This window comes from Cibotium barometz, chromosome 1, assembly GCF_041138505.1.
Source record: "Cibotium barometz isolate CiBa-2024 chromosome 1, ASM4113850v1, whole genome shotgun sequence".
In the NCBI taxonomy this organism is placed as follows: domain Eukaryota; kingdom Viridiplantae; phylum Streptophyta; class Polypodiopsida; order Cyatheales; family Cibotiaceae; genus Cibotium; species Cibotium barometz.
This window is the reverse complement of record NC_141046.1, coordinates 77,882,575-77,954,663: the sequence shown is the minus strand read 5'-3', so window position 1 is coordinate 77,954,663 and position 72,089 is coordinate 77,882,575. Positions and strand designations below refer to the sequence as shown.

The 72,089-nt window shown below is 40.9% G+C and overlaps 2 protein-coding genes across 12 annotated transcripts; both read right to left on the bottom strand.

Annotated features, from left to right (window-relative positions):
• Positions 1-19,359: 19,359 nt before the first annotated feature.
• Positions 19,360-23,447, bottom strand: LOC147642453 (pentatricopeptide repeat-containing protein At4g13650-like). Its single transcript, XM_086806738.1, has one exon. It carries the CDS (start codon positions 23,172-23,174, stop codon positions 20,865-20,867), a length of 2,310 nt encoding a protein of 769 aa, XP_086662864.1. The 5' UTR covers positions 23,175-23,447; the 3' UTR covers positions 19,360-20,864.
• A 30,040-nt stretch (positions 23,448-53,487) lies between these two features.
• Positions 53,488-59,400, bottom strand: LOC147642452 (uncharacterized). Of its 11 annotated transcripts, XM_086806658.1 has the most exons (6): positions 59,013-59,396; positions 58,377-58,457; positions 58,157-58,237; positions 55,112-55,234; positions 54,045-54,160; positions 53,488-53,891 (listed from the first exon to the last, which is right to left on the bottom strand). In XM_086806658.1, exons 1-5 carry the CDS (start codon positions 59,325-59,327, stop codon positions 54,074-54,076), a joined length of 687 nt encoding a protein of 228 aa, XP_086662784.1. In that variant the 5' UTR covers positions 59,328-59,396; the 3' UTR covers positions 53,488-53,891; positions 54,045-54,073. The 11 variants fall into 11 exon arrangements, 9 of the variants coding, with proteins under 9 accessions (XP_086662784.1, XP_086662843.1, XP_086662825.1 ...); XM_086806717.1 differs by lacking the exons at positions 54,045-54,160; positions 55,112-55,234 and having other exon boundaries at positions 58,183-58,245; XM_086806699.1 differs by lacking the exons at positions 54,045-54,160; positions 55,112-55,234 and having other exon boundaries at positions 58,183-58,237.
• Between the last annotated feature and the right edge of the window lie 12,689 nt (positions 59,401-72,089).

The following is a 72,089-nucleotide window of genomic DNA, read 5'->3' as shown; positions in this document are numbered from 1 at the left end:
TAGCCCTCAGCTCATATTCTCCTAGAGCACTTTCAAGTCCACATTTATTCATCAAGGCTTGATGAAAGATTTGAAGGTCATTGTCAAGGTCCACAACACATAATGTGTACAAAGATGCATATTGTTTACCCCATCCCATCGGATGTGTTGACATTTGTTTCTCGTTTACATGGAGGTTGATCAAAGATTTGAAGGTCATTGTCAGGGTCCACAACACTTAATGTGTACAAAGATGCATATTGTTTATCCCTTCCCATTGGATGTGTTGACATTTATGTCTCATTTACATGGACACAAGTTTTGGTTTCACTTGCTTCTAGCTTATCGCAATAAGACATTGTTTCACCTCTGTATAACACATCGAGTTCTCTCTAGTCACCTTCTCTTAGAGGTTGAGTTTCATTTGGCAAATTTGGCTCATTTTGAAAGGAAAATTGATAATCCTCCGGTTGGTCACGTTTCTCATGTGAACACTTGGGAAGTCAATGGGAAGGTGACTCGGTGCACCAATCAACCAATCTTATTATGCTCTCCCATGTTTCATGCTTGGAATTATCAGTTGGATTCAATTCTTATTCATTTGGTTGGAAAGGTGCATGTGCTACTAATCCCTTGTTTTCCCATGTGGTGGCAAAGGAAAAAGCTTTGTTTTGGGCTTTTGTTTGTGTTCATCTTTATAGCACTTGCATCCCAAACTCTTTGTCTACTAGCAAAACTTGTTTTTTGCTATCAATATCATTAGTTTCATGTGCGAGCTTCATTGTTTCTTGTGTAGCGGATGTTCTTGCATCATGAAGAGTTGACCTGAGTCCCTTTCTTTTGATTTTCCTATCCTCATTTGAGCTTGTTTTAACCTCCACCTTTTTCTTATTCTTAGTTTTGTTTGGTTTTTGAGGTTCCCAATCCCTTTTCTTTGGTTGAGATTTTGGTTAGTTTGTCTCTGTTTAGTTTTTGTTTTGATATGTGGTATCCCTCCAACTTTGGATCCTCGCTCTCTGATCTAATGTGTCACAACATTTTTATCGATTCATTTTGTGAAGTTTCAGCATTGGCACATTTTGTTTTGGTTCACACCTTGTCTTGCAACCGTGTCAACACATTTAATGGTACATTGGTTAACCATTATGCACACTAACAATGTTGAGTGGTGTTGATTCTGTTGTGCTTAGCATCACCATCCATTATGCACACTAACAATGTTGAGTGGTGTTGATTCTGTTGTGTTTAGCATCACAGTGTTGATTCTGTTGTGTTTAGCATCACAGTGTTTAGCATCACAATGTTTAGTTTTGAATAGTCTTTGAGCAAGTGGTGTGACACACATTGCTCACATAGGGGTTTTGGAATGTTGGTGGAGATGGGGCATTCTAGATCGAGCAATTGACTATCTTATGTGGTCCACGAGTAAAAGCACTCCTTTTTGCAACATTGCTCAAAGGTCTCAGGATTTAATACAAGGGTCAAATTGTGCAAGCCATTTTTCTTTAGCCCCATCATAAAACATAATTTGTGTCATTTAGTTTTAGTTGAAATGCAAGCAAGAGTGGGCTATGGTGGATCAAATACAAGAATCAACATGATTAGCAAGTAATTAGAAGATGATGATTAGTGCACAATTAACTAATAGCTTAATGTAGGCATGGATTTCTCATTAGACCAATGCCTCAATTTATAGGTTTTACATCCACAAGATGCCAAGCATCTAATTGCTTAATGTAGGCATGGATTTCTCATTAGGCCAATGCCTCAATTTATAGGTATCTAATAGCTTAATAGGCATGGATTTCTCATTAGGCCAATGCCTCAATTTATAGGTTTTACATCCACAAGATGCCAAGCGTCTAATCCCACTGATTTCTCCTTGATTTGTGCCACCTCCCCTACATCTGGGGGCACCTTTTCCTAGAATCTTTCCACACCCCTATATTCTGTTGCCATATATATATATATATAGGCAGTGATGTGTGTGAACACACTTAGGACCGTCGGGGCACTTCTTCCCTCTTTAGGAGGTTTTTTCCCCCAGCTTGTATATACGCCCATTCTTCTAGGGCTAACTTATCTTTTGTACATTGACACAATCGAATACACTTTGTGTTGTGTGCATTCTTGCTTCTTCTTCTCCAAGCTTTGTGTGCTTTCCTGCAACCCTAATTCCAACAATTGGTATGAGAGTAGGCATCGGCTCCCAGGGCTACGTCGCCGGCACCCTCCGACTAACGTTCTCCGATTGAGGTGAGCTTTCACGAGCGCTTGCAGGTCCCTATACTCTGCAAATAAGCCCATACGGCTTTGCGTTCTCAGAATTTGCATCTGAGGTCGTTTCGGGCTCCGTTTTTGCATTTCAAGTTCTGCACAGGTGTTTTCGTCATTTTCTGCAGAAATTTCGACAATGCAGTTTTCTACAAAACAGGCATACGTACTCTATTGTGGACCGTGCTACATAGCACGAGTTGTTTTTGTGCAGTGTTTGCTTCATTACAGGTAGCTTTTGCATCAGTTTCAGTCAGTGGCCACCATGGCTGATAACAGCAATGATGTATTTCGCATATTATCTGCTGATGACAAATTGGATGGAGACAGCAACTACCCACTTTGGGCATACATGATGCAGCATGTTTTGGTTGCAAAAGGAGTGTGGAACATTGTGCAGGGTATGGATGTACGTCCAGGTTCTGTGGATGTAGGATCTGTTGAGGATGTTGCAGGTTCTAGTAGCTCTACTGTTGCTGCTGTTTTACCCACTGCTGAACAAGCTCGTTGGGATGGTAAAGATGCGCAGGCTCATGCCTTGATTGCACTTTTTGTCAAACGTAACATCACCCCACATATTTGTTCAGCTAAAACAGCAAAATAGGCTTGGGATATTCTAGCTGGTTTGTATGCAGGTCGTAACGAGGCAAAAATCGCTTACCTGTGTAAAGAGCTAGAATTGAAGATTATGCAAGAAGATGATGACATGAATGTTTTTCTTGCTGAGATTAAAGATCTCAAAGAACAGTTGATTTCTGCAGGTGAGATTATTCCTGATCATTCTCTTGTGCAGACTGTTCTTGATGCTTTACCTGAGACATATCAGACTTTTGCTTCCACGTGGAGACTTCTTAATGAGGACAGACCTGATGCTGTTAAGTATGATACTTTAGTCAACAAGCTCTTGCAAGAAGCGCAGTCCAGGCAAAACAGGGCCAAGCAACGTGCAGTTGATCAAGCATTTATTGCTGCCCAGCAGAGAAGAAGTGGTAAGGCAGCCCCTTCCACTGTTTCTTCTCCTATTAGTAGGTCTGCAACTTCTTCTCCTTCCACAGGTAGCAACAATAAGTCTGAGAAGGCTCTTGATAAAGGCAAGAAAAAGACCAGGTGCAACTATTGTAAGGCAAATGATCATGTCATTAAGAATTGCCCTAAGCTAAAGGCTAAAGAGGCAAAGAAGAAAGAGTCAAATACAGCCACAATAGCGGATGCTTCTACAAATGCAGATTCTGCAAATGTTGTGCAGGATACAGAATGGGCGTTTAGCGTGTATTGCCAGTATGACCCATCTGTACATGATGCATGTTTGGCAATTTCTGTTGACTCTCATGTTTGGTATTTTGACAGTGGTGCTACAAAGCACATTTCCTCGCATCGTGATATGTTCACTTCTCTTGAGGCTGTCCCTAATGGGAATACTGTCACATGTGCCAATAATGCTTCTTACCCAGTGAAGGGCGTTGGTAAAATTATGCTTACGGCTGCAAATGGCAGCGCTTTCACACTTTCAGATGCTTTGTATGTGCCAGGGATAAAGAAGAATCTATTGTCTGTCTCTGCGCTTGCTAGACTTGGATTTGTAGTCAAATTTGTGGATGACAGATGTACTGTTCATGATTTGACTTCTGGTGATACAATTATTGTATCTGGCACCTTGTTTCGTGGGCTGTATAGGCTCAATTCTTATGACAAGTGTGTGGAAGATTCAGCAAATGCAGTTTCTGATGAAAAGGCAGTTTCAGATGCAAAACTATGGCATGCTCGTTTTGGTCATCTGAACTTTGCTAGTTTGCTGCGTTTGCAGAAATTTGATATGGTTGCTTCATTGCCCCCTCTTGAGGCACCATTGAAACATGTTTGTGAAGGCTGTATTTTGGGCAAAATGCAGCGTTCTGCGTTTCCAAAGGATGGTTCTGTGCGGGCCACTCGCAAATTGCAACTTGTACATAGTGATGTATGTGGGCCTATGCAAACTCCGTCATTTGGTAAACACTTGTACTTCGTGACTTTCATTGATGATTACTCAAGGCATGCATGGGTATATCCACTGAAGGCAAAGTCCGAAGTGTTTTTGTGCTTCAAATAGTTTATGCTTATGGTTGAAAATGTATCCAATTGTACTGTGGGCACCCTCCATTCTGATCGAGGGGGGGAGTACATGTCTAAAGAGTTTGATGCATTTCTGGCTAGTCGTGGGATAAAACACCAATGTACAGTGCCGTATACCCGTCAGCAAAATGGTGTTGCTGAGAGAAAGAACAGGTCACTTATGGAGATGGCACGATGTATGGTCAAGAGCCAAGCTTTGCCACATGCATTTTGGCTTGAGGCTGTCATGTGTGCTGCATATGTACTCAACAGGTGTCCCACTAAGGCCTTGCAGTCTATTACTCCATACGAAGCTTGGCATGGCAAGAAGCCTTCTATTAGTCACTTACGTGTCTTTGGTTGCTTGGCCTATGCTTTAGTGCCTGTGCAACAACGTAGAAAATTGGATGATAAGGCTGTTAAATGCATTTTTGTTGGTTACATTGCTGAGAGCAAGGGTTACAGATTGTATCATCCGCAGTCAAAGCGTATCTTGATTAGTCGAGATGTTGTTTTTGTGGAAGATGCTGTGCAGCCTTTGTTATCATGTACCAAAGAGACAGGTGTGAGCTCACGGGATGTATTTGATACATTGTTGCCTCTGTTTACAGGTGGGAATTCAAATGTAAGTCCTAATGAGGCAAATATTCAGCCTATGCAGATTTCAAACGACATCATAGATCAGCCTATTTCTGATGCAGATTTACAGGATGTAATTTCTGAGGATAGGGCTGAAAATGAGCAGGCTAGAAATATGCCTAAATGGCTGGTGCAAACCTTGCGTGATAGTAAAATTGATGCACCTATATCTAGTCGTACTCGTTCGGGTTTTCAGCATGCCTCTTATGCATCAGATTGTTATGCTTTGGCTGTGTCTAGTATGTGTGAAGAGGAAGAACCTCTTTCATTTGATGAGGCACAAAAATCAAAAAATTGGTTGGCTGCAATGCAAAGTGAATATGATGCTATAATGAAGAATGGTACATGGTCTTTGTGTGATTTGCCTATTGGTAAAAAGGCCATTGGATGTAAGTGGGTTTTTAAGTTGAAACGAAAGCCAGATGGCAGTGTTGATCGCTATAAGGCTAGACTTGTTGCAAAGGGTTATGCTCAAGAAAAGGGCATTGATTTTGATGAGACCTTTGCTCCCACTTGTCGTATGACTACCATTCGTAGAATTTGTGCATTGGCAGCTCATAATGGTTGGAATGTACATCAGTTAGACATAAAGACTGCATTCTTGAATGGAGATTTGCATGAGGAGGTGTATGTATCGCAGCCTCGTGGTTTTATTCAAAGAGGGCAGGAAAACAAAGTGTGCAGGTTGAAAAAGGCCTTGTTGTTGGAATTAGGGTTGCAGGAATGCACACACAACTTCAAGAAGATGAGGAGGCTTGAGCACAACACAGTAGTGTATTATGAGTGCCAAAAAGGAAAGATAACAAGCCCTAGAAGATAATGGGCGTATATACAATGCACGGGGGAAAAAACCTCCTAGTGAGGGAAAAAGTGCCCCGGCGGTCCTAAGTGTGTTCACACACATCACTACTATAATATGGTAACAAATCCCCCCTGGAGTGATGCGGTGAACAAGAGCTAGCACTCATGTATAGGGAAGTGTCTAGCTATGTGGACGAATCCACAAAAGGGAGTAAGCCCAAAGCTTTGCGAAAAGCTTCGAACTTCTCACGAGGCAGAGCCTTTGTGAAAAGGTCTGCAAGGTTATCCTGTGTTGGCACATAAGCCAAACTGATCTCTCCTGCAGAGAGTCTCTCCCTGACATAATGGTAGTGCACCTCAATGTGCTTCGTACGAGCATGGAACACTGGGTTCCGCGCAACTGCCAATGCGCTCTGACTGTCAGTGAAGATGGTGGTGGCAGATGGCTGCCCAACACCCAAATCAGCCATAAGGCGTCTGAGCCACACACACTCAACCGTAGCTGTGAAAGCTGCCCTGTACTCAGCTTCACAACTAGAAGTGGCCACAGTAGGCTGCTTCTTGCTCAACCATGATATGCATGAGCTTCCAAGCATGAAGCAAAAACCACTCGTGGACACGCGTGTGTCATAACAACCAGCCCAGTCAGAATCTGAAAAAGCATGTAAATCTGGCGGCAATGATCCCCCCTTGGGATAAAACAACCCAAGATGCCGAGTACCACTCAAATAGCGAAAGATACGCTTCACTGCCTGCCAATGCTTAATGCCTGGGCTATGCATAAATCTGCTCACCTGTGAGACTGCAAACTGAATGTCTGGCCTCGTAATGCATACATAAATGAGGCAACCAACAGCTGTCTGATAGAGTGTGACATCAAAGTGATCTCCAGCATCATGAAGACTCAACTTCAAACCTGTCTCCATTGGAGTAGCAATAGGCTTGCAGTCTTCAAGGCCAAATCTCCGTAACAATGTTTCAATATACTTTGTCTGACACAAAGCAATACCTCCATCACACTGCTTAAATTGTATCCCCAAATAATGATGCAAATGCCCCAAATCTGACATCTCAAAAGAGGCATTCAAATCAGCCTTAAAATCAGCAATATGACTCTCATTTGGTCCTGTGAGCAGCATGTCATCGACATAGAGAGCAATGATTAGATGTACACCATCCACACGTTTAGCATACAAAGTGCTTTCTGTTGGACTATTCTGAAACCCATGTGCAGTCAAATATGCATGTATTTTTTCATACCAAGCTCGTGGAGCTTGCTTTAAACCATATAAAGCCTTTTTTAACCTGCACACTTTGTTTTCCTGCCCTCTTTGAACAAAACCACGAGGCTGCGATACATACACCTCCTCATGCAAATCTCCATTTAAGAACGCAGTCTTTATGTCCAGCTGATGTACATTCCAACCATTATGAGCTGCTAATGCACAGATGCTACGAACAGTGGTCATACGACATGTGGGAGCAAAAGTCTCATCAAAATCAATGCCCTTCTCTTGAGCATAACCTTTTGCAACAAGCCTAGCCTTATGGCGATCCACTGTGCCATCAGGCTTACGCTTCAATTTGTATACCCACTTAGTGCCAATGGCCTTCTTGCCAGGGGGCAAGTCACATAAAGACCATGTACCATTCTTCATAATAGCATCATATTCTGCTTGCATAGCAGCCATCCAATTTTCTGAACTTTGTGCCTCATCAAATGAAACAGGCTCACTTTCATCGCACATACTAGAAACAGCCAATGCATAACAATCTGACGCATAAGAGGCACCATGAGAGCCAGAACGAGTGCGACTAGACAAAGGGGCATCCAACTTGCTGTCACGCAAAGTCTGCACCAGCCATCTAGGCATGTTTCTAGAGCCCTCAATCTCTTGTCTCTCATCCTCAAGTGCATCATGCACATCTGCATCAGATATAGGCTGATCTGTGCCATCATTTAAAACCTGCATAGGCTGAAAAACTGCCTCATGAGATATTGCACTTGACTGTGCACCACTGAAAAGAGGCAACAATGTATCATAGACATCACGTGAGCTGATATCTGTCTCCTTAGTACATGAAACCAAGGGCTGAACTGCATCTTCCACAAATACAACATCACGGCTAACCAAAATGCGCTTTGTCTGTGGATGATACAAACGATAGCCTTTGCTCTCAGCACTATATCCAACAAAAATACATTTGACAGCTTTGTCATCCAATTTTCTGCGATGTTGCACAGGCACTAATGCATATGCCAGGCAACCAAAAACACGTAAATGGCCAACAGATGGCTTGCGGCCATGCCAAGCCTCATATGGAGTGACAACCTGTAATGCTTTGGTGGGACACCTGTTTAGTACATAAGTGGCACACATGACAGCCTCAAGCCAAAAACCATGTGGTAGACTTTGACTCTTAACCATACATCTTGCCATTTCCATGAGAGACCTGTTTTTTCTCTCAGCCACACCATTTTGCTGTGGTGTATACGGCACTGTACATTGGTGTTTTATCCCACGCTCAGCCAGAAATGCATTAAATTCTGAAGACATATACTCCCCCCCTCGATCTGAACGGAGGGTGCCCATCTTACTTTCTGACACATTTTCAGCCATAACCAAAAACCGTTTGAAGCACAAAAACACTTCGGACTTTGCCTTCAAAGGATATACCCATGCATGCCTGGTAAAATCATCAATGAAAGTCACGAAGTAAAGGTAGTTTCCAAATGATGGAGTTTGCATGGGACCACAAACATCACTGTGAACAAGCTGTAATCTGCGTTCAGCTCTCACTGTTCCATCTTTGGGAAAGGAAGCACGCTGCATTTTACCCAATATGCAGCCCTCACAAACATGCTTGACAGGTGCCTCAAGCTTAGGCAAAGAAGACACCATTTCAGATTTCTGCAGGCGCAGCAAACTTGCAAAATTCAGATGACCAAAACGTGCATGCCACAGTTTTGCATTTGAAATAGCCTGCGTATCCATAATAGCACATGCTGAATCCTCTACACATTTGCCGTCCATATTGAGCTTATACAGCCCTCGACATAGTGAACCAGATGCTACAATGATGTCACCACAAGAGAGATCATGAACAGTACATCTGTCATCCACAAATTTTACAACCAAACCTGTTTTGGCAAATGCGGAGACTGACAGCAAATTCTTTTTGATCCCTGGCACATACAATGCATCAAAAAGTGTAAAGGTGTTGCCATTTGCAACATTCAGCACAATCTGTCCAACTCCTTTAACGGGATAAGAGGAGTTATTGGCACAAGTGACAGTATTCCCTGTGGGAGCAGACTCAAGGAAAGTGAATAAACTGCGCTGCGAGGTGATATGCTTAGTGGCACCACTGTCAAAGTACCATACATCTGAATCTACTGCAGACATACATGTGTCATGCAAAGATGGGTCATAACTGCACTGCGCATTGAATGCCCATTCTGTATCTAGCACAACATTAGCAGATTCATTGTTAGAAGGAGAGGCATCTGCAACAGCCATACCAGCCTCTTTCTTCTTAGCCTCTTTCGCAGCCAGCTTAGGACACGCTTTGATGACATGATCATTTCCCTTACAGTACTTGCAAAATGTCTTCTGTTTGTCACCCTTCTTCTCATCTTTGTCTTCCTTCTTTGGTTGCGCAGCATGTGCAGATTTCTGCTTACTAGAAGAAAAGCCTGCTTTACCTTTCCCGCTTCTCTGATTAGCAACGAAAGCTTGATCTGCGACACGCATAATATTCCTGTTTTGCCTTGACTGGTCTTCTTGCAGCAAAACAGAAACCAACTCCTCAAATGATAAGGCATTGGGATTGCCTTTCATCATCAAGCGAAGAGTGGAAGCAAAACCCTGATAAGAATCTGGTAGACCATTCAAAACAGTCTGCACAAGTGAACTGTCTGACAGGATTTCATCTGCAGAAATGAGCTGCTCTTTGAAATCCTTGATCTTTGTCAAAAAGCTATCCATAGAATCACCTTCGTTCATATGCTCACTCTCCAACTGTTTTCGGAGGTAAGCAACACGAGCCTCATTTCTTGCCTGATACAATGTGGCAAGTACATCCCAAGCATCCTTAGAAGTCCTGCAGGAGCGAATATGTGGGATAATGGTACGTTTGACAGACAGCGCAATCAAGGCATGAGCCTGCGCATCTCTACCATCCCAACGAATCTGCTCTGCTGAAAGTGGTGGTTCTCGAACAGCTGCTACAGCACTTGTGCCTGCACCATCATCAACAGTACCTGTTTCTGATGTGTTTGCAGCATTCCCAGCCACAATAGGACGTGCATCAATACCCTGCACAATGTTCCATAACCCCTTTGCTACCAATACATGTCGCATCATATATGCCCACAATGGATAGTTGGTGCCATCCAACTTATCCTCAGCAGCCAACATGCGGAATACATCATTGTTGTCAGCCATGGCCAATGACTGTACTATTAGATGTAAATGCTGTCTGTAAGAGGTAAACCTGTATAAAATCGACCTGTGCTATGTAGCACAGCCCAAAACAGACGAATGGGCACCTGTCCTGCAGATTTTAATCTTGACAGAAAATCTGCACAGTAGGACGATTTTGCCTGCGCAGTACTTGGAATGCAAAAACGGAGGGCGAAATGACCTCAGATCAAAATTCTGAAATGACCAAGCCCTACGGGCTCTCCCACGGCATATACTAACCTGCAGACGCTCGTGAAACCTCGTCGCAATCGGAGGAGATGAAGCGGCAGGTGCCGGTGATGCTGCCCGGGAGGAGGAAGCCTGCTCTGATACCAATTGTTGGAATTAGGGTTGCAGGAATGCACACACAACTTCAAGAAGATGAGGAGGCTTGAGCACAACACAGTAGTGTATTATGAGTGCCAAAAAGGAAAGATAACAAGCCCTAGAAGATAATGGGCGTATATACAATGCACGGGGGAAAAAACCTCCTAGTGAGGGAAAAAGTGCCCCGGCGGTCCTAAGTGTGTTCACACACATCACTACTATAATATGGTAACACTTGTGTGGTTTAAAGCAAGCTCCACGAGCTTGGTATGAAAAGATACATACATATTTGACTGCACATGGTTTTCAGAATAGTCCAACAGAAAGCACTTTGTATGTTAAACGTGTGGATGATGTACATCTAATCATTGCTCTCTATGTCGATGACATGCTGCTCACAGGACCAAATGAGAGTCATATTGCTGATTTTAAGGCTGACTTGAATGCCTCTTTTGAGATGTCAGATTTGGGGCATTTGCATCATTATTTGGGGATACAATTTAAGCAGTGTGATGGAGGTATTGCTTTGTGTCAGACAAAGTATATTAAGACATTGTTGCAAAGATTTGGCCTTGAAGACTGCAAGCCTATTGCTACTCCAATGGAGACAGGTTTGAAGTTGAGTCTTCATGATGCTTGAGATCACTTTGATGTCACACTCAGACAGCTGTTGGTTGCCTCATTTATGTATGCATTACGAGGCCGAACATTCAGTTTGCAGTCTCACAGGTGAGCAGGTTTATGCATAGCCCAGGGTCTCAGCATTGGAAGGCAGTTAAACGCATCTTTCGCTACTTGAGTGGCACCATACATCTTGGGTTGTTTTATCCCAAGGGGGGATCGTTGTCGCCAGATTTACATGCCTTTTCGGACTCAGATTGGGCTGGTTGCTATGACACAAGAGTGTCCACAAGTGGTTTTTGTTTCATGCTCGGTAGCTCATGCATATCTTGGTTAAGCAAGAAGCAAACCTACTGTGGCCACTTCTAGTTGTGAGGCTGAGTACAGGGCAGCCTTCACAGCTACGGTTGAGTGTGTGGCTCAGACGGCTTATGGCTGATTTGGATGTTGGACAGGAGTCTGCCACCTCTATCTACACTGACAGTCAGAGCGCATTGGCAGTTGCGAGAAACCTAGTTTTTCATGCTCGCACAAAGCACATTGAGTTGCATTATCACTATGTCAGGGAGAGACTCTCAGCAGGAGAGATCAGCTTGGCCTATGTGCCAACACAGGACAACCTCGCCGATCTTTTCACAAAGGCACTTCCTCGTGAGAAGTTCAAAGCTTTCCGCAAAGCTTTGGGCTTGCTCCCCTTTGTGGACTGATCTACTTCGGGCATGGCACTCCCCTATACATGAGTGCCAGCTCTCGTTCACACCATCACTCCCAGGGAGGATTTGTTGCCATATATATATAGGCAGTGATGTGTGTGAACACTTAGGACCGTCGGGGCACTTTTTCCCTCTTTAGGAGGTTTTTTCCCCCGGCTTGTATATATATAGGCAGTGATGTGTGTGAACACACTTAGGACCGTCGGGGCACTTTTTCCCTCTTTAGGAGGTTTTTTCCCCCGGCTTGTATATACGCCCATTCTTCTAGGGCTAACTTATCTTTTGTACATTGACACAATCGAATACACTTTGTGTTGTGTGCATTCTTGCTTCTTCTTCTCCAAGCTTTGTGTGCTTTCCTGCAACCCTAATTCTAACATATTCACTCATGCTACACTTGAATCTCTCATCAGTAGATTCCTCTCACCTTTTCACTACTACCCACTTAATTACAGACTCCCTTTTACAGTCTTTGCTAAGGGCTTATTCCCGCACAACCCATTCACTTGCATATTTCAACACCTCCCCTCAAGTGAATAATTCTAGCACACGTGGACCCTATACCAAGTTTCCCTCTTACTTGCTAGCCCGCGACCAGTGCCTCAAGTCCCTAACTCATAGTCCTTGACACTCTCTCTCTCTATGTGTCCAAGGCTACTCTACAAGTGTCCATGACCTTGACTAAAGTGCTCACACATACATCTACCACATGGCCTACATCATCGGTGGCTCAGAGGTGGTTTTACTCTATTGGGGGGGCAGGTTACATTGGGTTGTGGGGTTTCTCTCTCTTTCTCTCTCAGAAAAGATGTCCTGACTCCTCTTCCTTAGGAGTCTCCATGAAGTTTTTCGATGTCGATCCTTCTTCATTTGGTTTGCTGTAGCAGTCTCTAGCCATGTATCCTGGCTTCCCACAGTTGTGTGGCAAGTGAAGGTCCTTCCTCCTCCCCTACCTCTTCCTCATCCTGGTCCTCGTGCGATGCCTCCTTGGGTGTAGAATGCTTTCTCATTCCTGCTCTTCCACTCAATTTCCCCATTCTCCACTGGGCATTCATCTCTTCCCTCAATTGGACCCCATAGATTCTTCCTCATGAGTAAACACATGGTCTTTGTTTGCCATGTATGGAACTGCTCCCCGTTAAATTTAGCTATTTCTTGTGCAGTGCTCATGATGATGTGAAGGGGGTCTTACATCTTGATCCAATCCAAGATTCAAGGGTAGTGTCAACCCTTTTACAACTCAAATCTGGTGTTAAATGATGATTACAATAGATTTACAAACATGAATACACCAAAAATTGCATAAAGCCAAGGGTAAATGATTTGTACTGAATGGTTGGGATATTAAACCATCTCCAAATTGCAATCTAAAGTGATAGAGAAGTGTATCAGATACCCAATGGTAAATTTGAACCATCAATTGCACCAAAATATAGTGATTATTACTAATTAATCATCATTGAGATTAGTAAAATAATCTCCTATTTTGTGTGCAAAAAAAAGAGTTTACAGGGAGGCCAGATCTGGTGCCTTAGATTTCAAATGAGCTCAAATCCTTTCAAAGGCATCAATGGCAGTTAGTCTAGTAGAGGATCAAGCTAAGAAACAAAAGGTTTGATCAAACATTGAATGCTTAATCTCTGTTTTACCAAAGTCACTTGTGCAGATTTGATGCAGGGCTTGATGTAGCTTCTCCTTGATGAATTTCAAGATTCTGAGACCACCAGCATGTTCAGAGCATCCAAAAACCCCTAGGGCTAAGAGGAATTAGATTGATTCACCTTGTATGAGTGTAGATCTAGGATTTTCTTCCAGAAAAAGGTGCCTGCAAATCGACAAAAATCAGCAGCTTCAGGCGACAATTCGACAAACTGACGTGGCAGGCTAAAGCGTGGGGAAGCTGCCTAAATGTGGCTAAGAGGTTTTTGCCTAATGTTGAGGCTAGAGGGAGATCAAGCCCCTCCAGCAGCTGGGGGTGCAGAAAGTTAGTTGAAAAGAGCTTTTAAAAATGGATTAACTCTTAATTATGATCAATAGAGTAATTAGCAAGGTAATTAGGCTCAAAAATCAGATGGATCCTAAGCTTGGCTCTGATACCAAGTTGAAATGTAAGCAAGAGTGGGCTATGGTGGATCAAATACACTAATCACACATGATTAGCAAGTAATTAGAAGATGATTAAGATGAGATTAGTGCACAATTAACTAATAGCTTAATGTAGGCATGGATACTCAAAAACCAGCAATTTCTCATTAGGCCAATGCCTCAATTTATTTTTTTACATCCACAAGATGCCAAGCATCTAATCCCACTGATTTCTCCTTGATTAGTGCCACCTCCCCTACATCTGGGGGCACCTTTTCCTAGAATCTTTCCACACCCCTATATTCACTCATGCTACCTAAACATTATTTATGCATTAGGTTTACTTTCAAAATTTTAAACGTCAATCAAATTTTTACTTCATTTATTGCCATAGAAAAGCTCACATAAAAGTTTTCTTCCATTGGTATAACAATAGAAGGATATGGCACTCTAGCGTGCTTCTACTCTGCAAGACTAAGCATGTATCCACCAAAGGTCTCTGTGATGCTTTTATTTATTATTGTATGCCTGATGACAAGGAAATGACAAGGATAATGATTCATCAAGGTGTTCATCTCCATGATTTGCAAAGAGACAACCCTAGAAGCGCACTTCAAAAAATTACGTAACTTGTGCAAAAAGCAAGATGTAACGTCACTACAATTGGTCCAAGGAAGATACAAATGGACATCACAAAGTCATTGGTCATGTGATGCTATTATTAGAAAAAGCATGTTTTTTCAGGATCAAACATAATCCATATGGAGCTAGGAAATTTTTTGAAACAAATGCATCCTCTCAATTCAACGCCAAAGGTAGCATATATTTCTTATCAATTTAATGTTGAAACATATTAATGTATCCCATCCCAACACATTTTTTGAAACAAATGCATCCTAACACTTTATTTACACATATTTAGAATGATGGTTAGGGCTTCCAAGAATGAAGGAAGAATCCACGATGTTGAATCAAGTATTATAGATTTGAAAAGACAATGCACATTTCAGTTCTTCCATGGCAAAGCCGCTTTCTAGGATAACCTCTAGATGATACAGAGTGTTGTCAACTTTTTAAAATGTCCACAACATGGCCAATTGCACGTTTGGCCTTGTCAACCATATGTAATGCACTAGAGATGGAGATTTAAAAAGATCTTAGGTGTGTTTTGACTATGTCAAGCATGTACAAGGATGGACCACAATGGTAGCTCATGTGTATGATCCAAGGTAAATATTAATTATGTTATCATTATTGCCCACAAATTGAATATCTTCCCTGAATGATTAAACAAATGGTTTCTCTGTAGTCTAGAAGAACTCATGACAATCACTTCATCTGAAATTAAGGAAGAGGACACTTCTGCACAAGTTTTATTTTGGGAAATGTGCAACGATGCTATAATACATAAGAGCTTTCCTAAATTTCCAAGGTTTTATGGCCGATGAGACTAGAGAAAATTAGATTTCTATGAGGACGATCTACAACGGAGGTCTAGAGAATAAAATGGAAGGCCATGTCTCTTTCATCTCACTAAGAGCAAAGCTTAAATATCCACACCGTGCAATATGTTGTAAAGAAATTTCAAGATGAGCACTAGTGAATATGCCGCCTAGTGGTGATGTGCTATGTCCAAAGAGTAGGCATTATCACAATATCGATACATTACATCATGGTGGATGAATGATAAAGTTACAGATGGAAATATCTTAGCCACGGATTTTTGGCTCAGTTGGTGGCATGCAAGATATCCACACAGGTGAAAGCACAAGCACATATGTTGCCAGTGGTGCTAGTGAAGAACTTTTAAGATGAGCATAAGCAAATATGCCACCAGTGGCACTATGCTGCTATGTCCGAAGAGAGAAGGCATTATCACAATATCGATACATTAGATCATGGTGGATGAATGGCAAAGTTGTAAATGTAAATATCCTAGCCATGGATTTTTGGCTAAGTTGGTGGCACGTGAGATATCCTCACCACACCTACTCTGACTTCTCCTCAATCCAATGTATTAGAACAAGAGGTGCAACAAGTTGTTGTTGAGAGTGATATCCACAAATCAATGTGGGATTTACGATGCACTCCACTAAGTAGTAAGGTCACTTGCCAAGGATGGTTAGGCAAAGCCAACACGGCAAGTGCAAGAAGAGCATTGAAAATTCTAACCATGGTGTACCTATGCCTTCTTTATATGGGATTTATGATGCACTCCACTAAGTAGTAAGGTCACTTGCCAAGGATGGTTAGGCAAAGCCAACACGGCAACAAGTGCAAGAAGAGCATTGAAAATTCTAACCGTAGGTGTACCACACCTACCCCGACTTCTCCTCAACCCAATGCATTAGAACAAGAGGTGCAACAAGTTGTTGAGAGTGATATCCACGAATCAATGTGGGATTTATGATGCACTCCACTAAGTAGTCAGGTCACTTGCCAAGGATGGTTAGGCAAAGCCAACACGGCAAGTGCAAGAGAAGAGCATTGAAAATTCTAACCGTAGGTGTACCACACCTTCTCTGACTTCTCCTCAACCCAATGCATTAGAACAAGAGGTGCAACAAGTTGTTGAGAGTGATATCCACGAATCAATGTAGGATTTACGATGCACTCCACTAAGTATTAAGGTCACTTGCCAAGGATGGTTAGGCAAAGCCAACACGGCAAGTGCAAGAAGAGCATTGAAAATTCTAACTGTAGGTGTACCACACCTACTCTGACTTCTTCTCAACCCAATGCATTAGAACAAGAGGTGCAACAAGTTGTTGAGAGTGATATCCACAAATCAATGTGGGATTTATGATGCACTCCACTATGTAGTAAGGTCACTTGCCAGGATGGTTAGGCAAAGCCAACACGGCAAGTGCAATAAGAGCATTGAAAATTCTAACCGTAGGTGTACCACACCTACTCCGATTTCTCCTCAACCCAATGCATTAGAACAAGAGGTGCAACAAGTTGTTGAGAGTGATATCCATGAATCAATGTAGGATTTACGATACACTCCACTAAGTAGTAAGGTCACTTGTTGCCAAGGATGGTTAGGCAGAGCCAACACGGCAAGTGCAAGAAGAGCATTGAAAATTCTAACCATAGGTGTACCACACCTACTCCAACTTCTCTTTAGAAATACATGCACTTGAAGCAAGTGGATTTGTATTCTAGAAGGCAAGAAGCCATGGAATAAATGATGATGCACAACGATCTATAAGGTATGAAAGTGGGATATCAGATATGGCCTCAAAGAGGATAGACTCATCACTCTCATTGACGGCCACTATTTTTAAGCATCTTGTAATTAATGCTGAACAGATGGAGGTGTTTGTTATAGAGACAAAGAATTCTATGCTGGTGGGTGAAGTACAGGGTGACTCTTGCAAAGAATTTTCAAATTAGAGCTAGGTCTCGTCGATCATATTTGTGCGTACAAGAATCTATACTTTGTATATTTATGCATATTTGGCTTAGATGCTAATCACAATATGTTCATCCCTACAACCAACACTTGAGAAGGAGAACCTTATTAGAATGTTTAGCACAAGGAGAACATTGTAGCTACTCATGGTTTTTCTATTTTATTTATGTGTATTTATTTCAATTTTTGTAATTCCTTTGTTGCCACTTTGAAGGAAATCATCATTTATTTCTATTGTTACTTTTATTCTCACAATAGATGATATCTCTCCAAATCTCCCTCACAATATATCGCATCTTTCACATTTATGCATAACAATATTCATAGAGTAGTAATTTAGCAAAATATATGTATTTTACAAGATTAAAATCAACTTGATATACAAAATACACTAATATAAGCTCATACTCTATTTTCTTACTTCAAATGTTCTTTTCAATAGCATTACATTTAAAAATTAACAACAAATTGAATGGTTTCATTCTATTCAATAAACCTTAGGTAACAAAGAGCCCCTTACAAGAGGCATGTACTCCAAGAACAAACCTTGCAGAAAATATTGACATGGCTGGGGAAGGGTACAAGACTAAGATTACTTTGTATGATGCATGTGTCTCTGATATGGCCAATGTTTTATTGCAAAGTGCGAAGCAACATACATGCATACATGATCGGTAAGCATGTTGTGGACGGGGAAGAAACCTCACATTAAGCAATGGCGAGGACTCTAATGCATAAGGAACCAAATGGGGACAAGGAAACAAGTCAAGTCGATCGCATAGGCCAAGATATGTGATGGAGAGCATAAAAGGTAAGCAAAGAGGGCGACTAAGAAAAATCAAATTTGAGTCTCGAAAGGCTTCAATGGAGGGGTCCGAGAAGGCAGGGCATATAAAGACCCAACCCATGTACACGTGTCCACTCTGAGATGGTGAGTTCTTTTTGGAGTAATGAGGGGACTCAAAGATGCCAATGAATTACATTATACATAGAAGCTTTAAACATCTAGAATCAAAGCTTTGTGTTAAGAAGGGCTCATTAAATTGATTGTTGCCAAACAAGTAGGGCCACTAGAATGTTGACAATGGTGTACACGATTCTAGAGAAGGTGGATGATTTGAGGATTACCTCTATGGTGCACAAGATTGTGTCTCCTAGATAGCATGGGTTTATCATCAAAGAAAGATCAATCATGGGCAGAACATTTAGTATGTCGTGTTGGGGAAGGAGCTTCTTCGGTTTGATGTGGAGAAGGATTATAACAGAGTGCATCGGTCCTTTCTCAACAAGATGGGATTTGTTCAATTGATTGATCACCTCATGTATATGCTTAGCTATGGAGCAAGGTCTAGTAGCCTCATGCTCAATTGGTTGGTGATGATTAGCATGCCATTGGAAGCTATGCGTGAGCTAGCAAGAGAGTATCATTGTTTTAAATGTATACATTATTCGCGCTTCTGGACTGCCCAAAGGATGTTGATACCTCAGCAAAAGACATTGTTTATTGGCTCATGAAGAAGTAGAAGTAGTTGGCCAAGTTCAAAAGGTAGGATAATGTATGCCTCCCCCTCCACTCTAGGGGAAAGGTAATTCTGATAACCTACCTGCACTTTTACTTACCCTTGATGGGTATTGGAAGAGAATCTTGGATCCAAACGAAGTATTCAAAAATCCAAGCTGGTTTAGGTTATAGAGACCAACACTATGAATTTTGTTTTGGGGGAATGCTAGACCTCTGAGACGGTGTCTGCCCTTATACAAAGGACTCTTCAATAAGCTCCACACTTGAAGGGATACACTGAGAAAATACGTGTTAATAGCAATGAACAAACCAAGATAAAAGGCAGCTTTGCTCAAGACTAGGCCCAGGGATCATAACCTATCTTTCTGCAAAGTTTTGTTGTAGTGCCATGTTATCAACAGCCATTCTAATGTGACATAGAAGAGCAACAACAACAACAATGATCATTAGATTCCTGTAGAACTCCTTTACAGTACTTCAGCATCAATACTGTTCCCAGCAGCAGCTAAATAAAATTTCAGCAACTTTCATGGTGAGACCTGTCTCTAGACTGTAATAATAACTGCACATTATATGATCTGTTCAACCATTCCTGCAACTCCCCTGGTGTGCATCTGCTGATTACTTCCCACTGAAGACAAGGTAAGCAACATCAGCAGCAGCAAGTGTGCACCAACAGCAGCATACACAATGATGATATATGACAATGAACAGCAAGATGATGATGTGACACCATGTCTGATGTGGTTGGGCATTGTCTTGATATCCTCCATTAGCAGCAAGAAGGCAGCCGTTGTGAAAAGGGCCAGGACAAAAAAAGCTACCAGCCTCGGCATGGTCAAGTAAAAGTACAGCAGCAAGGGGAAATATCAATAGCTGAGAACCAAGACAACTTGGAGTCAGTGACCAAATAAGCAAGAATGCAAATCATCATGCCGTGAAGGATGCAGCATGATGTAGAAAGCCCACATACGGGTGAATAATATCTGCAGCCAGTATGTCACCCTTAAGCATGTAAACACTTGGTTGGACCACATTTTTAAAAACTGCTGGATGCTAAAATTACGCAGAAAAGGGTTATAATAGTGGCTGCCATGCCTGAAGATTAACCCTAGTTCCAAAGAAATAGCCTTCTTCAAAGCTCTTTAAATGAGCTATCAGCAACACGCTCAATCCATTTAATTTACAATATAACTGCTTGGTCGTTTCTCAGCCCATTTATGAGATCATTGGAGGATTTACTATCCTTTTGTGTGAGTCTTCCTACCATGAGTTGTAACAGACATAGCCTGAGCAACCTATGAATGAGGATCCAACAAAAGTGGATGAGCAGGAGGTTCTGCAACCAAAGCAGATTTTTTTAATGCAAAGTGAGTGACATGACATCATTTTAAAGAGTTGACTGATCAATCCGAGGGTTACTGACTGGATTTTTCATTGACAATGTCATATTTTTGGTCCTGCCTTTTGCAGGACGGGATGTGGTAGGCCAGTCAAAGTTTTGGTTGTCAACATTGTATCGATCCTAAGGGGGAGGTTTCACAAAGGTCTATTTTTGTGATTATTTTATTATGAAGTTTCTCCAACCTAAAAGCCAAATATTTGATCTACTTTCCCTTGTGTTTTCGAGACATCCATCATTCCATACTCTCACTTCTTGGTACTCCACTAAAAAAGTGTTGGAGCATTCTACAAGCATGTGTTGTATCACTTGTGATAGCATGCTTCACCCTTCAATGGAGAAAAGGTGACCCTCTAAGTGCTTTGTTTGAGTCAGACAGGCAAGGCTTTGCTTCGACCACATCGAAAGCCTTGTCAATGCACATAGCAAAGGCTTCATTCGAGAACACATACAATGTGCCTCCACAACAAGATCATCTTTGATAGGCTCTCTTCTGGGCGACGGCTTTGATAAATGAACTCAAAAGATTCTAACTCCCCTCTCCTGCTGAAATGTTTGACATCAGAACGTAAGGCCCTGTTTTCTCTGGATCCAGTCGAAAAATGCAATCAGCTGCACGTCTTCCCCGCTCAATATCACCATGCACTCTGCAGGCTCCAAGCAAACTCATCCACATTACAGAATCTGGTTGAAATGGATATCTCTTGATAAAGCTCTCCACATCATCAAGGCGTCCAACCCGACCGAGTAGATCAATGATGCATGCATAATGCTCTAAAGTCGGCGTGAGCTTACATTCTTCATCCATTATGCGAAAGAAACGCAATGCCTCTTCTACTAGGCCTGCATGGCTGCATGCATACAGAAGATTCGTAAAAGTAATCTTGTTTGTCTTAAAACCTTCCAGCCGCATCTCTTCAAACAGTGCCACGGACTCCTTAGCCTGCCCATTTTGCGCATAGCCTACTATCATAGAATTCCATGAAATGGCATTTCTTCCATGTAACTGGTCAAAAACCCTACGGGCTTCTTCCAGACTCCCACACTTAGCATACATATTGACAAGGGCAGTCCCTATAATGACATCTGACTGCAATCCTGCATTTCTGATGCTTGCATGGATCTCCTTGCCCTCGGGTAGATCTGCCAGAACAGAGCATGCACTAAGAATGGTACTAAATGTCACCTTGTCTGGTTCAAGATCCTTCTTTTGCATGCGTCGATAAAGTTGCATGGCCTCTTTTGCATCTCCATGCTGGATATAAGCAGCCAACATGGTGTTCCATAAGCCCACATTTTGTACATGCTTCTTGTCAAATACCTTCACTGCGGCCTTGATACTCCCACACTTGCCATACATACTGATAAGGGAAGTCTGTAATTCTACATCATGCTCAAACCCACTATCAACCATTCTAGCATGGATCCTTTTGCCATCTTCTAGAGCTGCTGGAGAGGAACATGCAGCAAGAATTGTACTGCAGGTGCGCTTATCTGAATATATCCCTTCAGCAAGCATTTGTTGATATAACTGAAAGGCTTCCTCTGCATGCCCAACTTGTGCATATGCTGCAATTATGGCAGTCCAAGACACAACACTCCGCAGGGGCACTCTGTCAAACACCTCCTGTGCATCTTCAAGACTTCCGCATTTGGCATACATGCTGATGAGTGCAGTCACCACAAATGCATTCGACTCAAATCCATGCTCAATAACTCGTGTATGAATCTCCTTACCCTGTGGTAAGTAAGATGGCTCAGTAACTGCACAAAGACTACAAACAAATGTAACCTGGCTTGGTTTCAAACCTTGTTTCTGCATCCGTCGGTAAAGATTAAGTGCATCCTTATCCTGCCCATGCTGTGTGAATGCCACAATCATGGTATTGCACAATATAGTATCCGCTTGTGGAATGTTTTCAAACACCTTGCCAGCATCCTCTAAACTACCACATTTGTTGTAAGTGTTGATGAGGGCAGTTCCAACCACTACATGTGACCCATAACCACATTGGATAAGACAAACGTGCACTGCTTTACTACGCAACAGACTTGCCGAGATTCCACAGGCACCAAGAACAGTGACAAAGGTTGATTCATTTGGCTTCAAACCTTCAAGCTGCATTCGCTCATGAACTTGAAAGGTCTCCTCTGCATGACCATGTTGGTTATATGCTGTCATGATGGCATTGCACAAAATGGCATCTCTCTCTTCCGAGCTGTTGAAAACCAAAGTTGCATTGTCGAGGCTTTCACATTTACCATACATATTCACGAGGGCCGTCCTCACCACAACATCAATATCAAGACCCACACGGGCAATGGCAGCATGGATCTCTGTCCCATATGCTAGGTCTTTTAGATTGGAACAAATACCTAGGACACAAAGAAATAAGACTCTGTCGGGTTTTACATCTTCTTTCAACATACGTTGATAAAATGTCAGGGATTCCTTTGCCTGCCCATGCTGTGCATGTACTTCTATGATCATCGTCCAAGAAAACACATTCTTCTGCTGCGATGAATCAAAAACAGAGCGTACTTCTTGCAAGGAGCCGTACTTTCCGTAAAGTTCGATGAGGAGATTGGCCAGGAAGGGGCTGCCGTCTTGGCCACTTCGGATGACGTGGTGGTGGGCGACGGCAAGGGTTTTTCTTGTGCCGCAGCTCCGCAGGAGAAAGGCAAGTCTCACCTTAAGGGCCCTCTGGACCTCGCTCACTAGAGGTTTCTGAGGTGGACATGAAGATAATTGTTGAGATATTGCTGTCGCTAACCCTGAGTAGTTTCTGAAGCTCGAAAAAAGAAACAGCCATGACCGCTCGTGATGCCTACAGAGCATGCCGAGAGCGAGAACATCAGATCAGTTTTCTGTGTGTGTGTGTGTGTGTGTGTGTGTGTGAGAGAGAGAGAAAAAAAACTCCCGGATTCCAAAGGTTAACGAAAGGTTCTGCGTTAAATAAAATCTCAGCCTCATTGAGGGCTCTGGCGTCTGCACAAATCCCTCCTCTCTCGCGCGGGCTTGGCGTTGTGGCAAGGGACAGCCTCTCTCTGTGCAGGACGCAAGATGAAGCTTCTCACATTCTCTCTCTCCCTCCCTCTTTAGTACAGCGGTATAAGGTAAGGTATGTTTTGATGGGTTTAAAATTCTCATTTTCAAAAATACCACAAGGTGGTGGACCTTACAGCCACTGTATGAAACACATCAAAACTACATAATTATTTTTTGCAAACTTTGGACGGCTTAGAGAGCCCATTGAGTAAAATACATCATTGTGTTAAGTTTTGTACCCCACAAATAGAATGCATACTCCAGTGTTGTCTTGCATACACTACATGTTGTATCTTGTTAGATAGTATCAAAGCTTGAGCTTGATACTAATCTAATGAACAATAGAAACGACTTCAACAAGATCATACCATTATTCAAATCTGATGGAAAACTGGACGGTATCATTCATTTTAAATGGACGTTCAATCTGAAGGCCATCATGTCCTCTTAAGAGCTTTGGAAGACTCGTGCTATCAAAATCGATTCATTCCCTCAACCAACCAAGGATGACTCTTGAGATTGCCATTAAAATCGATTCATTCCCTCAATCAACCAAGGATGATGAGAGTTACATAATACCACAAAAACTACTAAACTTATTCAAGCTTGGAGATGAAGGGGCAGTGGGCATGGATACCCTCTATACCATTGTAAATAGTGATGGACTAGGGCATAACATGTCTAAGCATGGCAAAAACTCAAGAATGAGTGAGTATGAAAAGCAAGGAACACGCGCTCTTAAACTTGAGAGTCAACTTTAGTCAAAAAATGATAGCAAATTGGTGAATCTAAATGCCTAGGAGATTAGACACTTGCTATCGGCATCAATGTGATCTCTCAAGAGGTAGGTAGTCCAATATCAGTATCGCATGAACTCCTTGCCCCCATAAATCTAAATGCCTAGGAGATTAGACACTTGCTGTTGGCATCAGTGTGTTCTCTAATGGCTATCAAGACACATGTCCAATCACCAGGACTAGTATTCCTCCCTAAACCATATAGGAGATGACATCATTGTGGTTTTAAAAACAATAAAAGCCATGTAAATGGATGTGTAAAATATCTCTCATCTCTTATCAGGCCCCTATCCACTTGGCCTCGAGTCCACTTGGCATGGATGAGTGGTCTCTAACTTGGGTCCTAGAGTTTTATTACTAAGCCCAAGAGGCTAATCCAAACTCAAAAACTTATGGACACTAGATTCAAAACTTTTTCTCATTATAAAAGAAACAACTAAAATGAAAACATGGCACATACAAATACATCAATAACTTGAGATGCACGCTATATGCTATAGCGTGCATCTCAATAACTTGAGATGCACACTATATGCTATACTTATACATCATGTCAATGAATATCAACTTCTATTTAAAAGATTTTAAAAACTATCATATCCAAAAGGAAAATTACCGGAGTCATTTGACCCACCCAACTCATTCTATTACCACTATTATGTAGGTTAACATGGGCTCACCCACCCGACTTACCGTAAGGCACTTTGTCATCTTACCCTCTTAAACGGGCACTTGTCTTTTGTAAGATGGCATTGGAACATAAAAAACAGCCTTATTGAGCTAAATGTTAAATATGGAAAGTCTAAGCTGTGTACATACTTGCTTAAGACTAGTAATATAGATCGGAGCATTTTTAAGTTTGTCGGGCCTAGTGTGAAAACTAGTCATTTACATATGTCATTTTTTCCAATAAGAAATCCACAATCATTCCCTAGCAATAGAATACTTGTGAGCTCCTACCTCTATCTAGGTAAAGAGAGCTCTTCCTTCACCCCTTTTGGCAAGGAGAAATCTAGTGTGACGATGCAGTGAGGAGGTGAAAAATGAGCTAGCACACCCACATCAGGAAGTTGTGATTCTCTAAGGCAAGGCCCAATGACACATGATTAGCAAGGCTGAGGTAAGCTATTAGCTTGAACATATTTGGGGCCGCTAAATAACAAGAACTAGCCTATGGCTTAGCTTCATTCATCTATCCATTCCAAGCTATTGGATCACCCAATATTGCTCGGTGTGCTGATTAGAAGGTCACAATCTCAAAAACATTCAATTTGGAGCCTTGGATGCGTTTTTTTATTATTTTCTATTTTTATTTGAAGTTTGTTGCATAGGGCATTCCATTTTCATATCTTAAAAGGGTGAAACCCAGATTTCATTGGCCTTTTATCTGTTTAGGCCAGTAGTGGTGGTGGTAGGGCTAACCCCAAGGGGGTAACCTCAACCCCAACCACCAACAACTAAAGCAGGACACTCACACCTACTACTTCCACAAAGAGATATGGTTTAGTGCATAATAATAATACTAGTATGGAGTGTCGGCCTAGATAGCAACAATTTTGTGCTCATTGCTAGTTCCATGGGAACCGTAATTGTTGGTACCAAGGAAACCCAGCCACAACCATTGAGTTATAGAAGTCATCCACCAGAACTAACAAATAAGAGATGCATCATCCAAAGCCTCCATAGCTAAGGGTCCCCAACAATCTCTAGCTAGAGTCCTAGTCAAGGACATGAGAATGGATGAGTTAGCTGAAAACTTGCTCAACTGTTTAGGCCAGTAGTGGTGGTGGTAGGGCTAACTCCAAGGGGGTAACCTCAACCCCAACCACCACAACAACTAAAGCAGGACACTCACACCTACTATTTCCACAAAGAGATATGGTTTAGGGCATAATAATAATACTACTATGGAGTGTCGGCCTAGATAGCAACAATTTTGTGCTCATTGCTAGTGCCATGGGAACCATAATTGTTGGTACCAAGGAAACCCAACCACAACCATTGAGTTATCCTAGGCTAATCATGGCCAGCATGTAGCTCAACAACCACAGCTATAGCAATCGAGATGGTAATCAGGACATGTATCTTTTGCTCTACCCTTAGGGATAGGTGTTTCTTAAAACACCCAATAGGTAGCAAACACAAACATTGCAAACACGAGTCAGCTTCTTATAGAGCTTATTAGAGAAGCTTCTTCACCACAGAACCAAGTTTTCTAGTTCTTCTCTGTTTGGATGAGGAATAGGGAACACAAGGACTGGTAATGAGCGAATGTTTGGGACTACCTTAAACCAAAGGCATCCACAAGGAGACTTTTCCTACCACATAGAAGACATGCTTAAGTTGGCATTCCAAATGGGAAGAGGGGTTGCGACAAATATAACACACCTAGAGGCTTATGGTAGGGCAAAACAAAGCCAAAATGATGATGCCAAATTTGATGGAACTGGAGATCCCATTCAGTAACTAGAGAAGTTTAATCAAATTTACGCAGCCATGCGAAATATTGATGAACCCACCAAGATTTTTTCATTTGAATGTTGCATAGAGGCAAAGCATGCTAGGGGTTTAGGTATCTAAACATACTTGATAAGGCTAGCTCCATGAGGTCTTGAGACACACTTTCATTGTGGGATTCGCACCTAGTAGTGGAGTTAAATAGAACCCCATTGCACAAATCTATAACCTCAAGGAAGAGGAGGGAGAAATTATGTAGGATTACATTGCGAGAACCAAGTATCTCCACATGAGATGGAGCATTCATCAAGAGGCTGGATGATTTACTACTCATTGATCATTCTCAAGAGTAATAGGCTTCACGACCATCTCTATAGGTCTAGCCACTGCATATTTGTCTAGACACTACATCTTCGATGAGTTTTTCCACCCACAAGGCAATAGACCCAATAGAGAATTTTCAAGACAAGGATGTAGAAGTCATCCACCAGAACTAACAAATAAGAGATGCATCATCCAAAGCCTCCATAGCTAGGGGTGCCCAACAATCTCTAGTTAGAGTCCTAGTCAAGGACATGAGAATGGATGAGTTAGCAGAAAACTTGCTCAAATGTTTTGGCCAGTAGTGGTGGTGGTAGGGCTAACCCCAAGGGGGTGACCTCAACCCCAACCACCAACAACTAAAGCAGGACACTCACATCTACTATTTCCACAAAGAGATATGGTTTAGTGCATAATAATAATACTAGTATGGAGTGTCGGCCTAGATAGCAACAATTTTGTGCTCATTTGCTAGTGCCATGGGAACCATAATTGTTGGTACCAAGGAAACCCAACCACAACCATTGAGTTATCCTAGGCTGATCATGGCTATAGCAATCGAGATGGTAATCAGGACATGTATCTTTTGCTCTACCCTTAGGGATAGGTGCTTCTTAAATCACCCAATAGGTAGCAAACACACACATTGCAAACACGAGTCTCAGCTTCTTATAGAGCTTATTAGAGAAGCTTCTTTACCACAGAACCAAGTTTTCTAGTTCTTTTCTGTTTGGATGAGGAATAGGGAACACAAGGACGGGTAATAAGCGAATGTTCAGGACTACCTTAAACCAAAGGGATCCACAAGGAGACATTTATAACATAACGTATCCTCAACCACCAGTGAAGCAAGCTTGCAACCTCAAAGTCGGCCCCATGTTGAGGATAAGTTCCATTGGAATCACACAATCCACCCCATGGGACAAAAATTACAAACCCTAAAATAGAGGGTTTTGTGAAACCACTCTCTTACATTTTCCTACCACGTAGAAGACATGCTTAAACTGGCATTTGAAATGGGATGAGGGATTACGACAAATATAACACACCTAGAGGCTTCTGGTAGGGCAAAACCAATCCAAATTTGATGGAACTAGAGATCCTATTCACAGTAACTAGAGAATTTTAATCAAATTTACGCAACCATGGGAAATATTGATGATCCCACCAAGATTTTTTCATTTGAATGTTGCATAGAGGCAAAGCATGCTAGTGGTTTAGGTCTCTAAACCGACTTTATAAGGCTAGCTCCATGAGGTCTTGAGACACACTTTCATTGTGGGATTCGCACCTACTAGTGGAGTTAAATAGATCCCCCATTGCACAAATCTATAACCTCAAGCAAGAGGAGGGAGAAATAATGTAGGATTACATTGCAAGAACCAAGTGTTTCCACATGAGATGGAGCATTCATCAAGAGGCTGGATGATTTAGTACTCATTGATCGTTCTCAAGAGTAATAGGCTTCACGACCATCTCTATAGGTCTAGCCACTACATATTTGTCTAGACACTACATCTTCGATGATTTTTTCCACCCACCACAAGGCAATAGACCCAATAGAGAATTTTCAAGACAAGGATAAAGAAGTCATCCACTAGAACTAACAAATAAGAGATGCATCATCCAAAGCCTCCATAGCTAAGGGTGCCCAACAATCTCTAGCTAGAGTCCTAGTCAAGGACATGAGAATGGATGAGTTAGCTCAAAACTTGCTCAACTTTTTAGGCCAGTAGTGGTGGTGGTAGGGCTAACCCCAAGGGGGTAACCTCAACCCCAACCAGCAATTACTAAAGCAGGGCACTCACACCTACTATTTCCACAAAGAGATATGGTTTAGTGCATAAAAATAATACTAGTATGGAGTGTCGGCCTAGATAGCAACAATTTTGTGCTCATTGCTAGTTCGATGGGAACCATAATTGTTGGTACCAAGGAAACCCAACCACAACCATTGAGTTATGGAAGCCAAAATGATGATGCCAAGTTTGATGGAACTCAAGATCCCATTCAGTAACTAGAGAAGTTTAATCAAATTTACGCAGCCATGGGAAATATTGATGAACCCACCAAGATTTTTTCATTTGAATGTTGCATACAGGCAAAGCATGCTAGTGGTTTAGGTCTCTAAACCTACTTGATAAGAATAGCTCCATGAGGTCTTGAGACACACTTTCACTCTGGGATTCGCACCTACTATAGTGGAGGTAAATAGATCCCCCAGAACTAACAAATAAGAGATGCATCATCCAAAGCCTCCATAGCTAAGGGTGCCCAACAATCTCTAGTTAGAGTCCTAGTCAAGGACATGAGTGGATGAGTTAGCTGAAAACTTGCTCAACTGATTAGGCCAGTAGTGGTGGTAGGGCTAACCCCAAGGGGGTAACCTCAACCCCAACCACCAACAACTAAAGCAGGACACTCACATCTACTATTTCCACAAAGATATATGGTTTAGTGCATAATAATAATACTAGTATGGAGTGTCGGCCTAGATAGCAACAATTTTGTGCTCAATGCTAGTTCCATGGGAACCATAATTGTTGGTACCAAGGAAACCCAACCATAACCATTGAGTTATCCTAGGCTGATCATGGCCAGCATGTAGCTCAACAACCATAGCTATAGCAATCGAGATGGTAATCAAGACATGCATCATTTGCTCTACCCTAGGGATAGGTGTTTCTTAAAACACCCAATAGGTAGCAAACACACACACTGCAAACACGAGTCTCAGCTTCTTATAGATATTATTAGAGAAACTTCTTCACCACAAAACCAAGTTTTCTAGTTCTTCTCTATTTGGATCACGAATAGGGAACACAAGGACGGGTAATGAGCAAATGTTAGGGAATACCTTAAACCAAAGGGATCCACAAGGAGACATTTATAACATAACGTATCCTCAACCACCACTGCAGCAAGCTTGCAACCTCAAAGTCGGCCCCATGTTGAGGATAAGTTCCATTGGAAACACACAATCCACCCCATGGGACAAAAATTACAAACCCTAAAATAGAGGGTTTTGTAAAACCACTCCCTTACATTTTCCTATCATGTAGTAGAAGACATTTTCCTACCACGTAGTAGAAGACATTCTTAAGTTGGCATTTGAAATGGGAAGAGGGGTTGCGACAAATATAACACACCTAGAGGCTTATGGAAGGGCAAAACCAAGCCAAACTTGATGGAACTGGAGCTCCCATTCAGTAACTAGAGAAGTTTAATCAAATTTACGAAGCCATGGGAAATATTCATGAACCCACTAAGATTTTTCCATTTGAATGTTGCATAGAGGCAAAGCATGCTAGTGGTTTAGGTCTCTAAACCTACTTGATAAGGCTAGCTCCATGAGGTCTCGAGACACACTTTTACTGTGGGATTCGCACCTACTAGTGGAGTTAAATAGATCCCCCATTGCACAAATTTGATGGAACTGGAGATCCCATTCAGTAACTAGAGAAGTTTAATCAAATTTACGCAGCCATGGGAAATATTGATGAACCCACTAAGATTTTTTCATTTGAATGTTGCATAGAGGCAAAGCATGCTAGTGGTTTAGGTCTCATAACCTACTTGATAAGGCTAGCTCCATGAGGTCTTGAGACACACTTTCACTGTGGGATTTGCACCCACCACTAGTGGAGTTAAATAGATCCCCCATTGCAGAAATCTATAACCTCAAGCAAGAGGAGGGAGAAATTATGTAGGATTACATTGCGAGAATCAAGTATCTCCACATTAGATGGAGCATTCATCAAGAGGTTGGATGATTTACTACTCATTGATCCTTCTCAAGAGTAATAGGCTTCACGACCATCTCTATAGGTCTAGCCACTGCATATTTGTCTAGACACTATATCTTCAATGAGTTTTTCCACCCACAAGGCAATAGACCCAATAGAGAATTTTCAAGACAAGGATGTAGAAGTCATCCACCAGAACTAACAAATAAGAGATGCATCATCCAAAGCCTCCATAGCTAAGGGTTCCCATCAATCTCGTTTTAGAGTCCTAGTCAAGGACATGGAATGGATGAGTTAGTTGAAAACTTGCTCAACTCTTTAGGCCAGTAGTAGTGGTGGTAGGGCTAACCCCAAGGGGGTAACCAAAACCCCAACCACCAACAACTAAAACATGACACTCACATCTACTATTTCCACAAAGAGATATGGTTTAGTGCATAATAATAATAAGTATGGAGTGTCGGCCTAGATAGCAACAATTTTGTGCTTATTGCTAGTGCCATGGGAACCATAATTGTTGGTACCAAGGAAACCCAACCACCACAACCATTGAGTGATCCTAGGCTGATCATGGCCAGCATGTAGCTCAACCACCATAGCTATAGCAATTGAGATGGTAATCAAGACATGTATCTTTTGCTCTACCCTTAGGGATAGGTGTTTTTTAAAACACCCAATAGGTAGCAAATACACACACTGCAAACACGAGTCTCAGCTTCTTATAGAGCTTATAAGTGAAGCTTCTTTACCACAGAACCAAGTTTTCTAGTTCTTCTCTGTTTGGATGAGGAATAGGGAACACAAGGACGGGTAATGAGCGAATGTTGAGGACTATCTTAAACCAAAGGGATCCACAAGGAGACATTTATAACATAATGTATCCTCAACCACCACTGCAGCAAGCTTGCAACCTCAAAGTCGGCCCCATGTTGAGGATAAGTTCCATTGGAAACACACAAACGACCCCACGGGAGAAAAATTACAAACCCTAAAATAGAGGGTTTTGTGAAACCAGTCTCTTATGTTTTCCTACCACATAGAAGACATGCTTAAGTTGGCATTTGAAAAGGGAAGAGGGGTTGGGACAAATATAATACACCTAGAGGCTTCTGGTAGGGCAAAACCAAGCCAAAATGATGATACCAAATTTGATGGAACTGGAGATCCCATTCAATAACTAGAGAAGTTTAATCAAATTTACGCAGCCATGCGAAATATTGATGAACCCACCAAGATTTTTTCATTTGAATGTTGCATAGAGGGAAAGCATGCTAGTGGTTTAGGTCTCTAAACCTACTTGATAAGGCTAGCTCCATGAGGTCTTGAGATACACTTTCATTGTGGGATTCGCACCTACTAGTGGAGTTTAATAGATCCGCCATTGCAGAAATCTATAACCTCAAGCAAGAGGAGGGAGAAATTATGTAGGATTACATTGCGAGAACCAAGTATCTCCACATGAGATGGAGCATTCATCAAGAGGCTGGATGATTTACTACTCATTGATCGTTCTCAAGAGTAAAAGGCTTCACGACCATCTCTATAGGTCTAGCCACTGCATATTTGTCTAGACACTACATCTTCGATGAGTTTTTCCACCCACAAGGCAATAGACCCAATAGAGAATTTTCAAGACAAGGATGTAGATGTCATCCACCAGAACTAACAAATAAGAGATGCATCATCCAAAGCCTCCATAGCTAAGGGTCCCCAACAATCTCTAGTTAGAGTCCTAGTCAAGGACATGAGAATGGATGAGTTAGCTGAAAACTTGCTCAACTGTTTAGGCCAGTAGTGGTGGTGGTAGGGCTAACCCCAAGGGGGTAACCTCAACCCCAACCATTAACAACTAAAGTAGGACACTCACACCTACTATTTTCACAAAGAGATATGGTTTAGTGCATAATAATAATACTAGTGTAGGCCTAGATAGCAACAATTTTGTGCTCATTTACTAGTGCCATGGGAAACATAATTGTTGGTACCACAACCATTAAGTTATCCTAGGCTGATCATGGCCAGCATGTAGCTCAACAATCGTAGCTATAGCAATCGAGATGGTAATCAGGACATGTATCTCTTAAATCACCCAATAGGGAGCAAACACACACACTGCAAACATGAGTCTCAGCTTCTTATAGAGCTTATTAGAGAAGCTTCTTCACCACAGAACCAAGTTTTCTAGTTCTTCTTTGTTTGGATGAGGAATAGGCAACACAAGGACGGGTAATGACGAATGTTCGTGACTACCTTAAACCAAAGCGATCCACAAGGAGACATTTATAACATAACGTATCCTCAACCACCACTACAGCAAGCTTGCAACCTCAAAGTTGGCCTCATGTTGAGGATAAGTTCCATTGGAAACACACAATCCACCCCATGGGACAAAAATTACAAACCCTAAAATAGAGGGTTTTGTGAAACCACTCTCTTCCATTTTCCTACCACGTAGAAGACATGCTTAAGTTGGCATTTAAAATGGGAAGCACACCTAGAGGCTTATGGTAGGGTAAAACCAAGCCAAATTTGATAGAACTGGAGATTCCATTAGTACCTAGAGAAGTTTAATCAAATTTACACAACCATGGGAAATATTGATGATCCCACCAAGATTTTTTCAATTGAATGTTGCATAGAGGCAAAGCGTGCTAGTTGTTTAGGTCTCTAAACCTACTTGATAAGGCTAGCTCCATGAGGTCTTGAGACACACTTTCATTGTGGGATTCGCACCTACTAGTGGAGTTAAATAGATCCCCCATTGCACAAATATATAAAAGAGGAGGGAGAAATTATGTAGGATTACATTGCGCGAGAACCAAGTATCTCCACATAAGATGTAGCATTCATCAAGAGGCTAGATGATTTACTACTCATTGATCGTTCTCAAGAGTAATAGGCTTCACAACCATCTCTATAGGTCTAGCCACTGCATATTTGTCTAGACACTACATCTTCGATGAGTTTTTCCACCCACAAGGCAATAGACCCAATAGAGAATTTTCAAGACAAGGATGTAGAAGTCATCCACCAGAACTAACAAATAGGAGATGCATCATCCAAAGCCTTCATAGCTAAGGGTGCCCAACAATATCTAGCTAGAGTCCTAGTCGAGGACATGAGAATGGATGAGTTAGCTGAAAACTTGCTCAACTGTTTAGGCCAGTAGTGGTGGTGGTAGGGCTAACCCCAAGGGGGTAACGTCAACCCCAACCACCAACAACTAAAGCAAGACACTCACACGTACTATTTCCACAAAGAGATATGGTTTATTGCATAATAATAATACTAGTATGGAGTGTTGGCCTAGATAACAACAATTTTGTGTTCATTGCTAGTGCCATGGGAACCATTACTGTTGGTACCAAGGAAACCCAACCACAACCATTGAGTTATAGAAGTCATCCACCAGAACTAACAAATAAGAGATGCATCATCCAAAGCCTCCATAGCTAAGGGTGCCCAACAATCTCTAGCTAGAGTCCTAGTCAAGGACATGAGAATGGATGAGTTAGCTGAAAACTTGCTCAACTGTTTAGGCCAATAGTGGTGGTGGTAGGGATAACCCCAAGGGGGGGTAACCTCAACGCTAGCCACCAACAACTAAAGCAGGACACTGAAACCTACTATTTCCACAAAGAGATATGGTTTAGTGCAAAATAATAATATTACTATGGAGTGTTGGCCTAGATAGCAACAATTTTGTGCTCATTGCTAGTGCCATGGGAACCATAATTGTTGGTACCAAGGAAACCCAACCACAGTTTGAGTTATAGAAGTCGTCCACCAGAACTAACAAATAAGAGATGCATCATCCAAAGCCTACATAGCTAAGGGTGCCCAACAATCTTTAGCTAGAGTCCTAGTCAAGGACATGAGAATGGATGAGTTAGCTGAAAACTTGCTCAACTGTTTAGGCCAGTAGTGGTGGTGGTAGGGCTAACCCCAAGGGGGTAACCTCAACCCCAATCACCAACAACTAAAGCAGTACACTCACACCTACTATTTCCACAAGGAGATATGGTTTAGTGCATAATAATAATACTAGTATGGAGTGTCGGCCTAGATAGCAACAATTTTATGCTCATTGCTAGTGCCATGGGAACCATACTTTTTGGTACCAAGGAAACCCAACCACAACCATCATTGTTGGTACCAAGGAAACCCAACCACCACAACCATTGAAGTATCCTAGGCTGATCATGGCCAGCATGAAGCTCAACAACCACAGCTCTAGCAATCGAGATGGTAATCAGGACATGTATCTTTTGCTCTACCCTTAGGGATAGGTGTTTCTTAAAACACCCAATAGGTAGCAAACACACACAATGCAAACACGAGTCTTAGCTTCTTTTACAGCTTATGAAAGAAACTTCTTCACCACAGAACCAAGTTTTCTAGTTCTTCTCTGTTTAGATGAGGAATAGGGAACACAAGGATGGGTAATGAGCGAATGTTCCGGACTACCTTAAACCAAAGGGATCCACAAGGAGACATTTATAACATAATGTATCCTCAACCACCACTGCAACAAGCTTGCAACCTCAAAGTCGGCCCCATGTTAAGGATAAGTTCCATTAGAAACACACAATCCCCCATGGGACAAAAATTACAAACCCTAAAATAGAGTGTTTTTGTGAATCCACTCTCTTATGTTTTTCTACCACGTAGAAGACATGCTTAAGTTGGCATTTGAAAAGGGAAGAGGGGTTGTGACAAATATAACACACCTAGAGGCTTATGGTAGGGCAAAACCAAGCCAAAATGATGATGCCAAATTTGATGGAACTGGAGATCCCATTCAGTAACTAGAGAAGTTTAATCAAATTTACGTAGCCATGGGAAATATTGATGATCCCACCAAGATTTTTTCATTTGAATGTTGCATAGAGGCAAAGCATGCTAGTGGTTTAGGTCTCTAAACCTACTTGATAAGGCTAGCTCCATGAGGTCTTGAGACACACTTTCATTGTGGAATTCGCACCTACTAGTGGAGTTAAATAGATTGTCGTTGCACAAATCTATAACCTCAAGCAAGAGGAGGGAGAAATAATGTAGGATTACATTGCGAGAACCAAGTATCTCCACATGAGATGTAGCATTCATCAAGAGGCTGGATAATTTACTACTCATTGATCGTTCTCAAGAGTAATAGGCTTCACGACCATCTCTATAGGTCTAGCCACTGCGTATTTGTCTAGACACTACATCCTCGATGAGTTTTTCCACCCACAAGGCAATAGACCCAATAGAGAATTTTCAAGACAAGGATGTAGAAGTCATCCACCTGGTGGTGGTACGACTTACCCCAAGGGGGTAACCTCAACCCCAACCACCAACAACTAAAGCAAGACACTCACACCTACTATTTCCACAAAGAGAAATTGTTTATTGCATAATAATAATACTAGTATGGAGTTTCGGCCTAGATAACAACAATTTTGTGCTCATTGCTAGTGCCATGGGAACCATAATTGTTGATACCAAGGAAACCCAACCACAACCATTGAGTTATAGAAGTCATCCACCAGAACTAACAAATAAGAGATGCATCATCCTGCATAGCTAAGGGTGCCCAACAATCTCTAGCTAGAGTCCTAGTCAAGGACATGAGAATGGATGAGTTAGCTGGAAACTTGCTCAACTGTTTAGGCCAGTAGTGGCGGTGGTAGGGCTAACCCCAAGGGGGTAACCTCAACCCTAACCACCAACAACTAAAGCAGGACACTCACACCTACTATTTCCACAAAGAGATATGGTTTAGTGCATAATAATAATACTAGTATGGAGTGTCGGCCTAGATAACAACAGTTTTGCTAGAGCCGTGGGAACCATAATTGTTGGTACCAAGGAAACCCAACCACAACCAATGAGTTATCCTAGGCTGATCATGGCCAGCATGTAGCTCAACAACCACAGCTATAGCAATCAAGATGGTAATCAGGACATGTATCTTTTGCTCTACCCTTAGGGATAGGTGTTTCTTAAAACATCTAATAGAGGTAGAAAACACACACACTACAAACATGAGTCTCAGCTTCTTATAGAGCTTATTAGAGAAGCTTCTTCACCACCACGGAACCAAGTTTTCTAGTTCTTCTCTGTTTGGATGAGGAATAGGGAACACAAGGACGGGTAATGAGAGCGAATGTTTGAGACTACCTTAAACCAAAGGGATCCACAAGGAGACATTTATAACATAACATATCCTCAACCACCTTTGCAGCAAGCTTGCAACCTCAAAGTCGGCCTCATGTTGCAGATAAATTCCATTGGAAACACACAATCCACCCCATGGGACAAAAATTACAAACCCTAAAATAGAGGGTTTTGTGAAACCACTCTCTTATGTTTTCCTACCACGTAGAAGACGTGCTTAAGTTTGCATTTGAAATGGTAAGAGTGATTGCGACAAATATAACACACCTAGAGTCTTATAGTTGGGCAAAACCAAGCCAAAATGATCGTGCCAAATTTGATGGAACTAGAGATCCCATTCAGTAACTAGAGAAGTTTAATCAAATTTACGCAGCCATGGGAAATATTGATGATCCCACCAAGATTTTTTCATTTGAATGTTGCATAGAGGCAAAGGATGCTAGTGATTTAGGTCTCTAAACCTACTTGATAAGGCTAGCTCCATGAGGTCTTGAGACACATTTTCACTGTGGGATTCCCACCTACTAGTGGAGTTAAATAGATTCCCCATTGCACAAATCTATTACCTCAAGCAAGAGGAGGGAGAAATTATGTAGGATTACATTGCGAGAACCAAGTATCTCCACATGAGATGTAGCATTCATCAAGAGACTCGATGATTTACTACTAATTGATCGTTCTCAAGAGTAATAGGCTTCACGACCAACTCTAGAGGTCTAGCCACTGCATATTTGTCTAGACACTACATCTTCGATGAGTTTTTCCACCCACAAGGCAATAGACCCAATAGAGAATTCTCAAGACAAGGATGTAGAAGTCATCCACTAGCAGATTTAACAAATAAGAGATGCATCAATCAAAGCCGCCATAGCTAAGGGTGCCCAACCATCTCTAGCCAGAGTCCTAGCCAAGGACATGAGAATGGATAAGTTAGCAGAAAACTTGCTCAACTGTTTAGGTTAGTAGTGGTGGTGGTAGGGCTAACCCCAGGGGATAACCTCAACCCCAACCACCAACAACTAAAGCAGGACACTTACACCTACTTTTTCCACAAAGAGATATGGTTTAGTGCATAATAATAATACTAGTATGGAGTGTCGGCCTAGATAACAACAATTTTGTGCTCATTGCTAGTGCTGTGGGAACCATAATTGTTGGTACCAAGGAAACCCAACCACAACCATTGAGTTATCCTAGGCTGATCATGGCCAGCATCATGTAGCTCAACAACCACAGCTATAGCAATCGAGATGGTAATCAGGACATGTATCTTTTGCTCTACCCTTAGGGATAGGTGTTTCTTAAAACACCCAATAGGTAACAAACACACACATTGCAAACACGAGTCTCAGCTTCTAATAGAGCTTATTAGAGAAGCTTCTTCACCATAGAACCAAGTTTTCTAGTTCTTCTCTGTTTGGATGAGGAATAGGGAACATAAGGACGGGTAATGAGCGAATGTTCAGGACTACCTTAAACCAAAGGGATCCACAAGGAGACATTTATAACATAACGTATCCTCAACCACCTTTGCAGCAGCAAGCTTGCAACCTCAAAGTCGGCCCCATGTTGAGGATAAGTTCCATTGGAAACACACAATCCACCCCATGGGACAAAAATTACAAACCCTAAAATAGAGGGTTTTGTGAAACCACTCTCTTACGTTTTCCTACCACGTAGAAGACATGCTTAAGTTGGCATTTGAAAAGGGAAGAGGGGTTGCGACAAATATAACACACCTAGGGGCTTATAGTTGGGCAAAACCAAGATGCCAAATTTGATGGAACTCGAGATCCCATTCAGTAAACTAGAGAAGGTTAATTAAATTTATGCAGCCATGGGAAATATTGATGATCCCACCAAGATTTTTTCATTTGAATGTTGCATAGAGGCAAAGCATGCTAGTGGTTTAGGTCTCTAAACCTACTTGATAAGGCTATCTTGAGTCACACTTTCATTGTGGGATTTGCACCTACTAGTGGAGTTAAAAAGATCCCCCATTGCACAAATCTATAACCTCAAGCAAGAGGAGGGAGAAATAATGTAGGATTACATTGCGAGAACGAAGTATCTCCACATGAGATGTAGCATTCATCAAGAGACTGGATTATTTACTACTCATTGATCGTTCTCAAGAGTAATAGGCTTCACGACCATCTCTATAGGTCTAGCCACTGCATATTTGTGTAGACAGTACATCTTCGATGAGTTTTTCCACCCACAAGGCAATAGATCCAATAGAGAATTTTCAAGACAAGGATGTAGAAGTCATCCACCAGAACTAACGAATAAGAGATGCATCATCCAAAGCCTCCATAGCTAAGGGTGCCCAGCAATCTGTAGCTAGAGTCCTAGTCAAAAACATGAGAATGGATGAGTTAGCGAAAAACTTGCTCAACTGTTTAGGCCAGTATAGTGGTGGTGGTAGAGCTAATCCCAAGGGGGTAACCTCAACCCCAACCACCGACAACTAAAGCAGGACACTCACACGTACTATTTCCACAAAGAGATATGGTTTAGTGCATAATAATAATACTAGTATGGAGTGTCGGCCTAGATAACAAGAATTTTGTGCTCATTGCTAGTGCCGTGGGAACCATAATTGTTATTACCAAGGAAACCCAACCACAACATTGAGTTATCCTTGGCTTCGATCATGGCCCGCATGTAGCTCAACAACCACAGCTATAGCAATCGAGATGGTAATCAGGACATGTATGTTTTGCTCTACCCTTAGGGATAGGTGTTTCTTAAAACACCCAATAGAGGTAGCAAACACACACATTGCAAACACGAGTCTCAGCTTCTTATAGAGCTTATTAGAGAAGCTTCTTCACCACAGAACCAAGTTTTCTAGTTCTTCTCTGTTTGGATGAGGAATAGGGAACACAAGGATGGGTAATGAGCGAATGTTCTGGACTACCTTAAACCAAAGGGATCGACAAGGAGCCATTTATAACATAACGTATCCTCAACCACCACTGCAGCAAGCTTGCAACCTCAAAGTTGGCCCCATGTTGAGGATAAGTTCCATTGGAAACACACAATCCACCCCATGGGACAAAAACTTTAAACCCTAAAATAGAGGGTTTTGTGAAACCACTCTCTTACATTTTCCTACCATGTAGAAGGCATGCTTAAGTTGGCATTTGAAATGGGAAGAGGGGTTGCGACAAATATAACACACCTAGAGGCTTATAATTGGGCAAAACCAAGCCAAAATGATGATGCCAAATTTGATGGAACTGGAGATCCCATTCAATAACTAGAGAACGTTAATCAAATTTACGCAGCCATGGAAAATATTAAAAAATCCCACCAAGATTTTTTCATTTAAATGTTGCATAGAGCCAAAGCATGCTAGTGGTTTAGGTCTCTGAACCTACTTGATAAGGCTAGCTCCATGAGGTCTTGAGACACACTTTCATTGTGGGATTCGCACCTACTAGTGGAGTTAAAAAGATTCCCCATTGCACAAATCTATAACCTCAAGCAAGAGGAGGGAGAAATAATGTAGGATTACATTGCGAGAACCAAGTATCTCCACATGAGATGTAGCATTCATCAAGAGACTCGATGATTTACTACTAATTGATCGTTCTCAAGAGTAATAGGCTTCACGACCAACTCTAGAGGTCTAGCCATTGCATATTTGTCTAGACACTACATCTTAGATGAGTTTTTCCACCCACAAGGCAATAGACCCAATAGAGAATTTTCAGGACAAGGATGTAGAAGTCATCCACCACCAGAACTAACAAAAACCACAACCATTGAGTTATGCAAGGCTAATCATGGCCAGCATGTAGCTCAACAATCACAGCTATAGCAATCGAGATGGTAATCAGGACATGTATCTTTTGCTCTACCCTCAGGGATAGGTGTTCCCTAAAACACCCAATAGGTAGCAAACACACACACCACGGAACAAAGTTTTCTAGTTCTTCTCTCTTTGGATAAGGAATAGGGAACACAAGGATGGGTAATGAGCGAATGTTTGGGACTACCTTAAACCAAAGGGATCCACAAGGAGACATTTATAACATAATGTATCCTCAACCACCACTATAGCAAGCTTGCAACCTCAAAGTCAGCCCCATGTTGAGGATAAGTTCCATTGGAAACACACAATCCACCCCATGGGACAAAAAATTTAAACCCTAAAATAGAGGGTTTTGTGAAACCACTCTCTTACGTTTTCCTACCACGTAGAAGACATGCTTAAGTTGGCATTTGAAATGGGAAGAGGGTTGCCACAAATATAACACACCTAGAGGCTTATAGTTGGGCAAAACCAAGCCAAAATGATGATGCCAAATTTGATTGAACTGGAGATCCCATTCAGTAAGTAGAGAAGGTTAATCAAATTTACGCAGCCATGGGAAATATTGATGATCCCACCAAGATTTTTTCATTTGAATGTTGCATAGAGGCAAAGCATGCTAGTGGTTTAGGTCTCTAAACCTACTTCATAAGGCTACCTCCATGAGGTCTTGAGACACACTTTCACTGTGGGATTCACACCTACTAGTGGAGTTAAAAAGATCCCCCATTGCACAAATCTATAACCTCAAGCAAGAGGAGGGAGAAATAATGAAGGATTACATTGCGAGAAAGTATCTCCACATGAGATGTAGCATTCATCAAGAGATATGGTTTAGTGCATAATAATAATACTCGTATGGAGTGTTGGCCTAGATAACAACAATTTTGTGCTCATTTCTAGTGCCGTGGTGGGAACCAAAATTGTGGGTACCAAGGAAACCCAACCACAACCATTGAGTTATCCTAGGCTGATCATGGCCAGCATATAGCTCAACAACCACAACCATTGAGTTATCCTAGGCTGATCATGGCCAGCATGTAGCTCAACAACCATTGCTATAGCAATCGAGATGGTAATCAGGACATGTATCTTTTGCTCTACCCTTAGGGATAGGTGTTTCTTAAAACACCCAATAGCTAGCAAACACACACACTACAAACACGAGTCTCAGCTTCTTATAGAGCTTATTAGAGCAGCTTCTTCACCACACAGAACCAAGTTTTCTAGTTATTCTCTGTTTGGATGAGGAATAGGGAACACAAGGACGGGTAATGAGCGAATGTTCGGGACTACCTTAAACCAAAGGGATCCAATGGAAGACATTTATAACATAACGTATCCTCAACCACCACTGCAGCAAGCTTGGAACCTCAAAGTCGGCCCCATGTTTCCATTGGAAATACACAATCCACCCCATGGGACAAAAAATACAAACCCTAAAATAGAGGGTTTTGTGAAACCACTCTCTAACGTTTTCCTATCACGTAGAAGACATGCTTAAGCTGGCATTTGAAATGGGAAGAGGGGTTGCAACAAATATAACACACCTAGAGGCTTATAGTTGGGCAAAACCAAGCCAAAATGATGATGCCAAATTTGATGGAACTGGAGATCCCATTCAGTAACTAAAGAAGGTTAATCAAATTTACGTAGCCATGGGAAATATTGATGATCCCACCAAGATTTTTTTACCAAGGAAACCCAACCACAACCATTGAGTTATCCTAGGCTAATCATGGCCAGCATGTAGCTCGACAACCACAACTATAGCAATCGAGATGGTAATCAGGACATGTATCTTTTGCTCTACCCTTAGGGAAAGGTGTTTCTTAAAACACCGAATACGTAGCAAACACACACACTACAAACACGAGCCTCAGCGTCTTATAGAGCTTATTAGAGAAGCTTCTTCACCACAAAACCAAGTTTTCTAGTTTTTCTCTGTTTGGAAGAGGAATAGGGAACACAAGGACGGGTAATGAGCGAATGTTTGGGACTACCTTAAACCAAAGGGATCCACAAGGAGACATTTATAACATAATGTATCCTCAACCACCAATGCAGCAAGCTTGCAACCTCAAAGTCGGCCCCATGTTGAGGATAAGTTCCATTGGAAACACACAATCCACCCCATGGGACAAAAATTACAAACCCTAAAATAGAGGGTTCTGTGAAACCACTCTCTTGCATTTTCCTACCACGTAGAAGACATGCTTAAGTTGGCATTTGAAATGGGAAGAGGGGTTGTGACAAATATAACACACCTAGAGGCTTATAGTCTGGCAAAACAAGCCAAAATGATGATGCCAAATTTGATGGAACTGGAGTTCCCATTCAGTAACTAGAGAAGTTTAATCAAATTTACGCAGCCATGGGAAATATTGATGATCCCACCAAGATTTTTCCATTTGAATGTTGCATTGAGCCAAAGCATGCTAGTGGTTTAGGTCTCTAAACATACTTCATAAGGCTAGCTCCATATGAGGTCTTGAGACACACTTTCATTGTGGGATTCGCACCTACTAGTGGAGTTAAATAGATCCCCCAGTCGACAAATAGATCCCCCATTGCACAAATAGATCCCCCATTGCACAAATCTATAACCTCAAGCAAGAGGAGGGAGAAATTATGTAGGATTACATTGCGAGAACCAAGTATCTCCACATGAGATGTAGCATTCATCAAGAGACTGGATGATTTACTACTCATTGATCGTTCTCAAGAGTAACAGGCTTCATGACCATCTCTATAGGTCTAGCCACTGTATATTTGTCTAGACACTACATCTTCGATGAGTTTTTCCACCCATAAGGCAATAGACCCAATAGAGAATTTTCAAGACAAGGATGTAGAAGTCATCCACCAGAACTAACAAGTAAGAGCTGCATCATCCAAAGCCTCCATAGCTAAGGGTGCCCAAGAATCTCTAGCTAGAGTCCTAGTCAAGGACATGAGAATGGATGAGTTAGTAGAAAACTTGCTCAACTGTTTAGGCCAGTAGTGGTGGTAGTAGGGCTAACCCCAAGGAGGTAACCTCAACCCCAACCACCAACAACTAAAGCAGGACACTCACACCTACTATTTTCACAAAGAGATATGGTTTAGTGCATAATAATAATACTAGTATGGAGTGTCGGCCTAGATAGCAACAATTTTGTGCTCATTGCTAGTGCCATGGGAACCATAATTATTGGTACCAAGGAAACCCAGCAATCTTGCAATCCCAAAGTCGGCCCCATGTTGAGGATAAGTTCCATTGGAAACACACAATCCACCCCATGGGACAAAAATTACAAACCCTAAAATAGCAGGTTTTGTGAAACCACTCTCTTACGTTTTCCTACCACGTAGAAGACATGCTTAAGTTGGCATTTGAAATGGGAAGAGGGGTTGCGACAAATATAACACACCTAGAGGCTTATAGTTGGGCAAAACCAAGCCAAAATGATGAGGCCAAATTTGATGGAACTAAAGATCCCATTCAGTAACTAGAGAAGTTCAATCAACTTTACGCAGCCATTGGAAATATTGATGATCCCACCAAGATTTTTTCATTTGGATGTTGCATAGAGGCCAAGCATGCCCGTGGTTTAGGTCTCTAAACCTACTTGATAAGGCTAGCTCCATGAGGTCTTGGGCCCCCCTTATTTGTGGGATTCGCACCTACTAGTGGAGTTAAATAGATCCCCCATTGCACAAATCTATAACCTCAAGCAAGAGGAGGGAGAAATAATGTAGGATTACATTGCGAGAACCATTGCGAGAACCAAGTATCTCCACATGAGATGGAGCATACATCAAGAGGCTGGATGATTTACTACTCATTGATCGTTCTCAAGAGTAATAGGCTTCACGACCATCTCTATAGGTCTAGCCACTGTAGATTTGTCTAGACACTACATCTTCGATGAGTTTTTCCACCCACAAGGCTATAGACCCAATAGAGAATTTTCAAGACAAGGATGTAGAAGTCATCCACCAGAACTAACAAATAAGAGATGCATCATCCAAAGCCTCCATAGCTAAGGGTGCCCAACAATATCTAGCTAGAGTCCTAGTCGAGGACATGAGAATGGATGAGTTAGCTGAAAACTTGCTCAACTGTTTAGGCCAGTAGTGTTGGTGGTAGGGCTAACCCCAAAGGGGTAACCTCAACCCCAACCACCAACAACTAAAGCAGGACACTCACACCTACTATTTCCACAAAGAGATATGGTTTAGTGCATAATAATAATACTAGTATGGAGTGTTGGCCTAGATAGCAACAATTTTGTCCTCATTTCTAGTGCCATGGGAACCATAATTGTTGGTACCAAAAGGAAACTCAACCACAACCATTGAGTTAACCTAGGCTGATCATGGCCAGCATGTAGCTCAACAACCACAGCTATAGCAATCGAGATGGTAATCAGGACATGTATCTTTTGCTCTACCCTTAGGGATAGGTGTTTCTTAAAACACCCAATAGGTAGCAAACACACACACTGCAAACATGACACTCAGCTTCTTATAGAGCTTATTAGAGAAGCTTCTTCACCAAAAAACCAAGTTTTCTAGTTCTTCTCTATTTGGATGAGGAATAGGGAACACAAGGACGGGTAATGAGCGAATGTTCAGGACTACCTTAAACCAAAGGGATCCACAAGGAGACATTTATAACATAACATATCTTCAACCACCACTGCAGTAAGCTTGCAACCTCAAAGTCGGCTCCATGTTGAGGATAAGTTCCATTGGAAACACACAATCCACCCCATGGAACAAATTACAAACCCTAAAATTGAGGGTTTTGTGAAACCACTCTCTTACGTTTTCCTACCACGTAGAAGACATGCTTAAGTTGGCATTTGAAATGGGAAGAGGGTTGCCACAAATATAACACACCTAGAGGCTTATGGTAGGGCAAAACCAAGCCAAAATGATGATGCCAAATTTGATGGAACTGTAGATCCCATTCAGTAACTAGAGAAGTTTAATCAAATTTACGTAGCCATGGGAAATATTGATGATCCCACCAAGATTTTTTCATTTGAATGTTGCATAGAGGCAAAGCATGCTAGTGGTTTAGGTCTCTAAACCTACTTGATAAGGCTAGCTCCATGAGGTCTTGAGACACAGTTTCATTGTGGGATTCTCTCCTACTAGTGGAGTTAAATAGATCCCCCATTGCACAAATCTATAACCTCAAGCAAGAGGAGGGAGAACTCATTGATCGTTCTCAAGAGTAATAGGCTTAGGACAATCTCTATAGGTCTAGCCACTGCATATTTGTCTAGACACTACATCTTCGATGAGTTTTTCCACCCACAAGGCAATAGACCCAATAGAGAATTTTCAAGACAAGGATGTAGAAATCATCCACCAGAACTAACAAATAAGAGATGCATCATCCAAAGCCTCCATAGCTAATGGTGCCCAACAATCTCTAGCTAGAGTCCTAGTCGAGGACATGAGAATGGATGAGTTAGCTGAAAACTTGCTCAACTGTTTAGGCCAGTAGTGGTGGTGGTAGGGCTAACCCCAAGGGGGTAACCTCAACCCCAACTACCAACAACTAAAGCGAGACACTCACACCTATTATTTCCACAAAGAGATATGGTTTAGTGCATAATAATAATACTAGTATGGAGTGTCGGCCTCGATAGCAAAAATTTTGTGCTCATTGCTAGTTCCATGGGAAGCATAATTGTTGGTACCAAGGAAACCCAACCACAACCATTGATCATGGCCAGCATGTAGCTCAACAACCACAGCTATAGAAATCGAGATGGTAATCAGGACATGTATCTTTTGGTCTACCCTTAGGGATAGGTGTTTCGTAAAACACCCAATAGGTAGCAAACACACACACTGCAAACACGAGTCTCAGCTTCTTATCGAGCTTATTAGAGAAGCTTCTTCACCACAAAAACAAGTTTTCTAGTTCTTCTCTGTTTGGATGAGGAATAGGGAACAAAAGGATGGGTATTGTGAATGTTCGGGACTACCTTAAACCAAAGGGATCCACAAGGAGACATTTATAACATAACGTATCCTCAACCACCACTGCAGCAAGCTTGCAACCTCAAAGTCGGCCCCATGTTTAGGATAAGTTTCATTAGAAACACACAGTCCACCCCATGGGACAAAATATACAAACCCTAAAATAGAGGGTTTTGTGAAACCACTCTCTTACGAGAAGACATGCTTAAGTTGGCATTTGAAATGGGAAGAAGGGTTGCGACAAATATAACACACCTAAAGGCTTATAGTTGGGCAAAACCAAGCCAAAATGATGATGCCAAATTTGATGGAACTGGAGATCCCATTCAGTAACTAGAGAAGTTTAATCAAATTTACGCAGCCATGGGAAATATTGATGATCCCACCAAGATTTTTTCATTCGAATGTTGCATAGAGGGAAAGCATGCTAGTGGTTTAGGTATCTAAACCTACTTGATAAGGCTAGCTCCATGAGGTCTCGAGACACACTTTCTTTGTGGGATTCGCACCTACTAGTGGAGTTAAATAGCTTCCCCAATTCACATATCTATAACCTCAAGCAAGAGGAGGACGAAATAATGTAGGATTACATTGCGAGAACCAATTGTGAGAACCAAGTATCTCCACATGAGATGGAGCATTCATCAAGAGGCTGGATGATTTACTACTCATTGATCGTTCTCAAGAGTAAAAGGCTTCACGACCATCTTTATAGGTCTAGCCACTCCATATTGGTCTAGACACTACATCTTTGATGAGTTTTTCCACCCACAAGGCGATAGACCCAATAGAGAATTTTCAAGACAAGGATGTAGAAGTCATCCACCAGAACTAACAAATAAGAGATGCATCATCCAAAGCCTCCATAGCTAAGGGTGCCCAACAATCTCTAGCTAGAGTCCTAGTCAAGAACTCTAGCTAGAGTCCTAGTCAAGGACTCTAGCTAGAGTCCTAGTCAAGGACATGAGAATGGATGAGTTCACTGAAAACTTGCTCAATTGTTTAGGCCAGTAGTGGGGGTGGTAGGGCTAACCCCAAGGGGGTAACCTCAACCCCAACCACCAACAACTAAAGCAGGACACTCACACCTACTATTTCCACAAAGAGATATGGTTTAGTGCATAATAATAATACTAGTATGGAGTGTCGGCCTAGATAGCAACAATTTTGTGCTCATTTGCTAGTGCCATGGGAACCATAATTGTTGGTACCAAGGAAACCCAACCACAACCATTGAGTGATCCTAGGCTGATCATGGCCAGCATGTAGCTCAACAACCACATCTATAGCAATCGAGATAGTAATCAGGACATGTATCTTTTGCTCTACCCTTAGGGATAGGTGTTTCTTAAAACACCCAATAGGTAGCAAACACACACACACTGCAAACACGAGTCTTAGTTTCTTATAGAGCTTATTAGAGAAGCTTCTTCACCACAGAACCAAGTTTTCTAGGACCCTAGCTCTTTAGTACCCCTCCCTATGTTTCTTGTTCGTCGTACGAATGGAAAAGACCTTAGAACTTGTTTCCATGGTAAATACGCTTCTATAATATGAGCTCCTATGCCTACTTGCGATGTGTGCACTTGCCATTGTGTGAATTGTAGAACATTCAAAACTGGTGGTACAATAAAAGAGACACATCTCATGGCCATAACTGCGGTTGTTGGAATGTTTTGCTAGTCGTGTGATTGGCTTGGGATAAAACCAGTTGAGGATTGACACCAAATGTTTGAAAATTTGTGGCATCTTACATGGTTTAATTGCCTCCTACGGGAGTAAACCTTGAGGTTCCTAGTCCTACTCTTGCTCATTCACTAGAGGTATGCCAAAACTTAGAGCAGTTGAATGCCTCCTTCATAAAATTTAAGAATCTAGAGCTCCGAGGCTCGTGATGGGCAGCTCCTATTTCTAGGTGTCTCCTTGTTCCTCCACTCACGTATGTGTTTCATCATTGGCTCATTTCTTCCTAAAGTTCCTCGTGGAGGCGGATCCAAAGGAGTCGAGCCTTTGTTGGAGGTGGATCCGAAGGAGTCTAGTCTTTCTAATAGGAGTTCCTCGTTTGGGGGTGGATTTGAAAGGAGTCTAGCCTTCTTAATAGGTGAGCACTCTTGCTAGGATCCAAGGCATGGTGGATTTAAGGGAGTGTGGTTTGATGCACTTCAACTAGTTGTATTTTTGTTTCCAACAAGTAGTCTAGATCGGATTCGCATCAAAGGTCCCTAATTTCTAGTGCAAGTCTAAAAATGGTTTCACACAAGCTTTTTTTAATGTTTTCTTTTTGTTGCTACTAAACTCATGTGTCTAAGTTCACGTCTCTAGGTTCTCGTATATCTAGGTGTATGTCTCTAGACTCATTTTTGTAGGCTCACGTATGCAAGCTCACATGTTTGGGATCACGTATCCACCAAGTTCACGTCTTTACGCTCACGTCTCCAGGCTCATGTATGCAACATCACGTCTCTAGACTCGTGTCTATAGACTCACGCCTTTTTGCATTGAGCACCGCTCACATACTTCCCTTGTATGAAATGAGCCTTACCTGGGGCATGAAAATCTAGAAACTCATCCTCTAATAGGGTTGGTGTGTAATTATTAAGTAATAAGTGTACTCATGTCAAGAATCTTACAAACACAAGGAGAATAATTAATCCTTACTAGCATAAATCAAACAAATACCATAGAATCCCAATAAATTTAATGTAAATCATAAAATGAGACGTTTAGCAGCATAAAATGAGTCGTTAAGTGATACTTTAAATGGTATCATATTATAAAGGATTAGGTACAAACACAATACACCAAAATATACTAGCATATTATAAACATGAAAAAATATTACCTGCAATACATAGTTACTAGCATGGCCCCACTATACATATGTCAATAACACTTAACATATTAGTATTTTTATTGGTGAAATCACTCATGATACCAATAAGCATGACATAGTGGCTTTTCAAAGCGTCCCCAATTAGCCATAGAGGGTGTCTGCTAATATCCCTCTTGCTCAAAATGTAAATATTTATCCCATTTCCTAGACTATGATAAAACATAAGCTCTAAGAAGATCTATGATTGTGCTAGTGGCCACTTCGGTCCGGCCATTAGATTGGGGGTGAGAAGCAGTAGAGAAATCTAAATTTGTTATCAAACATGGTTGCCCATAAATCACTAGAAAATTTAGAATATCTGTCTGAAATAATAACCCTTGGCAAACCATAATGGACAAATATGTTCTTTAAAAATATATGTGTATCTTAATTAGCAGTGAATGTCTTAATCACGAAATCCATAGAAATTCGCTCCCATGGTTCTTAAAAATATATGTGTATCACGAAATCCATAGAAATTCGCTCCCATGGTTCATTAAGAATGGGTATTGGCATTTTAATTTCTGACAACAAACAATACACTTAGAGACAAATCTAGCTACATCTCTTTTCATCATTGGCCAATAAAAAACTTAGACTATAGTTTGTAGAGAAGAGGATACTCCTCTATGTCTAGCATAAGGGGGTTGGTGTAACTCTTCCATGATATATTATCTAAAAGGTCATGTTATGCATAATCTCTCCATCATGATAAGAATTTTTTGAGTGTGGAGTCCAAATACTATCTCTCATTTTGGCCCAAGTGTCTACAAAGTCTAGGTCTAGGTCTTGGTCATAAGAGTCTCTCATAGAGTCAAAAAAATGAGTTGTTCATTGCGGTAATGTTCTAAATACTAGGCCTACAACTAAGTTCAACAACGACCATATTCTCTTTGCTAGGATGGTAGAGAATAGTAGGAAAAAAACTTTGAATAAAAGCAGCCCATTTAATGTGCCAATCATATATGAGAGGTTGAGATACTTTGCTAATTAGTCTTAATGATAAATTTGAAACCCATTATATAATTTTTCTAAATTTTTAATGCCTATACCACAAGAGTTAATTATTTATCATATGTGCTATACTTGGTCTCAGGAGGTCAAAGGTTTCTCCTCTCATAAACTACATCTTCCATTCAAACAACTCCTATGCCAGAATCACTAGCATCAATAACAACCACAAAGAAAGGTCTAGCAAAATCTGAAAGTTGTAATACTGGTGCATTAGTAGTGAGTGCGTCTTTCAAAGCATTAAAAGAATTTTCTTATTTCCACATCCATTCATACTTTTTCTCTTTCTTAAGGACAAAAGTTAAATGATGAGCAAGATATGTAAAATTTTTCACAAACCTTCTACATTAATTGCATAAACCAACAAACATCGACGCTCGTGAATGTCTTTACGTCTAGACCAAGTTATTATGGTCTCAATCTTCTTAGGATCCACTTGAATACCCTTTGCAACAAGAACTATGTGGCCTAAGTATTCAATCTCTGTCTGTAAGAAGGAACTTTTGAGGGGTTGAGAAAAAGTTCATTTTTCTTCAAAATATTAAATACTATCTCTAGATGATTTTTATGTTCGGTAATACCATCACTAAACACAAGAATATCTTCAACGAACACTACCACAAAGCTTTGATATTTAAGAATATTTTAGAAAGATATGATTCATCATACGATTAAATGCTCTTCTTATTGTTGAACCGTTTGAAAGTATGTTTCAAACCTTGAAACTTGTCAAAAGATTTAGAAGTAAGAACATACTTTTGAAATTTAGAGGATCGAGGATCTCGGATAGTCCTAGCTTCCTTTAATACACTATTCCTCCTTTCAGAATTAAGGGCTCGAGAAATAGTAGGATCTCAAAGAATGAGGATGAAACACATTTACTTCGGCTCTAATATGAGATCGCAATCTAGCTATGAATTTCCTTTTTTGATATTTCTCATGCACTTTCTCTATGGCTTTAAGCTGAAGAAGGATTTGCCAAAACATATTTATATACATTTGTACACAATCTCCTTCTCTAGTTGTCTCTAGCTATCGAATGGTATCCCTTTGATGTCAACTTCTAGCTTTATGCTGCGGTGGATTTCTTTATTGTCTTTTGGAACTCTTTCCAAGTACAGGGTTTGCGACATCCTATCTTAGTAGCATTCTACCACAACGCAACACTATTAACTAGATGGTTGGCAGCGCACTTGATTTCATCCCTTTCTAAGAATTTCTTTCCTGAAAAGTTATCATCAAGCCGACTTGACCATGAGAGTAACACCTTAGCATCCTTTTTGCCATAATAATTTTGAAATAAAAAGGCTTTGTGACTAATTTTCTTCTCCTTTCTAGTCTCCTGGGCTTTAAGGGTTGCTTTGATCTCATCCTTAGATTCAGGCTCTTCTCCTTCTCTTCCTCTACGGTTAACTTCTTCTCTTAACCTTTTCTTCATTAATAATCTAAGCATGAGGGGCTGGTAATTGTTCTTACACAGTTGGAGGTAAAGAATTCATGGCGAAGAAAGAAATGTAGATAAGTAAAAAGTATAAATTTTAAATGCAAAGACATAATGAAATTGCTCAAAAGTTAATAATAATACTGATCGCTTCCCGAAGAAATTTGTAGAAAGACGAGTTGTTTTATTGAATTCGTGAAGCTCGTATTGATTGATTTCCCGAGAGTTGAAGTCCGTCGGGCAATATCAAGAGTTGGGACTCAAGGTCGTAGAAGATGAATTGCCAAAATAATTTCCCGGCGCCTGGCTTGACAATCCCTTTTATTAAAAAACCGCCCAGGGCTTAATTTTTTTTAAACCCATTCCGTAAATTTACAGCACCCCATTTTTAAGGCATTTGCTAGATAATTTCTACAGGTCCAATTTTTTAAATCAAGCCTTAAAATCCTTGATTTTCTAGCCTCTTTGGAACCACCTTTAAAGCCTTTGAAATAAGACTTATAAGCTAAGGCTTTTAAAGCCTTTATGGTTTTGGCTTTATAAAGTTTAAAAACTTTTATAGCTAAGCTTAAAAAAGCTTATATAACATCGCCGCCATGGATTCGATGATGGAGATGAAGTAGAGCAAATATTTCATGCGTTGGTGGTTTGGAAATAGCCGCTAATCACATCTATGGAGTCTAATTTCCATAAGCTCAATTGAGTAGAGGTAAAAGTAGTCTTAGCCATGGCAGTGGTTTTAGAAAAAGAAAAATCGTGGTTTTTTATTCAAGGTAGCGTGATTAATTGGCTTAAGCTTTGTCCAAATTTTCTTCACTCCTTTTGCTTTGCTCAAGAGTCCTTCACTTAGAATTAGTGAAGGACAAGATGGTATGATTAATTGGCTTAAGCTTTGTCCAATCGTTCTTCACTCCTTTGGCTTTGCCCAAGAGTCCTTCTAAGACTTGTACTTCACTTACAATTAGTGCTCGTACTAGATGTTGGCTTTTCCTTCCTACGGTGAAAACTGCTCTTTTTTAAAAAAAATTTGATAAAGCCCTTAAATAATATCTACCAAAGCTTTGATATCACTCTTTTTTTTAAAAAATTTGATAAAGCCCTTAAATAATATCTACCAAAGCTTTGATATCACTGTCAAGAATTTTATAATCACTAGCACAATAATTAATCCTTGCTAGCACAAATTAAAAAAAATACCATACACTTGGAATAAATTTGAATGTGAATCATAACATAAATAAATTACACGAAAAATAAAAATAAACATCACTATCAATACCAATATGGATCAAATCTTCCCCCTCATGCATGTAGCTCTCTTCACAATATGAATATTTTAATGTTGTATTTCAAAAACTAGCCCTAAAGCTAATAATAGATGATTTGTACAAAATTGGGCTTGCTTTTCTACTTTAATAAAAATAACAATCATTAAGAGCTTGTTCAAACACAAAGTGTATAAAACTAAAAATCCACTATCACATGCACTAATAAAATACAAACGTCGGTCGCGTATAAGTACAAATAAATAATATGTACAATCATTTAACTCAAGGCTAACCAAAAATAATAATGTTCATGTGTGAAAAATACTTGCACTAACAAAATCCATACATCTCAATTGATGATCTTTATACAATGTAACACCTCAATCAATGATTCTCACACCACTCATAGCCTGTGTGACCTCAGTCGGTAACCTTGCACACATACGACACCTCAATCGGTATCCTCGCACGTATCACCTAAATCCATAACAATCAAATCATGTCAAGTGATTCTTATACAATACGACACCTTAATCGCTGATCCTCGCACTACTCATAATCCGTGCGACACCTCAATCGATAACCTGACACGTGCAACACCTCAATCGATATCCTCGCACGTATCACCTAAATCCATAACAACAATTGAATCATGTCACGTGATAAGATACAAACACAATACACCAAAATATACTAGCATAGTATCAACACGAATAAACATCACCCGCAATAATATATAGTCACTCGCATGGCTCTGCTACGTATATGTCTAACACTTACCACATTAGTATTTTTATTGGTGAACTCGCTCACGATACCAATAAGTTAGCATGACACAATGGCTTCTCAGGCGTCCCTAATAAGCCAAAGAAAGCGTCTGCAAACAACTCAATTCCCTAATAATGACAAACGACATGAATTTTTCTTAGAATTTGTAGTTGGTATAGTTGTATGACAAGAAAATCTTTCAAAAACATGGATAAGTGTATCATTATATTAGATATACCTATCTCTAAACTCGCGTCTATAGGCTTATGTCAAGTTCATGTGTCTAAACTCATGCCTCACATGTCTAGACTCATGGCTCCTGTGTCCAGGTTTACGTATCTAAACTCACGTCTTTCTACATGGGACTCCATATGGACTCACGTCCCTTATCTGAGAACTGGTTTGGCCTAGTTTTTAGTTTTTGATATTTTTTGTGATTTTTTGACTTGATAAGATATGACTAATGGTCCTAATCCTAGTTAATGATTATGATGCAACTAATTCAATATCTTTTAATTATGATGCAACTAATTCAATATCTTTTAATTATTTTTTAATGGTTTAACATAATTTTAATCTACCAATTCTAATAATGCATGAACAAATTATGTAAATTTATGAAATTAATGAACAAATATTAACAATCCCACTCTAATTTAACCTAATGGAGCTCAATGCTCATGTTTTTAGAATGGATTCCACTCTTAATCACAATTGATAAGCTAATCCTTGGACCAAAGCAATGAAATCTAAGCCTCTTAGACTCCAATTTCATGCAAATCACTTAAAGAACTAGGCACTTGTTCTCCTACCAATGGAATGCCCTAATGCAAAATAAACTTAAAATCAAAATCAAACACACAAACAAACACATCCGATGGCTCCAAAACCTTATGTTTTTCAAAGTGTGACCTCCCAATCAACACCGGAATACCGAAAAATATTGGGTAATCCTAATAGCTTGGAACGGACGGGATAAACGAAACTCAACCCTAGACTAGTCCTCGGCATTGACGCCAAATATGTTCAAGTCAAGATCTTACCTTAGCCTTGTCGAAACATGTGTTGTTGGATCTTACCTTTGAGCCACAACAAATGCAACTTCCCATTGTGGGTGCACTAGCTCTCGTTCGTCGCATCCTCACACCGTTGTCACACCAAAATGCTCCTTGCCTGAGGGATGAAGGGACAGCTTTGAATACCTGGATGGAGAGAGATGGTCCTTTGCAATGGTTCTCCCTCACAAAAGGTGAAAAAAGAAGAAGCTACTGGAAAAGGAAAACCTATAATCACACCTATTCAAACAAATATATTCATCATGCATATAAGAATCGAATAGTATGCAAGCAAGCAAGAAGAGAGAAGAAGACGCTCTCATAAGAGAATTATTACAGGGAAATGATTATGTATCACTTATTATCAAAAATGACTTATATACAAATGACTAGTTTTCACACTAGACCAATCAAACTTAAAAATGCACCGGTCTCAATTACTATCTTAAGCGACTATGTACATAGAGTTCGTAGATTTTTCCTATTTGTTGGCATTAAGTGCATCGTAAGGTTACTTTATATGTTCCAACATCGTCTTACATAAGTTATCTGTTTTTTTTTCTTTGCAAGTAACATGACAAAGCGATAGGTTAGGCAAGCAAAACCATGTTTACTAATCGAGCAGTTAAAAAGGAGGAATGGAGTGCAACACATACTGTAAGATCAAACGAAAAAGAGATTCTTAAACAAATGTTAGGTGTTCTCTTTGTTCTAGATACGAAGAGAAATCCCTTATAAATGGTGGCCATGAATGGCCACCATGTGGTTTAAATAGAAGCTTAATACCACAAGCTCTACGAGCTTGCCTTCAATGCATTAGCTAACTTCTTTATCGATTGACTATGGTACATAAGATTTGGTCATATGAGTTTAATAGTTTTGATGGATGTGCATCATAACGATCTTGTGCATCATATGAGTTTAACAGTTTTGATGGATGTGCATCATAACGATCTTGTGTTGAGTCTACAATTTGTGCAAGACTTGCTAGCACGTGCGAGATCTTCTCACCAACCAACTATTTACTTCTGAACAAAAAGATACAAACTTCCCACCAACTTTATGTTGTCCTTCATATCCACAAGTGAAGAAGCATCGTCCATAGATAGCATCACATCGAAATGACGATTCGATTCGACTCTTACCAGAGACCTCAATCCCCAAACAAAAACGCATAAGCCCAAGGCTTGTCATTTTAAACTCTAAACTCCAACATTTCCTATGTTTGTTGGATCTTCTCTTCATGGTTCCCCATCATAATGATGGTCATCCACATATACGACAATGATCATGTACCTACCCTGCTCAAAGTCATAATGAGGTTGTCTACATATAAGACAATGATTATGTACCTGCCCTACTCAAAGAATATATGTTTTTTTTGCATTTGTTAAACTCCAAAGAAAGCATCTATCTATTGACATATTGCTAGAGGGGCATGTATGAGCCCATGCAATGCCTTTCAAAGTCTGCACACTTTGCTCTTTGAATCAAGAATCTCGAACCCAAGTGGTTGTCACATAAACCTTCTTCTTGAGATAGTCATTCAAAAATGCTAACTTCAAATCCACTTGCAGTACCGATCACTAACCATGAGCAACGAAGGCTAGTACTATATGAATAGTGGTGAATATCTCCTAAAAGTCAAACCCTTTGACCTGCATTAAACCCTTCACCACAAGCCTTTGCCTTGTACTTATCCAATGTGACATCTAACTTATACTTGGCCTTCCAAGCCCACATGGTGCCAATAAGCATGGTTTGGAGTAACAAAGCACACTAGACAATGTCAATAGTACTTTTGAAACCAAAAAGGGAATAACCCTTGCCTCGCAACTTTTTTATTTTGCTTACTCTTTACCTTAAAATATGATCATTACGTTCCAAAGGCTACTTCAATGGACATTCATGTCTTTCTATTTTTGTAAATATGTTAATTGTGTGGAGACTAGACATCAACATTACTTTGAAACCCACCAGGTTCCTTACAAGGCTCTAAAACAATGTTTTGACTCAAAATGATCCATTCTTGGTCAAGAGTTGACCACTTCACTTGTGTTTGCAATGGGTCGCTACTAGTTGATCTTATACAACCTTTGTTACACAATTTTCTATTTTACTGGAGAAGACGGTTGCTGGCTCATCCTCCCAAGTTTTACTAAGAGGGAACCTCTAGACCTTTCATGTGGACAATGTTCTTGGGAAATACGTGAGTCTTTACAACAGAATGGGCAGAATCCAACCATTTTGGAAAAGGCAGGCATAGCCACCTTCATGGAAGATGGGAACACAAACGAGAAGGGCACATATGGAAAGAAGATCTAATGATGAAGCTCTATGTCCTCACGTACAAGGGGCAAACGCCCATACTCGCTCACAATGTCAGAAGAATGCATACACATTACACACAAGGTATGCGGGAGGAAAAAGAAGACCGCTAAAAAGATAAGCACACCGAGGTCTGCTTCCTCGCCCACAGCCGGTACCGAAGGCTGCCTCCAGTAAAGTTGACTTGCACACCATAAGCAATATAAAGCTGCAATGGCTCCCACTAAAACCAGGCTATGCCTTGCTCTCTTGCTTGTAGTAGTACTTGGGTGTTTGCTCCTGTCACAGAAATCCAGATAATGGACTCCCATCTTTCAGTACAATATTTAAGATTTCTCTCTTTAGGTCTGATGACTGGCAGAAAGAAAAGAACCTTTCCTCTTACACTTCAGGGTATGACGCCCATGGATCCTATAGCCATGGCCATCGCCCATCCAAATCCCCATCAAGAAATATGTGTAGCCAGCCAGTCTTGGGGCTTTCACACATCGTCCCCCGCCAATCACGACAGCGGGGGCTTGGATGTAGGAGATCCCTGTCCATGTACAACGGGCAGCCATGATCTCCCACTTTCAAGTGGGGGAGCTATCTGTAAACCTCCTTACTTTGTCTTCAAAAAAATTAAAGAGAATGAAGATAATGGATAAAATGCACACACAACCACTGATCCCTATCTTCTTCTTGCCTGTTTATGTAGATGTAGCCACCTAGCAATATGACACTCAAAATTCCAACCACTACGATGGAGAAGACGGTTGCTGGCTCACCCTCCCAAGATCCTGTGCTGAGAATCCATGTCAGCATTCTTGTGTGGCCATTTTCCTGCAGCACTTTGAAGCCATAGCAATAATTTCTAAGTAGTCAACATAGATAATACCCCCAAAAAAAAAAAGCAAATTTTTCGAATTAGAAAAGGGAGGGAAGGCGAAAAGAAAATAACTTAGATAGGATTAACGCACACCTCGAATAAATGATCCAAGAAAAAATGAGACAAAGAACCTGCCAGAAGCAGATAAAAGCATTGAATTGCGGTAAGAGGCACCTGCAAAATGGCACAAAGCAACATCATTCTTGAAATCCGACTTTGGTTTACAGTGTTGGCAAGGCAATCAAGGTAGTAGGGAAGCAAAAGCAACATGCATATCCTCCAGAATCTATGAGCATGGTTAACAAGCATTTCCAATCTACCCTAGTGGCATCTAAGATTTAGGACCCTCTTCTCTTGCCCAAAAAAAAAAAAAAACAGACAAGATTCTCCACATCATAAATTTCGAACGTGAAGTAGACTTGTCTTTACATAGAAAAATCCACATCTGCATGAGTGAAAGAAGTAGTGGTTAATGTGAAGCCCTTTACACACCGATGCAGTGATTAATGTTAAGCCCTTTAAACAACACGCAGCAGCCAAACAGGGGAATGCAAAGGAAGGCTGATGGGTCATGAATGCTTTCCAAGCTGATAGGCAAAATTGGCATGATTCTGCATCATCATGTGGAGGTAGTATTCTACAAAAGGGGAGCATGGCTGCATGACTAATAAGTCACTGAGTAATGTTAATAATAACTTGCCAATAAGAAGCCATCAGGCATGAGCTTACTCCTGCGATGGTGGTGAGGATGCCTTTGAGGAGGAGCATTCTTGAGATCCAGCTGTAAGCGAGTGAGAGGGGGAGACCCAGAAGCAAGGGGTAGAAGAAGGGGTGGTGCAGGAGAGACATGGCGTAGGAGCCAGCGGCTTCTCCCGTGGCGAGGGAGGAGGCGAGCCACTCAGAGAAAGAGCCAAGGTCCGGCCCAACAAATGCGTTGAGAGAATAGAAGAGGCAATGATGAGGGGTGAACCTGCCCTCCGAGAGCCTCTTCAGCCCAACTCCCACCCCTAGCGTGTACATGAGATGGGGTCCCGGCCCCGGCATTCTCTGTTAAGGCCCGGCGTTCCTGCCGCCACTGCTTAGGGTTTCACGCCTCCATTTTATTATTGAAATGCATACAGTGTTTATCTTGAGCATTAATTAGGCGGGTTTCACAAGCGTCCCGCGGACACACTAGCGCGTCAAGCAAGGCGGGCGCACACTTTTTGGCTGCATCCGCGGATATCCCCAGGGTCCATTTCACAAACGCCGCTCGCCCGCAAAGATATCATACCCAAACATTGGACGTTTCACCCAACGTTTTTCGCCCAAAAACAAACACAAAAGCTCATCAATCAAACAGCTTTCTTCAATCAAACAAATCACATATACCATTTCATAGACCGCAAACTTTTCAACATGCCATGTTTTGAAAGGTGTACCTTCTTCACAGAGCTTCTGAATGTGGACTGCAATTCAAAGTGCTGCTTAGCAACGTACAGAATTCTAGTGACTCACAACATGCTACCACTCCTGCAAAAAGAAAAAAAAACAAATGTATTCTTTTGCAGAGAGGACGGGGGAGTCGAACCCCTTCACCACCACAAAACAAGTGTGGCTACACCGAAGCCCTCTTTGAGAAAGGGGGAGACGATGAGTGTGGATAATTGCACCATCTCCCCCCTTCCTAAATGCAAGAAGTAGTTAGTATCAATACATGAAGACAAAAATACATTTCTATTCCAAGAAATATAAAAGACACAATCATCATTGCTTTGAAACCATGTATATCACAGAAGAAATATCCACCATATTAGAGAATAGATATCCACCATATCAATAGCACCTGCATTAACACTAAAAATTTACTGATGCAATGGAAAGTCAACACCACACATGCATGTAATCTCAAGTTCTTCCTGGTCTCCAACCCACATCAACCAAGTTCCTCCTCGTCTGCAATGTATTCAAGATCAACATGTCGTCGAAGGTACTCACGATACATGGACCTTGCCAGATTGTCACGTTGATTAGATCCCGAGCCACAACCATCATCCGTGCTCTAATACTCATACCCAATATCATCGGCCCCATTTTGTCCTCGTTCAAGTATGTCATTGGCATCTTCTGTTGCTACGGCTCGGACCTCGGCCAAAGTGCTTGCTAATATCCCTCGCGTCTCCTCTACATTGCCAGCTCGTCAACAAAAAATATCCTCTTTCTTTTATAGAGCCAGATTAGAAAAAGAAGTATGCTTAGTTTCGAGTGAAGTATCCTGGCAAGTAAGGAGGATCTTAGGGAACCTGGGCATAGTTTAGGAGCAACCAACCTAGCTACAATATAGCAAGAAAAGTTATATTTTGCAATTGGAAAGAACCAGATGTTCCATGTTCAATTAAAGCACATTTAAATTCAATATCATTTTGTTTGCAAGATCATCAAAAATGGTGGAGAGGTCAAGACGGTCTACTATTTGATAATGGATAACTAAGTTGACATCTTCACCAATGCTATTGGGAGATGTCTTTTAGAGAAACATCTTCACCAACTTAGCATTGTAGACAAAAAAGAGGTAGTTCACCTATGAGTGGACTCGACATTATGGACAAAAGAGTTAGTTCACATATGAGGGGGGAGGGGAGGTTATGGATATCAATGTCCCACCACCCTCATCATGATTTACTATGTGGATACTAGTTAGAAGGCTACATTTGTAAAGACCCCAAAATTATGAGGAGGAGCTGATGTGTCATGAATGCTCTCGGGGGTTTTAGAAATCAATTTCCACCACCCTCATCATGAATGGTACTAGATAGATTTACATTTTCAAGGCCCCAAATTATGAGGATAATTTGATGGGTCATCATGAACTCTTTGGCAAAGCTTGATGTGGACACCAATTTTGACATTTTTGGTGAGGCCACATGTGGCTAGATGGTTAAGGGAGAGCTTAGGTAGACTTGACATCATGCTAAGTAGGCTACATATGGGTGCACAATGATATACCCATATCAGATGGCACCAAGATTAGAGGAAGATTTTCTAGTCCTTCGAGTTGTGGAGCCCAAACATATGCTTAGTGGAGGGGTCTATAAGTTGTGCCAAGGATTATAGGTCTTACATTTATTTCCCTAGACTAAGTAGGGTGATGTGGTTGGTTGGATATATTCAAATTCAATGTAGGGTGGCATTGTAAGATTCCTCCCTCCATCTTTTGAGGTGTATAGGTGTAAGAACCTCCCCTTGTGTTCTTGAAATTATTCCCCTCTCTGAAATAGGAGAAAGATCTTGTTTTACCCTGTTTTGGTCTAGAGAGAGAAAATATCTAGAGAGAGATAATCCAAAATTTAGATATCTTTGGATATAAAAATCCTCCTAGTGTCTAAAATGGATTCCCCTAAAATAGAAGTTCAAAATGAACTTTCCAATGTGCATTAGGAATTAATTGAAAATGCCTACATTTTCAGAAATTTTTGGATTATGGTCCAATTAAGGTTCCAATGGGCCAATTCGATTAATCCAAGTGTTGGGATGAGATAAATCCAAAGAATAAAAGAAAATACCAAAAAATGAGCAAATGCTCACATAAGATGAAGAGTTGACTGAGTACAAGGTTTATTAGTTAAAAATTATGAGATATTACTTAAAAAAAACAAGATATTTTGGAATAATAATGCATTTTTGACACATTGGTAAGGAGAGGGGGACTCTTGAGGTAGGCACCTATTTCACATGTGTGGAAGGGTTTTTAATTCAAAAAAATTGTGATATTTTTATCTCTCCTCTCTCCTAGATCAAACCAAATCAAAAAGGGAGCCAAACTGGTCCAAATCTTGTCCAAATTGAGTCAAACTAAACCTGGGAAATTCTAGAACCCAGTTGGACTTGGTTAGTGGCCTCCCTCACCTATAAATAGACCCTTAGTCTTTTGTAAAAAAATATTGGAGCTATACCATGCTAGTATTATATATTAAAATAATCATATTTTCTATTATCCCTTAAATTTTTCTCTCTCTTGGGAGCTCTCTCTCTCTCTCTCTACAACAACTCTTGGAGTTTCTCTTCTCCTCTTGGTGGACCAATTGATTGATCGAGGGCTTCACTGCTACACTAATAGAGAATCAAGCCAAGCTTGGAGGTAAAATCAAATTTTATGGTTTTTTCTAATTTATCTCAATGACTTTCTTCTTCTCAATTCCTCTCAAGCTTGAGAAGCTTTCTAAATAATTGTTTTAATTCAAATCAAGCTTTCCCTTAAAGTCTTAATGCTTAATTAAGAGAAAGTTAATCTTTATGCTTATTTGTAATGCTTTCTTTAAGTAAATCTCTCTTTCTAAAAGAATAGCCATCTTTATGGCTAAATCCTTTGAAAAAGGATGCTTCTCAATGATACTCTCTTAATTCAAAGTAAAAGTGGATGTGATAAGATGTGATGTAGAGCCAAATGAATGTAAATGAATGTGACGGGATGTAAATGGATGCGATGTGATTAGATGAGATGTGAATGTGATAAGAGGAGATGTAAATGTGATGTGATAAGATGTAAACGTGATGTGATAAGATATAAATGTGATAAGATATAAATGTGATGTGATAAGATGTGAATGTGATGTGATAAGATATGAGTGGATGTGATGAGATGTGATGTGATGTAAATGGATGTGGATGTGGATTTGATGAGATGTGATGATATGTGAATGGGTGTGATGTGATGCAAATGGATGATAATGGCTGTGATGTGATGTAAATGGATGATAATGAGATGTGAAGTGATAGATGTGCATGTGAATGAATGGATGGATGTGGATAGATGTGCATGTGAATGGATGGATGGATGTGGATAGATGTGCATGTGAATGAATGGATGGATGTGGATAGATGTGAATGTGAATGAATGGATTGATGTGGATGAATGTGATGAGATGTGAATGGATGTGATGAGATATGGATAGATGTGGATGTGATGTGATGAGATATGAATTGATGTGATGAGATATGGATAGATGTGGATGTGATGTAACGTGGATGGAATGAATGAGGTGTGATGTGGATAGATGTGGACGTGATGTAATGTGGATGGAATGAATGAGATGTGATGTGGATAGATGTGGACATGATGTAATGTGGATGGAATGAATGAGATGTGATGTGGATAGATGTGGACGTGATGTAATGTGGATGGAATGAATGTAATGTGATATGGATGGAATGAATGTGATGTGATAAGGATAGATGTGGATGGAATGTATGTGATGTGATGTGGATGCAATGAATGTGATGGATGATGTGGATGTAATGAATGTGAATGGGTGTGATGGATGTGAATGGGTATGACGGATGTGAATGGTGTGATGGATGTGAATGGGTGTGATGAGATGTGAATGGGTGTGATGAGATGTGAATGGATGTGATGCGATGAGATGTGAATGTGATATGATGTGAATGGATGTGATGAGATGTGAATGGATGTGAATGTGATATGGATGTGATGAGATGTGAATGGATGTGAATGTGAATGTGATATGATGATATCTGAATGGATGTGATGTAATGTGAATGGATAGATGTGATGTGATGTGATGTGGATCTAGGTAGATGTGAATGGATGAGATGTGATGTGATATGGATATGATGTGATGTGATGTGGATCGGGGTAGATGTGAATGGATGAGATGTGATGTGAATGGATGTGATGTGGATATGGATAGGTGTGAATGGATGAGATGTGATGTGATGTGGATCTAGGTAGATGTGAATGGATGAGATGTGATGTGAATCAATATGATGTGATGTGATGTGGATCGGGGTAAATGTGAATGGATGAGATGTGATGTGATGTGATGTGGATATGGGTAGATGTGAATGGATGAGATGTGATGAGGATGGATGTGACGTGATGTGATGAGGATCTGAATAGATGTAATTGGATGTGATGAGATGTGATGTGGATGAATGTGATATTATGTGGATAGATGTGTTAAGATATAATATGATATGATTGGATGAGAATGGATGAAGGATGATGGGAATAGATATGACTGGATGTGGAATAAGCAAAGTGAATTGATTTAGAAGATTGTGGAATAACGAGAAATGATGTGGAACAATGTGGAAAGATGAGAGTTCGTTAGAAACTGTATTTATGACCTGTTTTTAAATGACTGTTTTATGTCAAGAATGTTGGGGAAGCATTTTGACCATCTTGTGAATGAGGTCATGTGGAGACCTAAGTGATAAAGTTGCAACAGCTGACGGAGAGTCAACAGAGGACGTCTCGCGTAATAAGGTCAGTCGAGGTCTTGACCGGCCTCGGTTCAATTTAAATGGTGAGCTTCCGGTACGGTGGATGAGGGACCAAAGAAGCGGCCTATGAGTAAAGCGCTACGTGACCTGCGACGAAGGAGCCTAGAGGGTGCTGACCATACGGTGCTCGGGCTCTGGGTTGCCGAAGATACCCACACGTGCGTCAAGGAAGAAAAATGGAACAAGGTGTTAGAGTTGTTTTCTGAACTCACGCATGGATCTGGTTGATTGTCCTTGCTGGTCCTCAACGGATGAGTCCATGGCTCTTTTATATGGATCTGTTGGTTGATCTTGCTGATCTTCAACGGAGAGTTCATCTGGATTTTCTTATGTGATTATATTGCTGGGTACTATGAGCTAGGAACTATTGAAAAGGCCCCTGAGTGAACAGGTGCTGAGCGTTCTGGTTGCCAATGATGCCATAGGTACACCGATTGAAGGAATGATTGGAAATTAGAATTCAAGCTAGATATTTTGGAGGATTATGATCAGTGATACTATGGTTTCATTAAAAGATTGTTTTAAAGATAGCTGAATCTGTGAAAAAAGGCAATTTCATATTGGGTGTGTAAGTGGTGTGACTATCTTGAACTTTGCTTGAAGCGCCGGCTAGGGGGCCTGGGAACTTTTTCCCTGGTACCCGGGGCAAAACATAACCAAATTCCTAAATGGATCCTATCACTATAGTGGTTGGGCGGTTGGCTAGGCTGGACTGATGAATCCCTAAAATGAGACTCAATTCTGTTAAGTTACGATAGTTGAAGTAAATCTCGAACAACCCTTGTTCTATGGAAAAGAATCAACAGCTGTGCCTCTTGATGAGGAAAAAAGCATTGGACTCTATGATCCAAATGCAAGTCTTTTCCTTGATTTGACCATGTGAGTTACGGGTTCGGTCGGATCAGTTTGGTTAGTTAAGGCTCTTAACTACATTAGAATAAAAATATCCTAGAGAAATCGCCTATGTCTGCTGGGGGGAGGGAAGTTTTTTCAGGTTCGGTTTTGGAAGAACCGAGGGATTAGTCTCTTGTCTAGATATCCGTGGTGGTTGAGGCCTTGAGTGAGAGGTTCTGTCCTGTGCAAGAAGTGCTACTTTCGCTGCTAGCACCCCCAGAGTTCGTTGCACGGAGGGGGCAGGGATCTTTCAGGCATAGATAATCCGATCAACCACCCCTAAGTACTATATATACACAGGTTTGTTAGGTTCATATATATTCAAATTATTAATTTTGAGAACTGTATATACTATATATATACACATGATTGGTAGGTTTATATATATGTTCAAAGTATCAATTTTGAGAACTATATAATGTGTGTGTGTGTATACACACACACACACACACACACACACACACATATACACACACACAGACACACACACACATAGGTTTGGTAGGTTCATTTATATTCAAATTATCAATTTTGAGAACTACCTTCACTACTTGCCCTCTTTCATAGTGTATATAATGCTCCATCTTAGTGCCATTCTAAATCACCATCTAAGCTCATGTGCATAGGAGTGCATCAGTTGTAATTTTAGTTTGCATCAATAGCTTGAAATTATTATACATATCTTCTTGCTAAGTTTTTTTAAGGTCTTGCTATTTGTGTTAATGTAATAGTTGTATTTGATTATATGGTGAGCTTTAAATTGTGTATAAGCTTTTAAAATAGTGTATAGGTGAGCTTTAAACTAGTATATGCTTTTAAATTTTCTTATACAATGAGATTGAAATTGTGTGAAGGCTTTTAGTTGAGTTTTTCTTGAGCTCTGGCCTCATCTTCTCACACATGTTACACAAGGTAGGACCCTTATGCACCTACATGCTTATGCAAGATCTTGGGCTATCATATTGATCTTAATCACCGCCATCTTATGATCACACAAGTTCTTTATCCTAATAATAAATTTCTTTGATGCTTCTACATCAAAGAGATTCTCCAATGCTAATTGATTCTCCACCATATGGGGAGTGAACTTGGTTCAAAAAAGGATGAGTAAGGGAAGTAATGGCGGGGAATGCCATGTGGAAAAAAATGGTGGGCTCTTTGTCCCCTCAAGAAGTGTGATCAAAGATATTTATATCTGAGCTCTCATTTCTAAATAATATCCTTATAATGTAGGAGCTATATTTGAAACATATTACTATCCCTTTTGGCATAAATTATCTCAATTTCCCTCCCTCTAGCTCCTCTAGCCCCCCAAACTTAGTCCTAAGCTATCCATTCTTTCCCTCTCATCTCCTTCCATTATCTCAACCTTTTCCCCTTCTCATGTATCCACCTCCACAACACTCCTTTGATTTTTGTAGCACCTTGTAGCCCAAATTTGAGCTCTACAACAACACTCGTACTCCCACCGTTGATCACTCCTTAGAGAATGATCTTTGAACACTATAGCACTCCCCAACCCCCTCACCACACCTCTAATCTCTACACCACCCCCTAAGCTCTAAATCACACATCAAACCACCTCTTGGCTGTGTGGCACACATCAACCCATCTCTGAGTTGTGTGGCACACATCAAACCACTTTGTAGCATGCATGATCCCACCTCTCAGCTATGCAGCACACATCAACCCACCTCTAAACTCTAGAAAATCCCTCAATGAACTTAGTTATTCAATACCCCTTAATCTCAAATTTTTAGCACACCTTTAAGCTCATGCAATATAACTTTGAGCTCTATAGCACCCCTATAAGATTCACAACACACCTTGGAGCTTTGTGGAACCCCTTAGAACCCACAATATATCTCCAAGCTCTATAACACCATATTCTTTACAACGCCCCTCTAAGTTTTATATCACATTGCTTTAAGCTCTACAAGACCTATCATGCTCCTTAACACCTCTAACTTACTAACATCCCTTTTCTCATGTATTCCTTTGATATACGAGAGAGATGTTTTCTCTTTCTCTACTTCAAAACACTCTCTTGAGGATAGACAAGGTAAGATTAGCATTAAACTATAAGCAAGAGATGTTTGGGATTGCTTTTTGATGTGGACACATTGTTCTTTTAGTTATCCCTAGCATTTGGTGTATTTTTGGTTGAGATGGACTCATTGTAAGTTGGTTTTGTCGCTACTCTTGTTTTTCATCTTCACTGCATATACATACTTCAATTGTCTAGAGTGGCAACCCTCTAATAAATTTTAAAGTTTCCTTGTTGGTATTAGGAAGTTGGTGTAGGCATGGGAGAAAGCATGTTTGCTTGCTACTCAAGGAGTCCTTTTTCTATTATGCCTCCTATGTTGTCCCAACCAAAGGAATGTGTATTTTTTGTGGTGAGAAATTCCTGATGAGTGTTTTCCAAAAGTGAAGTGGATTCTAAAACTCTCTCCCTCTTTATCTTTGTGTCTCTCTATCTCTCTCTAGGTACTATCAATCTCTCTCTAGGCTCCTCTCTCTCTCTCTCTCTCTCTCTCTCTCTCTCTCTCTCTCTCTCTCTCTCTCTCTCTCTCTCTCTCTCACCCATGTGTGGTAGATTGGTTAGCTCATGGAGTTGTTATTCAACACGTCTTGTGTTCGAATCTCACTCTCGTCAGATAGATCATATTTGGTCTCTTGGGATTGTTCCTATGACGTTAAAAGAGCTTCTTCTTCTTCTTCTTCTTCTTCTTCCTCTCTCTCTCTCTTCTTCTTCTTCTCTCTCTCTCTCTCTCTCTCTCTCTCTCTCTCTCTCTCTCTCTCTTCCTCATCTCCTCTCTCTTCTTCATCTCTCTTGCTCTCTTCATCATCTCTCTCTCTCCCTGTCTCTTCCACATTCTTCCATCTCTGTCTCTCCCTCTCTCTCTTCCACATTCTTCCCCCTCTCCCTCTCCCTCTCTCTCATCTCTAAAAATCCTCTCTCTCCCTCTCTTTAGCTCTTATATCTCTCATCCACCTCTTTATCTCCCCTCTCTATCACTATCTCTCTCTCTCTCTCTCTCTCTCTCTCTCTCTCTCTCTCTCTCTCTCTCTCTCTCTCTCTCTCTCTCTCTCTCCAAAAAGAGGACATTAGAACTCCAAAGTAATATCTTCTAGGGGTATTTCGAAGTCTTCTAAGTGCCTCCATCACTTCTATTTTTTATAAAATGGGATGATGGATAAACATATTCTCATTTTGACTTAATCTCATCACCCTTAAGTAAACAAAATACATGTACTTGCGTGTTAAATATTGCATGCTCTCTCACATCTCTCTCTCTCTCTCTCTCTCTCTCTCTCTCTCTCTCTCTTCCTCTCGCTTTCTTGCCCCCCTCTCGCTTTCTTGCCCCCCTCTTTCTCTTTCTCATCCTCTCTCTCTCTCTCTCTCTCTCTCTCTCTCTCTCTCTCTCTCTCTCTCTCTTCCTCTTGCTTTCTTGCCCCCCTCTTTCTCTTTCTCATCCCTCCCTCTCTCTCTCTCTCTCTCTCTCTCTCTCTCTCTCTCTCTCTCTCTCTCTCATCCATTATTGGTTACATTTGGAAAGGAACACTACAACTTCACCATGGCAATCCTCCAACACAAAAAAAAACATTCCAAAACAATGACATTAAAACTTCAAAGTAATATCTTCTAGGGGTAGGTTCGAAGTCTGTTGTGTTGCTCTACTGAGTGCCTCCATCACTTCTATTTTCTATGAAGTGGGTTGATGGATAAACATACTTTTATTTTAACTTAATTCCATCACCCTTAAATAAACAAAATACCTTACATGTTGAATATGGCTTGTTGTTTTGTACTCTTCTCTAAAAATCTAGGCAATTGCAAGATGGGTGGGTTTTGATGTGAACTTCATAATAACTCGCCACTTTTGAATTTGCACCTAAAGTCCAGAAAAAAAATTTCATGCACCCGAGGCATAATCACCTTCTCTTGTGTGATAATTGCATTCCCTTCAAGTGCTTTCTAAATTCTTTTTTTGTAGCTTCCTCTGGAATGCTTAGTCAATACCTACCACACCTACCACCATGTGTCATATCGTTGGTTGGAGTGTTCATTTTTGAGTTTTGAGTGCTTTCATTCATAATGGGTTATGTACTAGGACTAATGACTTTTATTTGTAAATTGAACAAGCTTCATCTATCAATGCTTTCACCTCTTCTTTAGAGGTTGGTACCCTCTTCTATATGCCATAGTGATGGAACATTATTGATGTGAGTGGAAATGTGGTTGCACAGAATGCAAGTCAGCAATCACAGTCTTTGAGTGGACCAGGAGAGTCATCTAGTGGTTCAGTTGATAGACCATGGAGTGGCAGGTTGTGCCATTATACCAGCCCTGCAAATGTGATTAGTACATCACATAAAGGCAAAGAGAAAGTGGTTGAGCCCCTTAGTATGCCTGACATTTCTGTAGGGCATTCTCATGTTGATGGAGAGTCTAGTGGCTCAGAGATGAGCCTTGGTGAGGATCTTGGGATACTAGCTATAAAAACACCTGGTGTAAAGAAGGCTATGGAAGTCATGAATGCAAAGCTGCAAATATCTGGGAGAGTGAAGAATCCTGTGCAGAGGTTTACCTATGATGGTTATGTGGTACATCACTATGTATACATGGCAAAAGTTGTGCAGGTTGTAGAGCCCACATGCATTGATGAGGCTGTTGGAAATGTGTGTTGGGAGAAAGCTATGGATGAGGAGATGGATGCACTATATTGAAATGAGACTTGGGATTTAGTGCAATTGCCTGAAGGCAAGAAAGCCATTGGATGCAAGTGGGTGTACAAAGTAAAACATAATAGTGATGGAAGCATAAACAGGTACAAGGCTAGATTGGTAGCCAAAGGATATGCACAGACATATGGCATTGATTATGAGGAAACTTTTAGCCCAGTTGCCCAGATGGCAACAGTGAGAGTTGTGATAGCAGTGGCTGCATAAAGCAATGGTCTTTACATCAGATGGATGTAAAGAATGCATTCTTGCATGGGGATTTGCAGGAAGAGGTGTATATGTTGCAACCACCTGGTTATGAGGATGTGAGTCACCCCGAGCATGTTTGCACGTTGAAGAAAGCCTTGTATGGCTTAAAACAAGCACCAAGAGCATGGTCTGACAAGATTTCTGAATATCTTATCACTATTGGCTTTCATGTAGCCAATGCAGATTTCTTGCTGTATGTGAGACACAGTGATAGAGGGGTTGTGCTTGTTGTCATCTATGTAGATGACCTGATCATCATGGGGGACCATGATGCAGAGATCTTTGATGTAAAGATCTTGCTTAGACAGAAGTTTGAGATGAAGGATCTGGGGGAGCTCAGATATTTCTTGGGCATTGAGGTGATAAGGTCACCACATGGTATTAGATTACTGCAGAGACAGTATGGCTTGGACATGTTGTCCAAGTATGGTCTGACAGGTTGTAAGCCTATCTCAGTGCCATTGGATCAGAATGGCAAGTTGAGTATAGATTCAGGAGAGATTTTGGAGGATCCTACTATGTATAGGTGCATGCTAGGAAGCTTGATCTACATGACGATCACCAGGCCAGATTTGAGCTATGTTGTTGGGTTGGTGAGTTAGTTTATGCAGGTTCCTCGGAGCCACATTTGGATGCATTGAGACACATACTGAGGTATGTGAGGCCTACTTTGCATTGTGGACTATTTTATGAAACTGGGACAGAGGTATCTGTACATGGGTACATAGATGCTGATTGTGGACTGGTAGTATCTCAGATAGAAGATCTACTAGTGGCTTTATGTTTTCTTTGGGGAGTGCTGTTGTGACTTGGAGCAGCAAGAAGCAGCCTACGGTTGCTCTATCTAGTACACAAAGGCTGAGTACAGAGGTGCTGCTATGGAAGCATGTGAGGTAGCTTGGTTGAGAAAGCTTTTTGCAGATTTGGGTCTATCAGTGGATAGACAAGTTGTCATTTTTTGTGACAACATTAGCAGTATACAGTTGGCCACCAGGAACCCAATTTTTCATGCTCGCACGAAGCATATAGAGGTCCACTACCATTTTGGCAGAGAGAAGGTTTTGGCAGGAGACGTTGACCTTGTTTATGTCAACACACACAGGATCAGGTCGCTGACATCTTCACCAAAGCATTGGGTACAGAGAAGCTCCGCAGATTCAGGGCTTTGCTTGGTGTACATGAGATGGAGTTGAGCTCGAGGGGGAGTGTTGAGATATCGAGCTCATCTAGTGAGGCGGTGGACACTGATAACCCGCCTGGGGGATAGGCCCCATAGATCATGGGTGATATGCGGCCAGTGGGATGACAGGCTGTGTGACAGCCATTCTAGAGACTGGCATAGTTATAGCGTGAGCTCATTTAGTTGGGTTCACACTATAGAGAACCCTAGTATGTATTTGGGTACCTTTTCATGTGTGTACTCTTATCTTTTGTATATTGTGTGTTGAGTGTTGTGTGAAGAAGAAGAAGATTTTCAGCCTTGTGTGTTCTTTTTTAGGGTTTTGTGAGTATGTGTGTGCTTGCTCTCTTCTCCCCTGCATCTTTTCACCATGGAGTAGCATAAGGAAGGAAGGGAGTGAGTCACATGAGTAAGAGAAGAAGCATGCACATTAGATAAAGGAATAGACTAAG

Bases quoted from the DNA above. Each gene is read 5' to 3' on its own strand.
- LOC147642452 (XM_086806650.1), bottom strand. From the start codon at position 59,327: ATGCCGGGGCCGGGACCCCATCTCATGTACACGCTAGGGGTGGGAGTT. The intron at 58,238-58,376 runs GTGTGCGTTAAT...AAAGTGCTGCAG, and splicing joins TCTTGGATCATTTATTCGAG to GAAAATGGCCACACAAGAAT. The intron at 57,695-58,100 runs GCAAGAAGAAGA...TTTCTGTGACAG, and splicing joins GGCTACATCTACATAAACAG to GAGCAAACACCCAAGTACTA.
- LOC147642453 (XM_086806738.1), bottom strand. From the start codon at position 23,174: ATGCTCTGTAGGCATCACGAGCGGTCATGGCTGTTTCTTTTTTCGAGC.